Here is a 61,940-nt window from a genome sequence, read left to right as displayed (position 1 = left end):
ATCCAGCGTCAACAGTTAGGCTACATTTGTTCACAACTGTCATGATCTTTCTAGTTTGTTAACAACTAATTCATAATTACTTCTTGCAATTTGACATACATTTTTTTAGGGGGGTTGACCTGTATGATTTGGAAGATTTTGACAAACATTACTTTATTGACCAAGCATGTCATGACTGAGATTCCATGTCATGTTGTACAGTACTCCATCTAGTGGCTTATCATAGAAACAAGTCTTGTATTTTTTTGAGAAGGGTCTATCCGCGGGTCGCAGGCAGGCCTACTGTTACAAGCAGCCTCAACGGCAGTGGGCGTGGCATGTAGTGAGGCAATGCTAATAGGCGTTTCATGCTGGGCGCTCCTTGTAGTAACTGCAGTCTGCAGGTAGACATTATTGCATGGATTGCCATAGATTATAACGTGTTGTGCAGTACAGTGCTATACTGCAGTGCCTTCTGCTGGATGCCTAGTAAGGGTTTACTCATGAAGAATAGTGGGTTTTCCTGATTCAGGTCAAGCCTAGTCCTGTACTAAAAAGCACTTTCGATGAAGAATATCCAATTGGCTTTTTAGTGCAGCAATATGTTTAATTTAGGTTCTGGGAAACCAGCCCGTAGAATGTGGCCAGTAGAAATCAACCATTACGGGACCTATGGAGACATCTGGTCAACTCTGAATTTTCTTTCCGTTGAGTGATGACCATGCTTCAAGGGTTCATTAGTTACCCAGTTAGGTCTCCAATGTCATCTCGTTTTCTTACTATTACTAGTAGTCGTTTTGTTACTATAGCTGTAGCTATACTCGTTTTGTAGTTACTGTGCACTAAATGGCTTTAGTTTGGTTTGAATTGTATTTATAGTTATACATTCAGCTATTTACTGCCATAGCAGCAGGCAGGAGGTGATGATAGGGAAACCATATCTCATATTGAATGAGTGATGTTCTCACATGAGTGTGAAGGGCCTCAGTCAAAAATGACATGTGCTCAAAAGAGTCTGGTGTTAACAGACGTGTCCATGCTGTCACCATTCAGCACCATTGGTTTCACACCCCAGAGCAGCGTGGCAATGACACTCTTCTCTCGTGAGCTCTCCTCACCCACATGAAATAGAGTTCACATATGGCTGGTATAAATAACTCGTATAGAAGTATTGTATTTTGTTATTTGACAATGAGTAGGCTACTGTAGGAATTTGGTGTTCTAGAATCACTTGCTATTATCTTGGCAAGTCTGTACTGGAACACCTGTAGGTGCACAGTTTACAATGGTGAGAGGTCTATGTGCACAAGTGTGAAAATATGAATTAATCATAAGCCTAGTGCTTTTCTTACCACTGTTTAGAACATCGGTGGCGTCATCTTAGATGTGCAGTTAAAGCTACTGAAGGGTATACTGTGAATCGCCATACTTCAAGGTGTTAAACGTGGTTTAGGAAAAGGGTTAAGGTTAGAGGAAAGGTTACCTGACTTTAAACCTTCCCCTAACCTTAACCCTTTAACCCAACTCCTAAACTTAACCCTTACCCCTAGCGTTGGCCAGCTAGCTAACGTTAGCCACTTGGCCACCTAGCTAGAATTCGTAACATACCCATGAGTTTTGCAAATTCGTAACATATTGTATGTTTTGCATATTCGTAACATATAATATGAATTGTAATAGTCGGTGATTGACATCCACAAATGAATACATACCATATGAAACATAACATATACTAAATGGAGTGTCTGGGATTTACCTACAGAAAAATGCGAAATGCTCTGAGACCAGGTTGCAGCCAGCCAGCAACCAGCCAGCCATTCTAAGGCATATCAGTATGTGAATTGGTAAAACGCCCGCTTTTCGATAAAAATGCATTGAATTAGCCTACCAGTCAAACGTTTGGACAAATCTACTCATTCAAGGGTTTTTCTTTATTTTTAACTATTTTCTACATTGTAGAATAATAGTGAAGACATCAAAACTATGAAATAACACATATGGAATCATGTAGTAACCAAAAAAGTGTTAAACAAATCAAAATATATTTTCTATTTGAGGTTCTTCAAAGTAATTAAAAGCCTTAATGACAGCTTTGCACACTTAGCATTCTCTCAACCAGCTTCATGAGGTAGTCACCTGGAATGCATTTCAATTAGCAGGTGTGCCTTGTTAAAAGTTAATTTGTGGAATTTCTTTCCTTCTTAATGCGTTTGAGCTAATCAGTTGTGTTGTGACGGTAGGGGTGGTGTACAGAAGATAGCCTTATTTTGTTAAATACCAAGTCCATATTATGGCAAGAACAGCTCAAATAAGTAAAGAGAAATGACAGTCCATCATTACTTTAAGACATGAAGGTCAGTCAATCTGGAGAAATTAGAACTTTGAACGTTTCTTCAAGTGCAGTCACAAAAACCATCAGGCACTATGATGAAACTGGCTCTCATTAGGACCACCACAGGAAAGGATTACCCAGAGTAACCTCTGCTGCAGAGGATAAGTTCATTAGAGTTACCAGCCTCAGAAATTGCAGCCCAAATAAATGCTTCACAGAGTTCAAGAAACAGACATTTAAACATGAACTGTTCAGAGGAGACTGTGAATCAGGCCTTCATGGTCGAATTCCTGCAAAGAAACCACTACTAAAGGACACCAATAATAAGAAGAGACTTGCTTAGGCCAAGAAACACGAGTTATGGACATTAGACCAGTGGAAATCTGTCCTTCGGTCTGATGAGTCCAAATTTGAGATTATGGGTTCCAACCAAAGTGTCTTTGTGAGACGCAGAGTTAGAGAATAGATGATATCTGCATGTGGGGTTCCCAAGGTGAAGCATGGTGGAAGAGGTGTGATGGTGTGGAGGTGCTTTGCTGGTGACACTGTCTGTGATGTATTTAGAATTCAAGGCACACTTAACCAGCATGGCTACCACAACATTCTGCGGCAATACCCCATCCCATCTGGTTTGCGCTTAGTGGGACTATCATTTTGTTTTTCAACAGGACAATGACCCAACACACCTCCAGGCTGTGTAAGGGCTATTTGACCAAGAAGGAGAGGGATGGAGTGCTGCATCAGATGACCTGGCCTCCACAATCACCCGACCTCAACCCAATTGAGATGGTTTGGGATGAGTTGGACCGCAGAGGGAAGGAAAAGCAGCCAACAAATGGTCAGCATATGTGAGAACTCCTTCAAGCCTGTTGGAAAAGCATTCCATGTGAAGCTGGTTGAGAGAATGCCAAGACTGTCCAAAGCTGTCATCAAGGCAAAAGGTTGCCCACCAATGTTCTAATCAGTAGTAAGAAAAGCACTAGGCCTTTAACAAATGTTTTCTAAATGTTTTGGTTACTACATGATTCCATATGTGTTATTTCATATTTTTGATGTCTTCACTATTATTCTACAATGTAGAAAACAGTAAAAATAAAGAAAAACCATTGAATGAGTAGGCGTGTTCAAACTTTTGACTGGTACTGTATATCTAACTAATGTGCAATAGTTGGCAATAAGGGAATTCACGGCGTGGGGATTACCACCCACCAACCAACCAAAAAGAGCACCTAGTTTCAGTGAAGCCTTATTCGAAGCTTCACACTGCAGAAAAACTGCTTTTTGAACAGTCAAATTCAAACCAATATTGCTCATCTCCGTTTTTTAGCGGTCGAAGCATTTTAAATCCATAGTTGCAGAGTGTGTTTTAGAAGGTTGATTGTCGTGTTAGTTTTTCTAACGCTTGCCATTAGGCTAATACAGCAATTGTGTTTGTGTACAGAACAGAGCGAGCGATTGAATTAAAAGTGATTGAAAATGTATCTTTGACTGCTTTCATTACTACCCTACTTGTTTATATGAGAATGTGAAAAATGTTTTCTGCTCTTTGAAAAATATCTTTTTTTATTCCATTGGTGTTAAAAATGCAACATTTAATTGGGGGGGATGCAGTCGGTCTATTTTACCCCTGAATAATTTAATCTTCACTGTACTTGTAAAAGTGGTTAAACCAGTTGTATTGATGTGTCATTTGAAAAATAACACTTGTATTATATATTCAGCCGAATATGAAGAGGACATTCTATGGAGCCCCATCTTGTGTTCCACAGAATATAGACTACTTATTTGCTGTCCTAAATATAAAATATAAAAACCAACCTGCTCATTTTTAAGATATGCAAAGAGGTATAATTTCCACATATTATCTTTTATATCCTATTCAACTAAATAGAAAATCACCACAAATTCACCGAAAATACCGGTGTCATATTCCTCATGTAACAGTCTGGGATTATTTTAATAAACTCCCAGTTCACTCTCAAAATGTAATTAATACACATATGGTATTTATAACAATATTTTAAACTATGATTTGCAATTGATTAGCAACCACTCAATAAATACAGTGTCCATGTATTATTTGACATGATCTGACATTGAATACATGCCATTAAATTAGGCCTGTGTATAATCTGGGGTTGATTTGTTCTAAACCACGCCGTTAGCTAGCAGCTGTCTGGACTGAGGTACCTTCTGAGCTGAGTCAATTTGTTGAACCTGCCCCTGAAGCTTCTGTGTATGTCCAGGGCCTGGTTCTGCCGCTCATACTCCTCCAATGTGGCAGGTAGAGAGGCAGGCTGGGGTACAGGGCTGGCTGGGGGAGGCAGAGGGAGCCCCAGGGCATCAACAGATTGGTAGGCACTGATGAGTGACTCAGACAGGGCAGCAGGCTGTGCAGTGGAACCGTGCCATGGGAACGCAGGGTGGCTGGGCCTGCCTCTTTCCCCAGGCCCATGTGGTACTGCAGGGTGATCAACTCAGCCCTCAGCCGGGCATTCTCCTCACTCAGGGCCAGCAGCTGGCCCTCCAGCATCAGGTCATTCACCCTCCTCTTCTCCTGCGAGCGCTTGGCCGACTCGTTGTTCTTGTGGCGCTTATCCCAGTAGTTGGCGTCCTTTTTATCGGCAGGGGTCATCTCTCTTTTGCGGCGCGTGCTGGGGTACAGATGGCTCTGGCAGGTCCGGAGCCTCAGTTGTCTGTGGTCCAGAAGGGACGGCCGGACCTCTGGGAAGAGGAGGCCAGGGTCCCACATCTCCTCCTCCCCACCACTGCTCTCCACTGAGGAGGAGGGCTGGCCCATATCCTCCAGGGGCCTTTCGCTACTCCGTGGGGTAGACATGTCACTCAGTAGGCTATGAGAGGACAAAGAGGCTGTAAAGGCTCTATAGTACAATTGCTTTTGAAGACATTATTCACACCTGATTTATTACTTGTGATGTGTTGCATAGTGGGTCTGCAAGCTAAGCCTAATTCAAAGGCTGCAGAAAATATTATAAAAAGAAGATTAGACTTTATACAAAATATTTATACAAAAGTAGCCAAGGCTGGAATTTCAACCAATACATTGAAAATGCTGATGGGAAAAGACTAAAACAATTAACTACACAGTGCTCTAGGTTATGTTTAAATGCAGTTTTGGTAAGCAAGTGACCATTTAGATATTTAACTTTTACAAAAAAAATAAGAAAATCTGAACGGCATTTTGGGCTTTTGTCGTGTGTTTTCTGCATCCTATACATTTTGCCATGACATATAAATTCTGTTTAGTGAGTTTTTAGGAAGTATAAGAGGAGTTGAGGTTTGAAATATAGTTAGGCTACAAGCTCTAGCAGGCCTACCTTTTTGTCGCTGTCACGATGTGAAGTGCTGAAGTGATAATGAGACAAGGCGCATATTTCGCTCTGAGCTGTGAAACTTTTGTGCATGTTGTGTGTTTATTTCTGTGCAAGCGCGCTCGTCTGTGTGGTTGACAGAAACAATGGTCATTATCAATGATTGTGTCTAGTTTCTTCAGGAGTTCTGAAAGGTGAAATCCAGATCACCGTTGTAAAAAGTAAATCCAGAAAGGATCTAAATGACCTGCCCTATGTATTGTCAACGTAGCCGTAGCCTACCTTTTACAAGCCTCCTCTCCACAGAAATGGGCCAGTGTTTGTGTACTTTATCATGTATCTGTGGATGGGCCAATGGGCATGTGGTGAGTGGAGGATTGTCCAGGCAGTAAGTGGGGGACTGTCCTGTGAGAAGAGGGTGCAGTTGCGGTGAACATGTTGCTTGCGCTCTCTTGTGACTCATCCATAGGTCTTCCTTAGTTCCAAACTGCCGAAGCTCAACTACCTGACCGATTCTGTGGTCGCAATGACTCATAAAGTCTCTATTTCCTAGAACTGAAAGGGTTAAACCACAGACATTCACCTGAATAAATGTCTAGTTTCACTTACCACAAGTATGCCTTTTATGCCATTACTGTAGAAGTGAAAAAGCAACTGTCTGTGGGAGTAGGGATACATTTAGAGATTTAGTAGACAGTGGCAGGGCTTGTTGTGGTGCTCAGACTTGTGCATGGTAGTGATTTCAGGATTCATTATATTACAGGTACCAGGTGGCATCACCATTGTCTGAAGTGGTTTCCTCTTCATTTACCTGCACTGAACTGATAACATATGGTGGCTGAAAACAATGTGGTGGACGGCCTTTCAGGTATTTGCTGTCACCTGTCCAGTTCTTTCACATTAGTGCAAATGGAAGTGAGGATATGAGGGGAGAAAGTCACTTTAAACTATTGAGATGCAGCCCAGGTTTCAGTTCATTGTGTGGCAAAACCACTTCCTGCCTTTATGCTGGCATGGAATTCCCCTCCTCGGTCTACATAGGCCAACCATATATCAACAAAGTGACCCTCTAGGCAAGTAGCAGAAACCCGTCCAGGTCACCCTTTCACCCTCCCAACTCCATCACAGCTAACGTACACATGATGCTGTGCCCACATACAGTCTCAAATACAGTACTTCCACAAAGTGTGTACCAGTAAACGTCAAGTATTGTTAGCCTGGTTATGACTTCTTATCTTACTCCCTACTCTTTAGCCATGTATCTGAAATACTTTTGAAAAAGCCTTGTTTCTTGTGCTAGCTGTTTGTAGTTGTCAGAAGTGTGTGCATGTTGACAATAGAGTACGTGTGAATGACAAGACGTGGTTCTATTTTAAAAGGCCAATCTGAAATGGTCTTTGCATGATTCCTAGTCCTAAGCTGCTAACCACTTTTCACAGGAAGTTTCACTGCCTCATTTAGCTCTCTGGGTGTAACCTTCTGCTTCAGATGCAGTGTGACTGGGTGACTGAGAGCAGAGGTTGGTCAGAGCCTGGCTGTCGACCCCTCCATCAGAAAAGCACAGTTTTCTCACACTGATCCACTCATTCATGGGAAAGATGGACCAGGCATAGACAAGTGATGGTACTGTACAGATCCAGTAATATGTAATGAGCTACAGAGATTCTAGTTTGACAAGGTTTGACCCCACAGTTTGTGCAAGTGTACAAGTATCTAATTTTGTGTCATGGTGTTACTCTGGCTCTGATCTCATGTGGAAGATGCCTTAGTGATTGAGTATGGGTTTGATCTACAGTAACCAGGCGGGATGGAGCTTGGTCAAAATGGCCTCCAGTCCTCTCTCAGAAGGCCTGTGTGTCAACTGTCTGTTGTGTGCTAATTGGCCACAGTTTGACCCCACAGTGACATCGCTCTGTAAAATGTACCAAAGATACTGCGGTATATCTGTCCATCCATCTCTCTGTTGCTTTGGTGTGGACATCAATTAGCAACCATCCCAACTGTTATATGGTAAGTAGGCCTCCACCTTTTGAACTATTTCTAATGGTGTGATGGATTCACATTGAAGTGTGTATGTGTGAATGCTTGCTGAGGGATATGAGGTTTAGCAGGTATAATAGCCAGCAGTTAAACTGTAGTGGAAAAAGCCTGGCTGACTGGTCTTATTGTGTGTGGAGGTTTGAGACCCCCATGCCACAACACATCTAAGAAAACCACTCTGCTGCAAGCCCACATTTAAAAATAGATTGGACTGATTGTACTTGATGAAAATACACAGATGTGAATGAAAAGGGCGCCATGCTGCCTGCTTAGCGAGTACCACTTCCTCCCATACCTGGCACGAACTCAGGACCCCCTCCTTGCTGGCACACGTGACAGCCCTCCTTCGAGTGTCTTAGCCCATCGCGTCACCGCAAAAGCCAGCTATTGAGGCGACACAAGCAGGACATTTAAGGCAGAGGAGTAAGTTTCACACATCTCCATGTGCTACATGAACACACGGACACTCGCGTTCAAGGATTAGACTGTGGCCCTTTTGAGGATAATTCAGCGGAGGGTACGAGTAAAACACATAAGCACATTTAACACTATGTTAGATAGACTACATGCAATTGAACTGGATGTAAGATATTTACGTGATGACACATGATGACAATTTAGTATAGTTTAGAAACCGTTTAATAAACTAGTGGATTATCAAGCTGCAGTGGATATTTATAACCACCAGATGGCAATGCAACAGAGAAAAGCACAAGAAGGTGTGCTGACTGAACAATGCATTAGTTTGTATTATTACATACAGATCCATCTGAATACAAGCATCTTATTACACATGGCTTTATAACCTAAAACATGCCTTGAGCTATTTAGCTATATATCTTTGTGGCTTTTATATAAGTTTATATTTCATTGTTGCCTTTTAAACAATAATGGTGATCATTTGCCTTTTGACCTAAAGGAATTGATCTACTGTTTTGATATACAATCCTGGCAGTTGCTGTGGTTCCATCGTGATTCCAGGCCACTTAGTAGTTCCCACTGTTGTGGCCACCTTGGTTTTATTGGTCAGCATCAGTCCTCTGAATGCGTTTGAGAACTTGAGATGCACAAGAGGAATGGAAAGAGAATTTAGACCAGAATGGCTACTTAAATACAGTATATAATACACATTGAATGTAATGGGCTTCTTATTGTAACATATTTATTTCACAAACATCATTGATTATCACATGATTAGGGATTTATCATAGTGATTTAACAGAAAATCAAAAATTGTACTAACAAGTGGACAATGTTATGCCATAAACAATGTAATTGTGTGACTGGTGTCAATAAATGACCGGTGTCAATAAATGACCGGTGTCAATAAATGACCGGTGTCAATAAATGACCGGTGTCAATAAATGGTGGTCTTTTTGTAGCGAGGACCTTCCGTTTAAGGATGAAGACTTAGTGGCCACCACTGGGAGGGAGCTCATTGTGGCCCTTCGTCCTCATCTCAGTCCTCCTGCAGCTCAGAGTGCACTAATAGGCCTTCCTTATGACAGGCTGATTACATGGAGCTGAGAGACACATCCACAGTCCCACTGTTTGTCCTCCCTCTGAGAGAGAGAATGAGAGAGAGGGAGGAAGAAATAGAGCGAACGGGAGAAAGAGGGGGAGATGAGGGAAGAGGCAGAGAGGGGGGTGATGTGGGGAAGAAAAGGAGACCTCTGTATTGTGAGGGGAAATAATATAAAACCCATGGTGAAAGAAAATCAGAACGGTGAGTTTGGCCAGGTATTTCCAGAACAAAGACATAGTGTTTCAGTTTCTCCACACATAGATACTCTCATCAGACCTGTAGTCTGATGTTAACCTTATTAGCATTGTGACAAAGGATGAATCTCAAAATCATTTCCTTGTTTCCTCTTGACCTCTCCCGTTCTCCTGAGACTATTGAGATTCAGTCAAAGACGTCAGTGAGATCTTCAGTGCGGATGAGTATATCTCAATGGTCTAGTGTTGAATGGACTTTCCCCCTTTATATTTGCCTGTTTTTCTCCCGTCTCTCTCCTCACACTTTGTCCCTGCCCTCCTTTCCTCCCTCTCTTTCTGGCAGGTACAGGTGGAACATGTTGATAGTGAAGCTACCTGGAAGATGGAGAGGGGCAGAGACAGAGAGAAAGGTAGCGAGGGAGAAGAGAGGGAACACTCCCACGCAGGTGAATGTTATGAAGTCCGGGCTTAAAAGGATTTCTGCTCAAATTGTTGGATCGACACTTCTTTTACCAACCACTTACCAAAAGAAGACAACTCAAGCTGGGTTAACTCATGTTCGGTAGGTATTTTGTCTACTGCTGATCAAACATCTTAAATATCAAACCTTGGGACCATTTGATTTGACACTCAGTCACCTAGTAACATAGCATTTTGTGTCTTTCTATTGAGAATAGGTCACAGTCAATGATTTGTTTCCCTTTCTCTGTGTGTTCTGTGAGGTACTAAGCATGGCAGCAATGTAATGAGTTAGAAGGCTGCCATGCGAGTCAATGTTATAAATAACTTGTCTGTTGTTTTCTGATGTTTCACTCCTCTAGAACAGCGTCTGTGGTCATTATGGCACCGTGCCCAAAGGGGATAATACCACCAACCCTGAAACCGGTCAGTCCAGTCTTTGTGTCCATCCATATTTGCATGAAACAAAGAAAAGTGTTTAGATGTCAAATAAAGCATCCAATATATGACCTTTGACCTAGTTTGATAATGACGGAGTGTTTTAAGGGGTCCGGTTTCCTCAGAAGAAGCTATTAGAGTAATTTCTGTCTTCTCCAGGCACGGTATGGGCGAATAGGGACCTGCAAGATTCCCCCTGAGAGATGGCATAATAACACACAGTCTGTCACTCACTCACACACACACACACACACACACACACACACACATATGATCTCATCCTAACTCCATCATTGATGGAGAGTGACCTGACCTAGTAATAGATAAAGCACATTTGCAGTTATATAAGGCTTTTCTTTAACTCTGTTTATAACACATATCACGTGGGAGGTGAGAGCAAACAGCCGCCGCTTCCACAAACATTGACAGCAGAGATCCTTTCTGTGTTTCCACTGGGACCGATATACCGTGAGTCACAGAGTACACTGTGTTGTGATCCAACACTGCTGGCACAAACACGCTAACCCACTAATTGACAAACTCTCACATCTCTCTCTCTCTCTGTTTCTCTCTCTGTTTCTCTCTCTCTCTGTTTCTCTCTCTGTTTCTCTCTCTCTCTCTGTTTCTCTCTCTCTCTCTCTGTTTCTCTCTCTCTCTCTCTCTCTGTTTCTCTCTTTCTTTCTCAGTTTCTTTCTTTCTGTGTCTGTCCGCTGGGTTTTGTTGTCAGGACTTCCCCTCACGCTGTACAAACAGTTCCAGTGAGAAGCCAACCACTACTTCCTCCTCATCGTGGTGATGTAGGTCAAATTCTAGGTTTCAACTCTCAGTTTTTAGCCAATATTTGATATTGGTGAATTTAATTATCTGTATGTATGTTGATATAGAATCGTAATATTTTTATATTTTTGGTTGTTTTAGACTAAAGTGTGAGCAGGTCTTATTAATGTTCAATCCATATTTGTGATTCAATGAAGTGTGTGTGTGTGTGTTTCCAGTATATCTCTGCCATCTCATCAATCAAATTTATTATAAAGCCCTTTTTACATCAGCCGTTGTCACAAAGTGCTGTACAGAAACCTAGCCTAAAACCCCAAACAGCAAGCAATGCAGATGTAGAAGCACGGTGGCTAGGAAAAATTCCCTAGAAAGGCAGGAACCTAAGAAGAAACCTAGAGAGGAGCCAGGCTCTGAGTGGTGGCCAGTCCTCTTCTGGCTGTGCCGGGTGGAGATTATAACAGAACATGGCCAAGATGTTCAAACGTTCATAGATGACCAGCAGGGTCAAATAATAATAATCACAGCGGTTATATATATATATATATATATCTAACTATCTATGTATCGATCTGTCTATTTCTCCTCTCTCAATGTCAAGGTTTTCTTCCTCTGAAGAGGAGGTGTAGCAGGGATCGGACCAAAATGCAGCATGGTTATCTTCATACATCTTTAATAAAGATAATGGCGATACAATACAAAACAATGAACGTACCGTGGAAAAACCTAAACAGCCTTATCTGGTGCAAACAAACACAGAGACAGGAACAATCACCCACGAAACACTCAAAGAATATGGCTGCCTAAATATGGTTCCCAATCAGAGACAACGATAAACACCTGCCTCTGATTGAGAACCACTCTAGGCAACCATAGACTTACCTAGACAACTCTATTATACCACAATCCCATAACCTACAAAAACCCCAAGACAAAACACACCACATAAATAACCCATGTCACACCCTGGCCTGACCAAAATAATAAAGAAAACAAAAAAATACTAAGACCAGGGCGTGACACTCCATCAGGCCAGGAGACGCAGTGACTCTCCGATGAATAACTCTGTGATGTCCTCATCTCCCAGAGGTGAGTACAAAGAGGCCAGCTCTGTTTCTCAGGGCAAAAACCTAATTTGAGACACCCATGTGTACTGTAAAACCCTCAAACTTCTGTGTAAATCAATATCAGTTCGTTTGTCCTTCTGTCTCTCTCCACTCCAGTCTCAGTTTCAGCCCATCCCAGTGGAAGGATGAATGTGTGGGAGATGTGTTGTGGCTTCACGAAGACCAGATCATCCCGGTGAGTTTCTATGCCTATGCTGATGCTTCAGCTTACTCAGCACCCCCTGCAGGTTTCTGAACAGTCACAGATTGTGTAAAGTAATGTTCATTCAAAACCTGTGTCTCTCTTGCGATCTGGTCTCCTGTCCCTGACTCTTGTTCCCCTTTCTCCCCCTCTGCCTTTGATCCTCTCTATTCCCGCTTCTCTCTTTGTATCTCTTGTACAGGCGGATCTGCTTCTCCTCTGCAGCTCCGAGCCTCACAGCCTGTGCTACTTGGAGACAGCTGACAGTAATGGAAAGGTCCAGGAACATCTGTGTTCTAACAATGCACTTGGCTTTTATTCTGAGATTGATATGATTGTTATGAGAGCGCGGCTCCCCAGTAGTATGTGTCTTCCTCTTACACATATTATATCCATATTATAATTATTCTATTATGCAGTCACTGCAGTGTTGTTTTTGCAAAGGGACCAACGTGAAGTATCTACGGGCCCTGGCCACCACCCACACAGAGATGACCACTGACCCAACAGAGCAGACCCTGGCCACCACCCACACAGAGATGACCACTGACCCAACAGAGCAGAACCCTGGCCGCCACCCACACAGAGATGACCACTGACCCAACAGAGCAGAACCCTGGCCTCCACCCACACAAAGATGACCACTGACCCAACAGAGCAGAACCCTGGCCTCCACCCACACAGAGATGACCACTGACCCAACAGAGATGACCACTGACCCAACAGAGCAGAACCCTGGCCTCCACCCACACAGAGATGACCACTGACCCAACAGAGCAGACCCTGGCCGCCACCCATACAGAGATGACCACTGACACAACAGAGCAGAACCCTGGCCTCCACCCACACAGAGATGACCACTGATCCAACAGAGCAGACCCTGGCCGCCACCCACACAGAGATGACCACTGACCCAACAGAGCAGAACCCTGGCTGCCACCCACACAGAGATTACCACTGATCCAACAGAGCAGACCCTGGCCGCCACCCACACAGAGATGACCACTGACCCAACAGAGCAGACCCTGGCCGCCACCCACACAGAGATGACCACTGACCCAACAGAGCAGACCCTGGCCTCCACCCACACAGAGATGACCACTGACACAACAGAGCAGACCCTGGCCGCCACCCATACAGAGATGACCACTGACCCAACAGAGCAGACCCTGGCCGCCACCCACACAGAGATGACCACTGACCCAACAGAGCAGACCCTGGCCGCCACCCACACAGAGATGGCCACTGACCCAACAGAGCAAACCCTGGCCTCCACCCGCACAGAGATGACCACTGACCCAACAGAGCAGACCCAGGCCGCCACCCACACAGAGATGACCACTGACCCAACAGAGCAAACCCTGGCCTCCACCCACACAGAGATGACCACTGACCCAACAGAGCAGACCCTGGCCGCCACCCACACAGAGATGACCACTGACCCATCAGAGCAGACCCTGGCCTCCACCCACACAGAGATGACCACTGACCCAACAGAGCAGATCCTGGCCTCCACCCACACAGAGATGACCACTGACCCAACAGAGCAGACCCTGGCCTCCACCCACACAGAGATGACCACTGACCCAACAGAGCAGAACCCTGGCCTCCACCCACACAGAGATGACCACTGACCCAACAGAGATGACCACTGACCCAACAGAGCAGAACCCTGGCCGCCACCCACACAGAGATGACCACTGACCCAACAGAGCAGACCCTGGCCGCCACCCACACAGAGATGACCACTGACCCAACAGAGCAGAACCCTGGCCGCCACCCACACAGAGATGACCACTGACCCAACAGAGCAGAACCCTGGCCGCCACCCACACAGAGATGACCACTGACCCAACAGAGCAGACCCTGGCCGCCACCCACACAGAGATGACCACTGACCCATCAGAGCAGACCCTGGCCGCCACCCACACAGAGATGACCACTGACCCAACAGAGCAGAACCCTGGCCGCCACCCACACAGAGATGACCACTGACCCAACAGAGCAGACCCTGGCCGCCACCCACACAGAGATGACCACTGACCCAACAGAGCAGAACCCTGGCCGGCACCCACACAGAGATGACCACTGACCCAACAGAGCAGAACCCTGGCCGCCACCCACACAGAGATGACCACTGACCCAACAGAGCAGACCCTGGCCGCCACCCACACAGAGATGACCACTGACCCAACAGAGCAGACCCTGGCCGCCACCCACACAGAGATGACCACTGACCCAACAGAGCAGAACCCTGGCCTCCACCCACACAGAGATGACCACTGACCCAACAGAGATGACCACTGACCCAACAGAGATGACCACTGACCCAACAGAGATGACCACTGACCCAACAGAGATGACCACTGACCCAACAGAGATGACCACTGACCCAACAGAGATGACCACTGACCCAACAGAGATGACCACTGACCCAACAGAGCAGAACCCTGGTTCAAATGGTTCAAATGCAAAGTGTATTGAAAATATGGTGAGCTCCTAATAACTATATGTCAGTGTCAGGTTAGAAATGTAAACAGCCCTTTCTTTCACTCTACCCCTGCATCATTCGCTCCCCACCCCTATCTCTCCCCCTCTCTCTCCGTCTCTCAGGCATTGTGTTGTGTGAGGGGCCCAACAGTCATCCGCACACCATCCGAGGAGAGCTCCACTAGAGGGGAGAGCACCACCCTCTGGACGGTGAACACATCCTGCTGAGCGGAACAGTCTTTTGCAATGCAGACACAGCCTATGGCATGTTCATATACACCGGTACTCAGCACACATACATAGGCCCTGCTCCAATACTTTAAAATGGATCCTCTTTTCCTCCCCTAACAGATCAATTATAAGGACTATGAAATAGAACATTTAAAGTTGAAATGAGACATACCTTTCAGAGGGTGATGACTCATCGAGTGGTCTTCTACCTTGTCTGATAGATACCCTATACGTATACGCAATGTTTCTTATTATATAGCTAAATAATTATTCAGACATTTTATCTCAGTGTAATACCCCTTTTTAATGGAGAGGCACGTGGAAAAATGTTATAAAACAAATACACTTCAATGCTAAGAAACGTTTATCAGATTATTCACGAAATCCCTATAAAGAAAGCTTTTTCATTCTTCTTATCAATATTCATCACTTGTCAATAGACATTAGTCCTTGCATAGAATCACATGCATTAAATCATATTTACATGTAACACTAGATAAGTTGGGTTAAAACTTCTTAGGGATGCAATCCCGTTAAAGGGATGATATGACAACAGCCAATGAAAGTGCAGGGCTCAAAATTCAAAACAACAGAAACCTCATCATTAAAATTCCTCAAACATACATGTATCTTATACCGTTTTAAAGGTAATCTTGTGGTTAATCCCACCACAGTGTCCGATTTCAAATAGACTTTACAGCCCCTCAGGCTCAGACAGTAAGATCCTGTGTAATGATGGTCAGCACAGAGTCAAGATGACTCAGATTGAGAAGGTGTTGAGTGATATGACCTGAACGAGGTCGTCATTGTGGTGAGTGATAGAGACCTGAACGAGGTCGTCATTGTGGTGAGTGATAGGACCTGAACAAGGTCATCATTGTGGTGAGTGATAGAGACCTGAACGAGGTCGTCATTGTGGTGAGTGATAGGACCTGAACGAGGTCATCATTGTGGTGAGTGATAGGACCTGAACGAGGTCATCATTGTGGTGAGTGATAGGACCTGAACGAGGTCATTGTGGTGAGTGATAGGACCTGAACGAGGTCATCATTGTGGTGAGTGATAGAGACCTGAACAAGGTCATCATTGTGGTGAGTGATAGGACCTGAACGAGGTCATCATTGTGGTGAGTGATAGGACCTGAACGAGGTCATCATTGTGGTGAGTGATAGGACCTGAACGAGGTCATCATTGTGGTGAGTGATAGGACCTGAACGAGGTCATCATTGTGGTGAGTGATAGGACCTGAACGAGGTCATCATTGTGGTGAGTGATAGGACCTGAACGAGGTCATCATTGTGGTGAGTGATAGGACTTGAACAAGGTCATCATTGTGTTTGAGTGATAGGACATGAACGAGGTCATCATTGTGTTTGAGTGATAGGACCTGAACGAGGTCATCATTGTGGTGAGTGATAGGACCTGAACGAGGTCATCATTGTGGTGAGTGATAGGACCTGAACGAGGTCACCCTTGTGGTGAGTGATAGGACCTGAACGAGGTCATCATTATGGTGAGTGATAGGACCTGAACGAGGTCATCATTGTGGTGAGTGATAGGACCTGAACGAGGTCATCATTGTGGTGAGTGATAGGACCTGAACGAGGTCATCATTGTGGTGAGTGATAGGACCTGAACGAGGTCATCATTGTGTTTGAGTGATAGGACCTGAACGAGGTCATCATTGTGGTGAGTGATAGGACCTGAACGAGGTCATCATTGTGGTGAGTGATAGGACCTGAACGAGGTCATCATTGTGGTGAGTGATAGGACCTGAACGAGGTCATCATTGTGGTGAGTGATAGGACCTGAACGAGGTCATCATTGTGGTGAGTGATAGGACCTGAACGAGGTCATCATTGTGGTGAGTGATAGGACCTGAACGAGGTCGTCATTGTGGTGAGTGATAGGACCTGAACGAGGTCGTCATTGTGGTGAGTGATATAGACCTGAACGAGGTCGTCATTGTGTTGAGTGATAGGACCTGAACGAGGTCATCGTTGTGGTGAGTGATAGGACCTGAACGAGGTCATCATTGTGGTGAGTGATAGGACCTGAACGAGGTCGTCATTGTGGTGAGTGATAGAGGCCTGAACGAGGTCATCGTTGTGGTGAGTGATAGAGGCCTGAACGAGGTCATCGTTGTGGTGAGTGATAGAGGCCTGAACGAGGTCGTCGTTGTGGTGAGTGATAGAGGCCTGAACGAGGTCGTCGTTGTGGTGAGTGATAGGACCTGAACGAGGTCGTCGTTGTGGTGAGTGATAGGACCTGAACGAGGTCGTCGTTGTGGTGAATGATAGGACCTGAACGAGGTCGTCGTTGTGGTGAGTGATAGAGACCTGAACGAGGTCGTCGTTGTGGTGAGTGATAGAGACCTGAACGAGGTCGTCGTTATGGTGAGTGATAGAGACCTGAACGAGGTCATCGTTGTGGTGAGTGATAGAGACCTGAACGAGGTCATCGTTGTGTTGAGTGATAGGACCTGAACGAGGTCGTCGTTGTGGTGAGTGATTGGACCTGAACGAGGTCGTCGTTGTGGTGAGTGATAGGACCTGAACGAGGTCATCATTGTGGTGAGTGATAGGACCTGATCGAGGTCATCATTGTGGTGAGTGATAGGACCTGAACGAGGTCGTCATTGTGGTGAGTGATAGGACCTGAACGAGGTCATCATTGTGATGAGTGATAGGACCTGAACGAGGTCGTCATTGTGGTGAGTGATATAGGCCTGAACGAGGTCGTCATTGTGTTGAGTGATAGGACCTGATCGAGGTCATCATTGTGGTGAGTGATAGGACCTGATCGAGGTCATCATTGTGGTGAGTGATAGGACCTGAACGAGGTCGTCATTGTGGTGAGTGATAGGACCTGAACGAGGTCATCATTGTGATGAGTGATAGGACCTGAACGAGGTCGTCATTGTGGTGAGTGATATAGGCCTGAACGAGGTCGTCATTGTGATGAGTGATAGGACCTGAACGAGGTCATCATTGTGGTGAATGATAGGACCTGAACGAGGTCGTCATTGTGGTGAGTGATATAGGCCTGAACGAGGTCGTCATTGTGTTGAGTGATAGGACCTGAACGAGGTCATCGTTGTGGTGAGTGATAGGACCTGAACGAGGTCATCGTTGTGGTGAGTGATAGAGACCTGGAGAGGATGATGAAGTAAAGCAGTGTGAGAGTTATGGAGATGGATCGTTTTATCTTCTGAGTTATATGCATCTCTTGTCTTGACTCATTTTATTATGATTAATTATTCAACTTTAACATGTGGTTTATTAGTGTATTAAAGGTGTTTTTGTGTAACAGTGTGTGTTTAACTGCATGTATGTCTGTGATCTCAGATAGTGCTGCTCCTGCTGCTGGTGGCTCTACTGCTGGCTGTGGGGTTGGGGGGGTTTGAGGGGCACGTATCATCCCAAATAGAGGTGCGGTCTGCGGGGGGCAACTCGCCCGTCTACATAGTCTTCCTCGCCTACTGGAGCTTGACATTTCAATGGAATCGACTCCTCCAATCCTATATTACTGTGTACACATACTTCATCTGAAATGTCTCTGTCTGTCACACATCTAGTACTATCTAGTACGGATGGCTTATGACCTGGGAGCAGTCTGCCTCTGTCTGTCACACATCTAGTACTATCTAGTACGGCTGGCCTATGACCTGGGAGCAGTCTGCCTCTCTGTCACACATCTAGTACTATCTAGTATGGATTGCCTATGACCTGGGAGCAGTCTGCCTCTGTCTGTATGTGTTAGATTTGGTTTCACCACTACTAGGGTCTGAAGTACCTTGTGTTATTGTGCAGAGGGTTCTCAGTTTGGTCCCTGGTTTGGAAAGACAGTGACTGAACTCACTTTTGTTTGCATCTGACCAATGACCCAGACCTACATATGTGAGTGTCAGACTCAGCTTGAGTTACAGGCTGACTGGAAGTTCTGGGCACTGTATGACAAATCAGGGCACCCTTAAATATTCAAATAGACACGCCTATAAGTGCTTAATGATGGTCCAGCCCTCTAGAGTCAAGGTGTGATCTGAAATGTGGCTGGAATCACACTCCCCATCTGCCATCTGCCCACTGTCTACTACTACTCTTTGTCTGGTATTAGAATAGACAGCCCTCTATCCCCACTCTATCTGCAAATGTCTTCATTTCTCTTTCTTGCATTTTTTCAGGAGATGTGTCAATCAGTGCAGAGGAATCACAGGTAATGATCCAGGTTCAGATGTTCCATATTATTGTAGAGAAAAACATACTATATACGTTATGCGGTTCAGTTCAGTATTATTTGCACATAGTCAAATCCGTCAGGAAGGGCTCCCGAGTGGCGCAGCAGTCTAAGGCACTGCATCTCAGTGCAAGAGGTGTCACTACAGTCCCTGGTTCCATTCCAGGCTGTATCACAACCGGCTGTGATTGGGAGTCCCATAGGGTGGTGCACAATTGGCTCAGCGTCATCCGGGTTAGGGTTTGACCAGGGTAGGCCGCCATTGTAAATAAGATTTTGCTCTTAACTTACTTGCCTAGTTAAATAAAGGTCTCTGGCTCCCCCAGACATGAGTCCTGAGCTGGAACCTATTCTCCTGAGGGGGGTCTGTATCTGTCTGACCAGCGGTGGAGGACAGGTTGAGGGGGCAGCAGTGCACACAGAGCAGACACTTCCTCACTGCACTGGCACTCTGCCAGAATGGAAGAAATGTGAAGGCAAACAAGTAAGAATTGTGTAGTTAGTTTAACTAGGTAAATCCTTTTCCATACAGTCAAACAAAATTGTACTAAACCCTCTCAAGAAGTAGGAAACTGCATGTCATCCTGATACAGAAATACAGTTCTGTTTATGGTGTTTGTTCCAGGGGCCCCGGTGTACCAGGCTGCGTCCCCAGACGAAGAGGCCCTGGTGTGGGCAGGCAGGGAGCTGGGCTGGGTCTTCCTCTCCAGGACCAGGGACTCTCTGACAGTCAGTGAGCTGGGCCTCAAACACCACTACCAGCTCCCTCACCCTGCTCGACTTCACCAGACATGTCTGTACTGGGTGAGACTGACGTTACCATTTGACCATGCTAGAAGGATGAATATATAACCCTGAGCTTACCCCTAACAAATATACACTAATTATGTACTTTCTCAAAAGATCTGACAGAATCGCCTCTTTTGTCCTTTCTAGCATGGCTATCTAGTGACTACCTGAGTGAGACTGGATGCATCTGCCCCACAGCTCCCATATCCTGGCACCTTTCCCTTTCTCTCCCTTTATCTCTCTATCCCCCAGTCTCTGGTCTTGATGTATTCTCCTGACATGTGTAGATCTGCTCTATCCTCTGATGTATGTTGTTGTGTGTGCAGTGCGGGAGCCAGAGGGAGGGCTGAAGTTATACTGTAAAGGTGCTGACATAGTGATCTTGGAGAGACTACAAAAAGACTGTCCATATCTGGAGACCACTGAGAAAGCTTTAGATGTAAGACACAAACGTGCACGCGCACACACACATACACACACACACACACACACACACACACACACTACATAGAGTAAGCAGAACAAACAGATCTCATGCAACATCTCGTCAGGTATATTCCTGCCCTCTTCTAGCTGTTGCCCTGTCCTGTCTGAGAACCATGAACATACTGAACATACTGAACATACTGAACATACTGAACATGCTGAACATGCTGAACATACTGAACATACTGAACACACTGAACACATACTGAACATACTGCCTTGACAACCCGTAACCATGAGGACATGCTGGATCAGCTGTCTGACGACATGGAGTGAGATGTAAAGGAATCCTCATAATCAGGGCACTGCGTTACAGTATGTTCATGCGATGGGATTTGATGAGAATCACTATGCTCCAACGGATGATGCCAGTCAAGGAAACTCATGAAATCTTTACATAAATGTAATGTGATCCACTATCAGAGTGATAAACTCTCTGTATATCCTGGTTCCTGTGGTGCAGCTGCTGGGGGTGACGGCTACAGAGGACTGGCTGCAGGACGGGGTCCCTGAGACCATCTCCTTGCTCAGACAGGCTGGACTCCAAGTCTGGGTGCTGACCAGGGTCAAGAAAGGTAGGCATCACACCATACTGAGTGGAGAAAACTCTCAATGTTCTGTTCTTCTCAGTCATCAATCCCTCTGTCTGTCTCTCTGTCACTGTCTCTCTCTTTCTCTCTGAAGAGACAGCGGTGAACATATGATACTCCTGCAGACTTCTGGAACCTGATACCAGACTATTAGAAGGGGAGGAACTGAGGTCATATGCACACACACACATGCACACACACACACACACACACACACACACACACACTATACTTTTCCAATATACTGTATCTATTAGTGTGTTTCCTGCCACGGGCAGTCTTCTCCTGATCCAGAGAGGACTTTCTCCAAGGGCAAAGAGACATAACTATGGCGTGTGGACAGAAAGATGGCTGGAGAGAAATCAGCATTGGTCCTCACCGGCCCTGAACTGGTAAACATATGGATAAGGACTAATAGAGCTTGTCTTAAGACTACAAGACTGAATATCTTATAGCTTAGTGATGATCTGTATCGTTTCTTTGCTCCGAGTCTAGTAAACACTCTCTTTATCTGGCCTCCCGGGTGGCGCAGTGGTTGTACTGCAGCGCCAGCTGTGCCATCAGAGTCCCTGGGTTCGCGCCCAGGCTCTGTCGTAACCGGCTGCGACTGGGAGGTCCGTGGGGCGACGCACAATTGGCCTAGCGTCGTCCGGGTTACGGAGGGCTTGGTCGGTAGGGATGTCCTTGTCTCATCGCGCACCAGTGACTCCTGTGGCGGGCCGGGCGCAGTGCGCGCTAACCAAGGTTGCACGGTGTAGCCTCCGACATATTGGTGCGGCTGGCTTCCGGGTTGGAGGCGCGCTGTGTTAAGAAGCAGTGCGGCTGGTGTATCGGAGGACGCATGACTTTCAACCTTCATCTCTCCCGAGCCTGTACGGGAATTGTAGCGATGAGACAAGATAGTAGCTACTACAACAATTGGATACCACGAAATTGGGGAGAAAAAGGGGTACAATTATTTTTTTTTTTACTCTTTTTCAGCAGAGTTGTGTTTCTTCTCAAGAAAGCATCACACAAAAGTTGATAGTTGATTGTTTGACTACAGGGTGAGTGCCAGGTTCATGTCCCTGGCAGGGCTGTGCCAGTCAGTGCTGTGTTGTCGTGTCACTCCGGGCCAGAAGGCTGATGTGGTCATGCTCATTGGGAAACACACCACCTCCATCACTATGGCGATAAGCGATGATGCCAACAATGTGAACCTGATCAACGGTGAGTGTGATGGACAGAGAGGTTGGCAGTGAAATTATGTCTGTTCAAAGGCAGGTTGTATTTAACATGTTTTCTCTCCCTCTCTCCCCCTCTCCCCCTTCTCCTTCCTCTACCGGCTCATATAGGGGTAGGTTTGGCTGGTTTAGAGGGGGGTCAGGCAGGGCAGAATGCTGACCTAGTTCAGCTTCCTATAGAGACTCCTATTGGTCCACAGAAGCTGGTCGTACCGCAGCATCGCTGTCTTCCTGCGCTACTTCCTGTACAAATCAAATCAAACTTTATTTGTCACCTGCGTCGAATACAACCGTGAAATGCGTACTCATAAGCCCTTAACCAACAGTGCAGTTCAAGAAAGAGTTTAGAAAATATTGACCAAATAAAACATTTTTTTTTGTTTTTATTAAAAATGTAAATAACAATAACGAGGCTATATACAGAGGCTACCGGTATCGAGTCAATGCGCTGGGGTACAGGTTGTAGAGGTAATGTAGGTAGAGGCTTTGCTCTGGTACACATCTGGTTCAGCTTCTTCAATGGCTTCAGTGTCTAGGTTAGATGGTCCAACTGGTCACATTGGTTTTGCCTCATAAATGGAACTGCAACCTTTTTTAACAGACCCCGCCTTTTTCTGGAGCTGTTTTCTTCCAGTCTCTGTATGAGAATTGGTTCATCATCCTGTACAACGTCTTCTACACTGACATGCCAGTAGAATGCCTGGGCTTTTTTCAGCAGGTAAGAGAAAAGAGAAAGGCCTGCCCCTAGGGTAGGGCCCTAGGAGCCCAGAGTTTATTTTACTCCATGTGGCCATGGAAACACTCCTGACCCTTACCATACTGTTGTTGATCTCCTCCCTGCTGCAGGAGATGAGGGCAGTCTGAGCTCCATAAGGTTGGCCAGTGACAGGAGCTGTCCAACCCCTGGCTGCTGACTGCCACCCTGTTCTATGCCCTCTACACCTCCCTGATCCTCTTCTTCATGCCCCTGGGGGTTTTCTAGAACTCTGCTCTGGACTACCAGACCATGGCCGTTACCGTCACCTTAGCATCAGTGTTCTCTGCCCTCTACACCTCCCTGATCCTCTTCTTCGTGCCCCTGGGGGTTTTCTAGAACTCTGCTCTGGACTACCAGACCATGGCCGTTACCGTCACCTTAGGATCAGTGTTCTCTGCCCTCTACACCTCCCTGGTCCTCTTCTTCATGCCCCTGGGGGTTTTCTAGAACTCTGCTCTGGACTACCAGACCATGGCCGTTACCGTCACCTTAGGATCAGTGTTCTCTGCCACCCTGTTCTCTGCCCTCTACACCTCCCTGATCCTCTTCTTCGTGCCCCTGGGGGTTTTCTAGAACTCTGCTCTGGACTACCAGACCATGGCCGTTACCGGCACCTTAGCATCAGTGTTCTCTGCCACCATTGTGGTTAGAATGCATGGAATGGACATCAACAGAGGTCTGTGGAGTTTAGCAATCACTGTTGATTGTTGTCTAAGGCTGCAGATTGAATGTGATGATTTTGATATGAATGTATGACATGATATTTAATTTATGTTATATTTTGGTTTGTGTTCCTCAGATTATTCTCCTGACCAGACACAGGAGTGTGGCTGCGTAGAGCTCTCTCTCTCTCTCCCTCTCTTGCTTCTCCATCATTTTGGAAGAAATTAATTTTTTCAAAACTGTTCAACTATTGTCTTTCTCTCTCATTGAGTCAACTACTCACCACATTTTATGCACTGCAGTGCTAGCTAGCTGTAGCTTATGCATTCAGTACTAGATTGATTCTCTGATCCTTTGATTGGGTGGACAACATGTCAGTTCATGCTGCAAGAGCTCTGATTTGTTGGAGGATGTACTCCGGAAGTTGTCATAATTACTGTCTAAGTCTTTGGAAGGGGGTGAGAACCATGAGCCTCCTAGGTTTTGAATTGAAGTCAATGTACCAAGAGGACGGAAGCTAGCTCTCCTTCGGCTACACCATGGTGCTATCATACAGAGTGCTGCTGAGGCTACTGTAGACCTTCATTACAAAACAGTGTGTTTTAGTCAATTATTTGGTGACGTGAATATATATATATACTACATGATCATCAAAGCATTCCAAAATCATGGTCAATAATACGGAGTTGGTCCCCCCTTTGCTGCTATAAGGCTTCCACTAGATGTTGGAACATTGCTGCAGGGACTTGCTTCCATTCAGCCACAAGCATTAGTGAGGTCGGACCCTGATGTTGGGGGATTAGGCCTGGCTTGCAGTCGGCGCTCCAATTCATCCAAAAGATGTTTGATGGGGTTGAGATCAGCTCTGTTCAGGCCGGTCAATTTCTTCCACACTAATCTGGACAAACCATTTCTGTATGGACCTTTGTGCACGGGGGCATTGTCATGCTGAGACAGGAACTGGCCTTCCCCAAACTGTTACCACAAAGTTGGAAGCACAGAATGTCAGAATGTCATTGTATACACCTGGCAACCTTGGCTAGCGCGCCTTGGCTAGCGCGATGAGACAAGGAGATCCCTACCGACCAATCCCTCCCTAACCCGACGACGCTAGGCCAATTGTGCGTCGCCCCACGGACCTCCCGGTCGCGGCCGGTTACGACAGAGCCTGGGCACGAACCCAGGGACTCTGATGGCACAGCTGGCGCTGCAGTACAGCGCCCTTAACCACTGCGCCACCCGGGAGGCCCAGGACAGACTATTTTTACGCACTTCTGCACTCGCCGGTCCCGTCTGAGATTGTGTGGCCTTCTCGGCTGAGCCGTTGTTGTTCCTAGATGTTTCCACTTCACAATAGCAGCACTTACAGTTGACAGGCAGCTCTAGCAGGGCAGAAATTTGATAACTGATTTCTTGGAAAGGTGGCATCTTACGACAGTGCCAAAGTCACTGAGCTCTTCAGTAAGGTCATTCTACTGTCAATGTTTGTCTATGGAGATTGCATGGCTGTGTTCAAGATTTTATACACCTGTCAGCATGAATAGCCAAATCCACTAATTTGAAGGGGTATCCACATACTTTTGTGTATTTTATATAGTTTTTTTCGAAAAGGATGATAACTTTTTTAATGTTTCACTATTATTTTTTATTTTTTTATTAACTTAGGAGGATGGTCCTCCCCTTCCTCCTCTGAGGGGCCTCCACTGATAGGATGTCTGCACCATGCTTTGAGATATATGTTTGTGTTTGCCCATAGAAGATTCCATCCTTTCAAAAGCAACAAACCAAACTGAGACAGCAAAGATGTTTTATCCTTGTTTTATTTGTTAATTTATTTCAAAACACGCAATTTACCCATATTATCCTTTTAAGTTTTTATTTTCTGTAACAGTTAGCTATTACTCAGATTTTTTTCCATTTAAAAAGTCTCCACTAGAGCTAAACAAAAAGTTATCCACAGGCTCTCCGGCTTCTGCAGTGGGAGGAGGGAAAAGAGGCTCTCAGACCAGAGGCTGTGTGTGTGTGTGTGTGTGTGTGTGTGTGTGTGTGTGTGTGTGTGTGTGTGTGTGTGTGTGTGTGTGTGTGTGTGTGTGTGTGTGTGTGTGTGTGTGTGTGTGAGGGTGTGTGTGTGTGTGTGTGTGTGTGTGTGTGTGTTTACATGGCCAGTGTTGGAGTCAATAGAGCAGCTTTGAGAGCTGGCCATTGTCTTGGTTCAGTGGTCAGGTTTTCATACCTCTGATTTCATCTTTGGTTTTTAGCATACGCTCTCAAATGGCAGACTTCAATTCCATGTGTGTGTGTCTGTATGAGTTAGTTTGTGTTTACTGAAAGTCACCCTTGCCTTTTGGAACTTATGTAAACTATGGTCCATTTGGATGTCTGCATTGATTGACTGGGGCCTTCCTTGTCCCTAAACAGAGACTATCCAACATTGTTACGTGTGACCATATAGCAAAATGATTTAGGCTACCCGTGTATGGGCATGGACTCCATGTCATGTCAATGGCAGTTTGGGACCGTTCTAAAATCTAGTAAAAATACAGTCTGGTACCCACTAGAGAGTCAGTGCTGTAGTGCCTCTCCTCTCCAGGCACTCTACAGTACCCTGAGTGTCTGGAGCTGCTAGACCCACTCTGGGGGAAACCGGGAGGGGTCAGGGGTCATGAAATGGAAAGGGTAGGTGGGGGATAGAAGGTTGTACACTCTGACCCAGCAGCAATGACTAAGATTGGGGGGTCAGGTGTTTGCATAGATTTCTGTGCAAAAGCCACCAGCCAGATCCTCTTATCTCTCACGGCTGGTTTTGTCAACATTAGATCAGAAGGAGAGGGGTTAGATGGGAAATGTAGTGATTGCTGTTTTGCACTGCATTGTGTAGTTTTTCACCCACCCAATGCAGTGCCAGTGAAGGAAGGCACGTGAGACCGACAGGTGAGAGGGAATGTTGTTGGGTGTCCTTCTTGATCAGAAATTGGTTACTATACAAGGGATGTCAGAGTAAGAGTTTCTCAAGGTAAGGGCTAAATGTCTGGGATGATTTTACATTTTAGTAATTTAGCAGACAGAGCAACATACAGGAGCAATTATGGTTAAGTGCCTTGTTCAAGGGCGCATTGACAGATTTTTCACCTAGTCAGCTCAGGATTTGAATCAGTAACCTTTTTGGTTACTGGCCCAACAGTCTAAACCACTAGGCTACTTGCCACCCTACTACATGTGTGGCTTGTGATGAGATTTATGATAGGGAGTGTATTGGACTGTGGGGTAGTGGGTTGTGGGCATATTTTGGCAGTTGGGGCACTACAGCAGTAAACAACCCGGAGAGCCTCTTTTCCCGATTTCCCAATCCCCCCTACCGGCCTGTCCTCTCTCGACCTTTTCCTTGTTTTGAAACTGATTGTCTTCTACCATCACAAAGACACTTGGTTCTGATTGATTAACAGGTACCAGAAGAGGGAGAGCACAGTGTGACTGGGGGTGGTAACGGGGTCTGACTGCAGGCCGACTGGCAACTTTACATCCCAAGGGGAAATGATGCACATATGCTGTTTGACAGAAGATGAGAACATCTCTGGTTGGAGGGGTCAGTTGCCAACGTACTGGTTGGTTGGTAAATGTTTACATTTTGCATGAAAAAGATTAGAACCCAAAGAAAGAACAATTTTTCACATAAATTCAAATGCACACGCACAAACACACACAGATGAAAGAAAAGGATGAGACATACAGTACATATAGGCAGCTACACCCAGGCCTGTGGCTTAGTCCCTCTGATTAACTCCAAGGAAACAACCCGGCCTTGGAAAAGCAGGACAGCCACCAACAGGACCTTGTTAGTAGCCAGGCTGAGGAATGAGATTGAATGAGATTGATTGGAGAGGAGGAGTGGAATCTCCCCAGCACACTGCCCCCTACTGTCAGGATTTATATACATTGGGGAGGGGGAAAGGGTTGAAACAACACATGCACACAACCAGTGAATCCAACAGTGACAAAAAGTCTAAAAACAAAGACTCCTCCAACGCCAAACCCCAACCCCGCCCTTTTACCAAATACCCCCCTCCACCCCCCCAGTCTTTCCTTCCTCCTCTCCCACAAAATCACAGGTCATTCCTGTAGGTTTCTATACAGTTATACAATATCCATGCAGAAAGAAAAAGGTTGCACCCCCCTTTCAGTGAGAGGTGCTGTTTTTTTTATATTTTAATAACATCAGGAGTACTTGAACACACTCAGGAACCTTCAAAAGTAACTGTGAAATTGTTTTGGAGAAAAGAGAACAACATGTCAGAAGAAAGCTTAGGATGAGTAAAAAAGGTCTTCCTTTGGTTGATATTCAAATGATACTATTTGGAATTCGATCCAAATCCGTGTTTTTTTTTTTGTCTTTGAAAAAACACCTCTCCAAGAGTTGAGCTAACTATGTGTTGAGTAGCTCTTGTAGCACTCTTTCTCTCTCTTTCCTTCCTCTTATAGCCTTCTCTCCTGTCCCTTGTTCTTTTCCCGTTTGAACTTCCACAGAAACATTCATAATGTCTTTCCTTTATGAAAACATGAAGTACATGCCGTAGCAAAACAAGCAGGAAACAGACAAGAAAATGAGCAAACAAATAAAAAAATGTAACAGTATAAAGCTTCAAGTTACAAGTTCCAAAACTAACTATCATAGTATCGTAGTATCATAATCATTGTTATCATTCGCATGACTATTTTAAGTTAAATTACATAAACTTTACATGAAAGGTTTGAGGTATTTCAGAATTAATTGTCAACACATGCCTACCAAGTCTTAGCTCTGGCCAGGGGGAGAAGTTGATGTGTGAGACGAGTAGACAGGGTGGGGTTGGAGGGAGAGGGAAGTTGTGTCAGTCTATAATTGTCAATGACTGTTCCAGTGCCCAGTGCTTCATTAGTTCTGGCACCAGGTGTGGAGAGAGAGAGAGTGGCATGCAATGGGGCGATATTACAACTACAACCTGGTCACTTCTGACTTCTGTCAAAGCCCTTAACCACCCCCCTTTCTGTTACATAAAAATATCTCTGTTGGGAGGGGTAAAGGGACAGAGAGCAGAAGAACACCAGGCTACAGAAACTAGGGCTCTGCGCTACTCCGACAGCAACTACTGCGCCGTAACAAAGCCATCGAAGGAATTCGAAGTAACATATTTTTTTGTCTCAAATAAATAGTGTATAGAAAATGTTTTCTAGACTTCCTTCATGATAAAGTGCTTGGATTCTAGTGTATCAAGATGGAAAGTCAACATGAAAGAAGATGCTGACACAGCCCCCACGCCCTTTGTTTGGCCCCCCTTTCTGTCCATCTAATAATGAATGTAATGTCTATGTGTGAGTGTGTGCGCGCGCGTGTGTGTGTCCAGAGCAGTCCCACCCGTGGTTGAAGGAAAAAGGCACTCAACTCAATCTACATGGTAGCCACCTCCTCCTTTGTGGCACAATGCAGCCTGACTGCACTGTGTGTGTATGGAGCATGTCAGTGTGTCTAACTGTGTCATTGTGTCTGTCTGTAACAGCGTTGGGGCAGAGGGGGGCTCTTTTTGGTGTGTCCCCCAGGCAGCATTGGACTGGCAGGCTGGAGTAATCTTTGGTATTCGTGGCGGTTTCACAAACCACTCAGCTTAGTGAGGTAGCCACATTGGTTCTCACTACAAACAAAGGTCATTTTTTTTTCAGCCACGGACACAGAGCTGAATCCTATCCTTGCTGAACTGTGTACCACAAATCAATTTTTCTCATCGTTCGAGACTTCAAACTCACTGCTTATAGCAAAGTGAGTTTACAGCCGTTTTATCAAACCATTTACCATGACAATGTCTTATCTAATCTGCACAGTTAATCTAACTATATTGTTGGAAATGCTACAGTTGCATTTTAAGACCATTCAGATAGCATCCATGTCCCAACTATCCTTTAACCTTCACACCCTCCCCCATACACACACATAACCAGAAAGGACGTATGGAGGTCATGCTGCGTCCCCTTTCCACAGCCAGTTTTGAGGCTCAGATTAAAGGGGTGCTGATGTACGGACCGCAGCCCGACATGAAACGCCATGAAAGAATACATCGTCCATCTCCCTGGTTTCTCCTCCTCGTCAATATTCACATATAATGCAAAAAAAGATGTCCTTCATTGGTTTCGGTCCTTGCATCCATCTTTTTTTTCTTTTAAAAAGTCCTTACATTTGTCTTTTTTTGATTTATCAACAAGGTGCCTTACTTATGCACGACAGAGCACAAAAGTAACAAGAAATATAAACTTTGTGTCTATGGTACTAATTACCCGCATCAATATTATAGAGTGTAAGAAAGAAAGAGAGGGAAACGAGGGGGTAGGGGAAGAGGAGGTAGATAACCAAAGATAGAATGAAAGCGAGAGAGATTTTCCTCTGTTTCAAAATGTGTCCTGTATGTGTCGGTGGATTTTCTTTGTAACATATTGTGGTATCTTTGTAGTTTTGAGGTTTGGTATTGTATGCTTTAATAAAATCGGGTACATTTTTTTGTTTTCTAAAAAAGCAGATTCTAATTCACTTAAAAGTTTATTTTGGGTTGCTATGGCACATACTGCCCATCAGTAGGAGTAGGGCACACTGTAGCTGTATGTGAATGCAATGCCATATTCTCTGATTATCATTAAGGCAGTTAGCATTGGCACTAGTTCTTGTAGCATTTGTGACTGTAGTATGTCGCGGCAAGCCACAGACAATAACCATTGGGTGGGAATATCAAGTGGAAGATTGGCTCTTTTCCAAATCTGCTGATCCCTATTTTTGGTAAAAGACGGATGCATCTAAACTGTGTGTCATTCAGTTTCAAAACAGGAAGCCTCCCCACCATTTTTGCGTAAACGATGATGTAATACTAAATCTCCGTAGCACCTCGAATGTTTCTGCATCCATCATTACCCCTCTGTCCACTAAATGAAACTGAGACATATCTCTATATCAACTGTATGTGTTTCTGAGTGTATCTTTTCAATAACCTGACGTGTATGTTGTGACACAAGGTAGTCTATTTGCTTGGTGAGTGTTATCAAGGTAACGAATTTGGAGTGTTTACTAAAAACCTGCCTCTTCTTTTTCCCAGTGTATAGGCGGCTGGTTGAACCATCCCCTCCTCCTACTTCACCAGTCCTTGTTGGATGAGGAACAACAATAGGATAATGGCTCTCTATTGATCTGCCTTCAGAGAGGTGCGAGGGCCTGAAAATGTTGTGCCATGGCCTCTCTCTCCCCAGCCCTGGAACACACAGAAGCTTCTCCTAAGAGGACTGCGGTCTGCAGCTTCTCCTATAACCAGCAGGGGGCACTAGGGCACCTTCAGTGCAGAGTAGACTGGACGCTGCCTCCGGGTGAGGCCATTGTGTCGCCACCTCCATTGAGTTCCCCATGTGCTCTTCTTACATTCTTTTCTGCAGCAGCTGTAATACAGTTGGCTGGACGCCTGCCTGGCCGTGTTGTTGCTTGGTTTCTGTATTGATCAGTGAAAAGCAGCTCCCTCCTGAACAAAGAGCATGTCCAGACGTATCTCCTCCCCGATGGTCACAAACACAGACGCTTCTGCTTCTCCAAAGCAACGACAGTCTCCCTGCAGGCCTCCAACATCTGTGCAAAAATATAGACCTGGGCAGCCGGGCAGACCTGAGTATCTTTACTGCCAAGCGTCTTCTGTTTCACCTTCAGGAAGGGTCAAGGCCCTGCTCCCTCTCCCTGTCTGCATCGATTCATTTTTCAATTCATTAGTTTGCCGGCGTATGATCCGAGTGGCTCGCTGAAATGGCTGGCCATCAGGGAATACCTTTGGCAAAGAAGGAGTGGAGAGAGGGAGGAGAAGACTGGTCGAGCTTTTGTTTTTTCATGGGGTTGTGTTGTTTTCTCTAGGATGGTCTTGCGCAGAGGACTGGGTTAGATAACAGGGCTGTGTGCTGTCAGGTTTATTGATGTTCTTTTGTCTTTGTTGAGAAATGTGAGTAGAGAATGGGGCTGAGCAGACTCATAGCAGACACAAAAGGGAGAGCTTGGAGGGATTCAGCAGCAACTACCTGGATAGGGAGGCTGACTGAGGCTTGATGTTGAGATCGTTTAAACATAGCAACGTATCATGGTGCCTGTAGTGTAGATGGACTGACACCATCAACAGAAACCCAATTCAATCAAAAAAAAGATGATTGTCCTTGTGTGGACTTGACTACATGTTACCTTTACGTTTCACTTGCTTCATAACAGTCCAGTGGTGAGACTTTCAGATCGTTGTGGTTAAAGTTACGACTGACCAAGAGGTGGTTGCATGGAAGGAATGAGGCATCAACATGGTTATTGGGAACGGAGTGGGCTACAGGAGGTACTACCTTCCCATCCCCATGCCACCCCGTGGCTCCCCCCGGGCCTCTCAGGCTTTGGAGAAGGTGTTGGCCGAGGTGCCCGGCTGGCCGGGGCTGGTGCCGTGTTCGTCGTGCCAGCGATCCACGCAGCGGCGCCGGGCATTCATAAAGAAGTTGCTGACGGTGTTGAGCTCCAGGCCCAGCTGCTGGGAGATGGTGATCTGCATCTCCTTGGACGGGCGCTTGTTCTCCTTGAAGATGGCGATGAGTGTGCGGCGCTGCAGGTCTGTGAAGACCAGCCGCTGCTTTTTGGGCGCCATGTTGCAGTCTTTGTGCTGCTCCTGCTCCTTGCGCTTGCAGGCTGTAAGGGGTGGTAGAGTTGGGGTTGGGAAGACAAAAGGGAAGAGATAAACATAGCATAAATGCAGTGTTATAGTTATAGTACTGTAATACTATATGAATATGAGTATTTCAGATAGAGTAAAATGGTGGGAGATGCAGAGGGAGAATTAGGGGAAGGTGTGGGAAATTAGCCATTAGCCAGACATAAAAACAGGTTTCAACAGCAGCAAAATAGATTGAGCTCCCTTATATTGCCATGTATTAAACTTGGTGCCCAGTGGGAATATTCCTTCCATCCTGCAGAGTGCAGACGGAGCTAGCCTGCGGTGAGCTGCTCTGGCTGCCTGGTGGAGACACTGCTGTTTGATTCAATATTAATGCAGTTTGGGTCGCAATGGGAGACTGAGTGACTGTTACACAAAAGTGAGCATTTGTGTGTGTGTGTTTGTGTGCCTGTGTGTACGTGTGTGTATGTGCGCGTGCACACGCACGCATCCGCGTGAGTGAGAGACAGAGAGTGAGAGAAGGGAGAAAGAGAGCTTAGTGTGTGTGCATGTGTGTATGAGAGAGGGAGTGGTAGAGAGGGAGATATTGACCCACATTGCTGTAGGAATTGGGGGGTTCTCTACAGGGACGGAGGTCAGAATCCCCTCCAGCAGGTCTGCCGTCTGCTACATCAAACATAGAGCCACTGGAGCCCTGTCCATTGAGCTCTGAGGTGGTATTTATAACTGCCTCCAACACAAAATGGAGTGTTGAGTGTGTACTGACTTCTATGAGGAGCAATTTGAAGAGAAAACATCTAGTAATACTTAGAGGCACTAAATAAAAATGTACAGAATATGTCATGTACAATAAACTAAGTATGAACTATGTATAAAGGTGAAATGAACAGTGAAAACATGATGAGACGGGTATAGATGCGGAGGAGGTGCGTTTCGTCCCTGAGGATTCAAGGCATATTTCCCCTGCTGTTGCCATAATTACCCTATTTTCTACCTTTTTTTCACTCCAATGTTCCTTTATTCCTTTATTCTTCACTTTCTCTGATGTGTGTGCGCCTGTGTGTGTGTGTGTGTGTGATTGTGCTGAAGTGGCTGGAGCAAGGCTTTGGCGCTGTGTGTCTAATTACAGTGGTCCAGAGCCCATTGATCAGCCATTGCATGTCAAATCTGTTTACTACAGCCGTCTAACCTCCACACCAGCACATCCATCATATTCATGTTTCACATCAACACTACAGGCCTTTCCTACTGTACCCACATACACTATACACTGGTTCTGCACTATTGACACACTTGTACAGTGTTTAGCCTACCCTATTGACATTAATTTATAGCTCATCAGTTAGTGCTGCTGGTTTAGTTGTGGTGGTGATGATGATAGTTTCATATAGTCTGGATGTATCATCATTGTAGTTAGCTTGAGCAACAGATGACATTAGATTCAACAGGCTATTGATGTGTGTAGTGTATAATTATTAACACAGCTATCCACTCTTATCCCTCTCTCCATCCAGCCCCTTCATCTCATTATGTTCGAGTTGTACACAGAGCTCTGTGGGAGACTTTTGGCCCCGTTGTTTTATCGTCTCTTAGTCAGTCAGAAGGTGTCACTAGCGCTGTGCCCTGGCCGTATGGGCCCCATACTGGGCTGCCTTGCTACAGGCGCTGGATTTAGTAATCAATAGCGATCGATCGATGAGGAAGGGGGCCCTGATTACTGAACCAAGCGCGCCGTAGAGAAGAAGAAAATCGATCACTGCAGCTTTTAGAGCTACAGTAGGCACAGAGACGGACATAAACTCATGCACAAAGAACTATCCACATTGGACTCATAATAGAAATGTATTTGGCTTGTATTTTTGGCTTTCAAGTTGGTCTACTCTTTCCGGCCTAACACCCTGGCAATTAGTCTACCCGTTCGTTACTTAGCTGTGGCTGCAGTGGAATCATCGTAGTAAAATTAATAAATAGATAGGCTAAATATATACAATTATATTTTTTGTTTATTCAATATTTTTCCGTCCTAAACTTGAGAATTGCATTGGATAATCGCCTATAGCCTACGTTTGGCATGTGTATAAGGTTAGGGGGAAGTTGCTATTAAAGCAACTCATTCCAAACAGTATTGTATTAAGATACAATACTGTGCCTCATGCTTTGGCAGAAACAAAATGAGCTCTGAAATGTGTTCTTATAAGATTGAAGCTATATGTACCTACTCCTCTTATTAGTATTGACATATTGTGCAGAATACGAGCCTAAATTCTCACATTTCTGTAAAATGCCATTTAACACATTTTAGAGATGGTAATCAGAGTAGCCATCAGAGTATAGGCCTACCCTACTCAATTAATCATCATAATTACCAATCGATAGATTTGGGTCGGTATAGGGTTTACCATAATATAGCCTATGGGTGTCGCCTTTTGTCATGGTCACTCAAAACAATCTCACAATAGACGGGAGCATCCTGACTTGAACTCATTTGTATTGAACCACAATGTAAAGTCTAAATGTGTGTCAATATAAAGTTGAAAGTCTATTTTTTGTTTTGTTTTTACACAACTAACTTCTCTTTCTCTGGAAGTTATTACTGCTAGCATTACAGAGGTTACGGGAAAGGCCCTGGGTGTTCAATATCGGTTGGTAGATTTGTGAATAATTAATGTGTGAAAATCAGTTCGTGCAATTAAATATGCATCAGAAGGAGAATGGGAAGAGGCGGGGCAGGGACACAAAACATGCAGGGAAAGGAGCCGGATGCTAAATAATCTACAGATACTAATCGTGTCGTGACGCGCCATGGAGCAAGCGTCTTTCGAGTTGGTTAATTGTAGGTTTTGTTTGCTAAAATTTTGTAGAAACAATGGTTCTCATAAACCGCTATGTAATTGCACTTGCCTACGAAGCCTGTTATTCGAAGGACTTTGCTTTACAGTTCCTGGGTTATCCAAAAGCCATCCAGAGGCCATGTTGCCAATCTTGTGCTGCCTTTCTATTTGTATGAGAAAAACAGAAACCTACTAGGTGTAAAATAAAGTTCGTGTCAAAAGATAGAAGTAGCCTAATCTTTAGACATTGAAATCACATTGGATCTATGGAATGAACGACATTTTGTAACGAGTTTTGGTTATTGGCCATGCAGAATGAATATAATGCCCCGTAGGGCTATGATCATCTAGTCCTACAATATAGCTAATAATGTCTAATAGCCATGGCTAAATATGTAATGTCAACAGTCCTAAATGTAAAACACATGTCCGTTCAGGACTTCTGGTTAAAGTGTATAGGGTGTATGGTCTACTCTAGCACTAGACTACCGATGTAATTAATCTACCAATAAACATTTTTACTGGCTGCGGTTCAACATCATACACACTATAAAGCCACCTTCAAGTCATGCTTCCATTGCCCTTACAGAAAAGAACCCGAGGCACTTATCTCTGCCTTATAAGCACTGCCAGTTGGCATGTATCAATGTGTTATCTAAAACTCAATTATTTCCCCCTGCAGGATTCTAGATGCCACAGAATCAGATGCACCTTTTCTCCAGACCTCGAATAGTGCTGTAAGATGTCCCAGTATTATAAAGGAATGTTTTTTTGTTTTTCACTTATGTTGTGTTGCACAAAGATTGATAGTATGTGTATCGACTGGGCTGCACTTTAAAGGCTAGTTTGTACAGTATTTATTCCATTCAGACCGCAGGGCAGTGCCAAGGTTTCCCAATGCAAAGTACTTCCAACTCAATACTCCTTAATGTAATGAGGCAGAGTTGATGCTAATATACTGATAACTTGATACAATGTGTTTGTTTACCTTGCACACTGCTCTGCTGCAAGGCATTCCCCCACAACTTTAATAACACTTTGAAAGTCACCAGGCTCAAATCACTTGATGGAAGAAGAATGGTTCTAACTGCAGTTCAGGATAAATTCAGTGGTAGCGTACGTTTTCATTTTCATTTTTTATTTTTTTAAATATGTTATTGATAGTTCATATTTTACCAGTCATTAGGCTACCATTATATATGAGATCATCAGTCAGAGATTCCTTTGTGTGCAACATTCACCAATCAAATGTTGTTGTTTTGTTTGCTTTAATATTTGCTCTTAAATAGAAGCCAAGAGAGCACTTCCTTAATCACCTTAAGATACATATTATGAAGTATGCAGGCCCAGAACCTGATATAATACAATATGTACCTACCTCATTACTTGTGACAACAACTGTGCCATTCACAGTTGCATAATTCCTTTGAAAACATTGCTCAAGTGTTCAGATTATCGATGGAAACATTCAGATTATTACCAGTAATGTTTAACTGAAGTCAAATATGACTAAATTAGTGTCTTGGCAAATGTTGTAGACGTCATGCTTAAATTGATTGATAAAGCATATCATAATTGGCAACAAAAGTCAGTGAAAGTTGCACAATGAAATATGGTGGCATTTCTCAGTAAACATAGCAGTCAGACTGCAGGGGAAACGTAGGAATCTATAGATTGCAATAGTGTTATAAACTCTACTTTTGTTTTATGATTAAACATTTAGAATTGAGTGACACCTCATTACTTTATTTGATGCACTCTGTCATGTTGATGTTTCCCTGATTTAAGAAAGGCAATAACCGACTGATTCTTCTTGTTAGAGATATACAGTTCATGTGAAACAGCAATACAAGTACTAGTGCAACATGTTTGCAAGAGTGGGATCATGTTAATACATTGACTAACTTCGCTGAGATTTGCTTGATCTATACTTAAGACTACAAAATAATAATAATAATATTTTTACATCAAGAGGTCTGTCATGTCTGTGAGTTTCTTATCTAAATCCTAAATAACAACAGGTGTATCTCAAATTTGGACGACATTGTCAGTTTATAAATCATTTGATGTTATGGGATTCGTTGTAAATGAATTGTGAACTTATTTGATGTATATAATCATAACACATTTGATCTCATTGTTATTATTTTTAGGTTACTAATCCCCAATTTTAGTAAAATACACTTCATGCTTCCAGATGACTTAAAAAAAAAATAAACAAACAGGTAGGCCTATATAAATAAATAAACACATTTCTGAAATAAATAAATATGTGAGCGTGTGAAATCTGTCTCAGCAGCCAGGCTAGAGGTGTGTGCTCTGTCGGATTTGAAGTGGGAGAGCAGGGGGGGGTGGGGTATGGTGGGGGAATCGATAACTAACCGCACCGTTCAGCCAACCGGTCTGCCTGGGATCGATGGCTTGAATGGGGCTGATCTGAAATTGGGTGCGGTGCGACTCTCTCCCGCAGAGGCCGGGCTACTGCGGGCGAGAAACAGTCACTATGTCAACCATGGACTCAACCTGTTGTTCATAATTACTTACTATGAATAACTGGCATGTAACAAGTCATTGGGTCAATGTAAGAGGTGGACATGCAATATGCTTTTCAAATCATTAATATGGGCTGTTATTTAGTTTATTCCAATAGGGATTATCACCTCATCGTTTTCGATTATTTAATTGCAGTTATATTATGTTGATATTGTGAAGGTGGGCAGTCTGTTCTTGTGTGATCGTACTTATGCAATTTTTTTTGCATAGCCTATCCTATTCTTAAGTTGTTTTATAGCAACAAATCTGTATAGATGGGTTGGTTAACAAAAATACACCATCAAGCGATATATATAGGCCTACAGGCCACAACATCAAATAGACAATGGAAAACTCCAATACCCTGGCCCAGAGACTATGTTGAGGAATGTTGTTTTACGTTTTAAAATAAAATGAAGACAAACAGTCAGTGTTATTTCATTGGCAGTATGGATGATTTACTACAGGAAACCACGCATATCGTTTTTGAGTGAGTTGTGTGGCCAACATTAACACTGCGTACCCGCCTATCAGTAAGGGAATCTTGTTCAAATCAAATTGTGTTTGTCACATGCACGTGGTTAGCAGATGTTAATGCGAGTGTAGCGAAATGCTTGTTCAAACGTCACAGTGGTGTTTGTTCTCCCGTACTCATATAGTCCTACTGTTCCTGGCATGTTCAAAACTTTAATTTGCTCTGTAACGCCAAAAAAACATATTGCTTAGGCCTAGGGTACCAATCCTACCTCCGTTTTATTAAGTTAAACCTTAAGTTGATTTACTTTACGTCACTCTTTGAGTATTTTTCTTATTTTTAGTGATTTATGGGAAGGTCTGAACATTTTTATCACTGAAGCAGCCTGCTAATCATCTCAAAGGTCAATTTTGATGGATTTAATTCTGCAGTCAGCTGAAAAAACAGTGCAGATGAGAACTTGTATGGAAAATGTTATTCAACCAACGAGGCAGCTCAAATGGCTGCAAATATGACTAATAGTAGCCTATGTAATAAAAGCAGAATTGTAGTATCAATAAATACTACGAATAATAATAATAATAATAATAATAATACTTATTAGAATTAACAAGTCAGAGTAAATTGAATTAAAATGAATCCAATATTTTATCAATTATATAACTATAGTCTATCGAACAAAAGTGGAGCATGGTAAAAAAAAAAGTTGGGCTTGAGGTCACATAATATGTGGGTGTGAGTTGCGTTAATGAAATTGGAGACAAGACCTGCATCATTAACATCTAAAACACTGCGAACTATGGCGTGAAAGTATCAAAAATGGCAACAACCGTGTGGCTAGTTTAGGTAACATAATTATCTGCATTGGACCCAAAACAAATGAGCTAAAGGAGCTTGCCTGCGTTATATGATTGAGATATACACCGTGGTGTAATTATTGTGCCTTGTGAAAATCCTGAACGAATAGTAATAAACCGCAATTAATGCCATACATGGGAATTATTTACATACTAGCACACGTACACACATACACATATTAAGTGTGTTAATTTTGATATTGGATTATTGAATGTGATATATGCATTTTATGTAATTATGTATATATATAGCTTATATAAGCAACAACATTGTTCATTTGTAGCCAATAGTAGAAAAGGGGTCTAAAGATTCCGGATCCGTATTGGCCTGAATAATCAAAACGATAGCCTCACTGAATTGATATTCAAACATCAATTCAAATTGTTATATTGGACTCCACTCCCTTTGTTTATTTCGCATGTAATATAGCATTGATTATTTCATCAATTGATTTCACGGTCGTTTTGTTCCTTTGTTGATTTGTGTGAGTTTGCCCAACTGGAGTTTCGGGTTGCATCTGTGGGTACTGTGTGTGTGTGACTGCGGTTTTCTGCGATCGGCTGGTGATCGACCCAGGTTACAGTCAGTGTATTTGAGCGCATGCAGGCTCGGCTCTTTCAGGTTAGGCCGTTTGGACATTCAAATATTACTATTTTTCAGGCTCTTTAATGATTTATGTATTCAATAATATGTCCGTAATATGATCACATATCTTTTCATGTGAAATTATGGTTAATAACAATTAGTCCTAAATTTCAGTTTTCCGTCTTCAATGAGTCAAGCTGCATGCTCTTTGGAATTACTTGTCTCCTATTCAACTCTGAGTTAAATTAAAAGTTTAAATGTTGGAAAAAAATGTGTATGGCGTAAAAAAAAAGGAGGCGTAACATTCCCGTGTTTTCTATTTGTTTTACTATTCATACCACTGTAAAATGTAGACACAACCATGTGTTATTGTGCAAATCATCTTGATACAAGCATGCACAACATTACGCCCCTCGACTGCTTATTTATCTCTTTGCTGTGATCCTCTTTCGACAATAATCGATTAAGCCAATTCTGTCTGCAGATGATTGTTGGCATGCAGTGCCCGAACACGTTTTATGGTAATAAGGGCCTAATGTGACCCTTTTCTGAAGTCCGTTTTAATCATAATTTTACAAAAGCATACTCATAAAACATATTATTTCTATCATCCGTGATACTGCCTTAGAATTTGTATAGGCCTATTGTCTACAACCGAACCTGTAATATGCAAACATGGTTGTGTTCATTAAATCACTATGAATTCAGTATTGGTCTATGCATGAGGCTGTTGTCATTGCATGTTGCCATTCAATTATCAGTGCAGCCTAATTTGTTGGCTATTGGCTAATGCTGCCCTACTATTAACCTATTCGTTCAGGCTTAAATGGGGATGTGTGCATTTTCTCTCCTTCAAAGAATTGCATGGGCATTGTCTTTCCCTTGTTCTTTGAACGTTGCACTATTCGCTTTAGATCAGGCATTAAACAAGCCATTATCGGACCTTTAATAACCAATGTCCTGTCTGGCGTCAGATAAGCGTCTACTGCTAACAGGAGAGAGAGAGCATTTCAGCGCCACTGCGCAGAGATTTACCACCAGGCCCCGGCTACGCAGGGCGCACGGGAAGTGCTGTATTGGACAGTATACGCACCCATAGAAGTGGATGCAGTTGACTTGCATGAGCTCAGATTCCATCATCACATGCACGCGCATTGGCTTGGTTGATTCTTGTCACAACATTTTCACACTACAAATACCCATTTAGGCTACAAACAGCATAACGTGAAGGTTGGCTAGATGTATAATGTTGTTTCGTTAGCTACTCATTCCACTTCACCAAAATATTTTGGGAAATCGATTAAACCCAAAACGATATGCCTTTGTTTCAGCCATATGCCAATTCACGTGTTGATAATTGGAGTCACAGTTTACGGTGCCAAAGTGATTTTGGATAGACTATTCAATGTGCCTAATAAAACATATGATAGGCCTACAAACATAATACTTTTCATATTATCTGACAGGGAAATGTTGCTGTGATTTCAGGCTACAACAATGATCCTGTAATTCAGCAAATGGCTTCTCTTACTGTTTTATATTTGAAATCGGTGACGCAACGTCATTTAACCCTTAGATGCTAGCCTCGTGCGCACAGTTCAGTCTCCTAGCAATTTGATTTAAAGGTCATTCTCTCCTATCGATCCGGTTTGGCGAGGGGGCGACGGAAAAGCGGAGGAATTGATCATCTAAAATAGAATAGACGGTATTCTAAACTGTAGGCCTATTGAGGCAAACGGGTTAGATAGACCTATATGTGCTGCATTTATAATTGCATGCCCCCGTGTGAATTCTCTCTCTGCCCGACTGTGTGTGTACTGTGTGTAGCCTGTGTGAGCATGTACATACAGGATGAAAATTTGAACGATATTGGTCCCTTAATATGCAGCAAGAGTGCACCAAGGCTACTGTACAGCGTGAGTGGGGCGCAGGCAGGTGCGACTGCCCACATTTTCTTGTGTAAGGGACGGAACAGTCTTTTGTCTCAGAGCTTTACTTTATCATTTATTGATCACTTTGTAATTGTCAGAGTAGGTCTGTCTGGGCATAGGCCTAATCTCATTTTAGGCTATTCCCTTATCCATAGAATACTGCTTCACCATTTTAGTGAAACGTCAACATAGCCTATGATTAGTGGAATACTAGTTAGGATTTGGTCGTGTGAATGCAAGTGCCAATGAAAGCATGCGTTTAATAGTCATTCCGTTGTACGTTATGAAGGGTGAGCTGTTAATGGGGAAAATGGTGTTGCACATGAGCGGAGGGGGGAAGTGTTAGCGGGAGTAGGCCTATGCCTGCATGGCGTAGCTCCAGCGATGGAAGGGAGAGACCCGGGAATGGAAATCGATACAGATTCAGAGCTCGCCAGATCGGCCTTAACAATGTATGGCGCAGACGCACTCAGTATCCCGATCACATACACACATGCAGGCACATAGGCTACACTGGAAACATGGGGAGCCGTGTCTGTGAGTGCACGTTCTCCATCACTATACTCAATTCGCCTCCTCAAACGCAGAAAAACAAATCAGAATTCGTCATCTGGCTGCATTGACAAACATTTGGAATGGATTTGAAGAATGTGAATAGCTTTTCATTTGTGCCCCGGAGAAAATGGCCCCCATTGTCCACAACAGCCACATGATTTCAGTGTGTGCATGCGTGCGCGCGTGTGTGAATCCCAGTAGACCTATTTACAGCACACATTGCTGTGCTTAACAAAATGCGTCTGTGAAACCGCAGCTGCATGATTCTCTCCCCTTCTGTTCCCCATGCCTATCAATTATTAAAGTTCGCATCGATCATTTCGCAGGCCTGTATCAACCCGTCTCTTCATGAAAAAGCCTGCTTTCGATTATTCTAAATCAATCACGCCTAAAGGCTCTATTCAATCAAAACCGCTAACCGGATTTCCGGGTTAGAACATAAACAACATTCTTGCATCACAGCTTTTGATTAATATGTTGCTGAGTGTCTTTTGGTGAAACCTTTATCTTTTTTAAGTACTGGAAAAGGTGCATTCTTTAGAAGAATCTCCCAGAAAAGTGTTTTCCATATTGAGAATATGGACCTTATTCTAGGGACTCTGAACTATGTGTCTTAACATAGCCCACACAGGATGGTGAGACTGATCTGATTGTGACATTGTGTGATATTATTGATATTGACATGTTGATGGTGGGTGAAGGACATACAGTATGCTAGACGCAGGCTATATGAACATGTCAAAATAAATAATTTGACTCATCTGGGAGATGAACATAGCCTACCTCAACCATACATTGTTGTACAGTCTTGTATTACTACAAGCTCTCTATACACCCCACACATGGTTATCTGCTTAAAAAAGGAAGACACCTGTACCATGTCAGATATATAGTTGAAATGTATTCAATTTTGAGTTTGCATCCCAATATTACACTTTAAATACTTAACTAATGATGGAAATAAAACAAAACTGTTTGACATAGAAACACCAGATTTTCAGCGTAAACAGTTTATTAATTATGAAATTATGACAAATATTAATACAATTCCACCCATTGGTTCACTAGGTCACTTGACTGAAGGAAAGGGCTACAGCAAAGCCAAAATTCATTACCTCAAACAGGCCAACAGTACGGTTCATAAAGGCCTAAGATTTCAGCACCATGGACAGCGGTGATCCCAAATGAAAATGTTTTTTGTCGGTGGGGGTGAGCATTTCTGTAGAAAATACACTTGGAGGTGGATATAAATGCTAGTGGTGTGTGGGACATGCTGGGTTGGTCGATGCTTAGGTACAGTGATGGCATTGGGATTATGTCCCAAATGTTTAGAGGCAGGCAGCCATTTTCCGAGTATATGAAGGATGCATGCATGTGGATGACTGCTAGGTAATAGATTCATAAAATACTCCTTTTACTTATATTAGCTTTTTATGAGTAGCATAGCCATCTTAAATATTCCTCCATCCAGAAATAGGAAAAGGTATGGGGACAGCAGAGTGAATGTAGGCCTAGCCTCTAATGAAGTTGATTGAGCTATTCTCTCCCTATCCATAGTCTGCCTGTATTTTGGTAGAGAACAGAACAGATAATAATCTCACCCCCAAAATCGAATTTTTACAAACGACACAATTTTGATATTCCCTCTTTACATTTTGGATAAATGAGATTGATGCTCTTGCGAAATTTTTCATTGCGTCGTATTTTACGCATGGGTGGTTTGGCAGGATCGAATCATTTTTGTTGTCTCTATTGTCTTCCTCTTGGCTCCCGAGTGTGTCTGGAACAATGCGTTGGTGAATACATGTTTACACAGATCCAGGCTGATTGTATAACCCAACCCCCAAAGGGTGTGTTGAGAGTGAGTTTGCCATCCAGTCTACAGATGTAACATGATTACAACAGAGAGAGAGAAAAAGGTGTGCAATGGGGGACTTTTCTCCCCCCCCCCCCCCCCCCCCCCCACCGCTCTGGGAGAGTCCAATGGGAGAGAGTGCTGAGGCGGAATAATTGATAGATGCACTGGCTATCGTTATCGATCACTGCATTATTGACCCGACTAAATACATTGAGATGGAGTGTGGAATTCAACGCAGATGCAAATACGAATTGTTTTGATCGTAAATGCAATCTTTAAATGTCTCTCAGACCTCCATTTTCCGTATCTTTCTCGACACAATCCAAGTTGTTGTTTTTACCTATAATGCACCCTTGTTTGCGTTGGTTCAACATTTCAACATATACACTTTGTGAGCTTGTTTTTGTAAATTAGCTGTCCTAAAAAGCCAATCAGCTTGATACATGATCAACGTAATACGTTATGAGGCACAGGTTGGACTTAATTGTAGGCCATACTATACGTTTGCACTTTAGTGAGATTCACCTTGCCCTCCACTCGGGGACAACGCAGCACACATTTGTAACCATGTGTTTTATGGTGTGCGAATAAAGGGCACGCAGCCCCCCTCATTTGACTACATCGTGCTCTGTTTTTAATTTTCTGGGGAAGATTGTCATGTGAGTGTGCAGACACTGGCATTTTCACATTAGCTAAGCAGGGAAGCGGCATTGATTTGTGGGACTATGATGAATTTGGAATAGTAATTTGAATGTATTGATTGATGTGGCCGACCGAGAATCCGCACCCTCCCTTTTAGAATCCTAACTCCCACTCCCAACCCACATGCGCACAGTGGATAATGGCGAATTGAAATGCAATAAGTAAAATGTAGCTCCCACCATTTACATACCACAGTCATTTGTCATTTGGCCTGCGAGCAACTGACAGCACAAGGTAGCTCACATGACAACAGACAGCACGAGGATAACCACTCGCTCGCAAAGAGCGCAGCTATTTAACAATCATAGCCATAATCATAACCATAACAACAATAACCATAACAATCACGATAATATCACTACTACGAATGATATCGATTGATACTTGATAATAATTAATGATACTTGCACTATACCTATTAGGCCTATAGCCTGTAAACTAATGAAGTAAGAAGAATAGCCATCGGGGTACAAATGGAGCACAGGCGTATCAATTCTAAAATGAATGCATACGAACGTGCATGCATGCTACACATACACAGGCATACTGTAGGACTACATGCATGCAGAAATACACATGTATGGGAAGTTATGTGCCATAGCTCTAGTTTTGTGCCTTCAGTCCATTCATTGAGAGGTTTGTATCATAGTGTGTGTGTGTGTGGGGGGGGGGGGGGGGGGGGGGGGGGGCTTTAAAACCCCACTGCTCAATTAGGTTTAACAGCAATGGCACTTAAAGAGACAATTGTAGAGTGTTTAAATCTTTATTTACCAGAACCCCACTAAATGCGGAACAATTTACATGCCATTAAGTGCTTTTCAATAGGGCATTGACTGGAACTAAAATATGCCACTATATCTGCTTAATTGAACTGTCCACTGAAATAAGACAGAGAAGTTCTGATTGGCGTTTTGAAGCGCGTGCATGTCCAAACGGAGTCATTTGGAGAAACATCAATGAAAGTGGCCCTCACTTCCAACTCGTTAATTATCTCCTAAGCTTTATATCTTGTACAAGAACACAATTTTCGGTAGCTTTTTTTTTTTGTCTTCTTGGAGCTTTCACCGCAGGGGCTTGGGATAGCCCGGTGGTCATTGTTCCAAACTCTTACCTCTCACTGGAAAAATGTATAAATGAACTGATGAATGAATAAATGTTTATAACTTATGAATTTAGAGGTAAATGTGGAAATAATGGATAAATAGTTAAATCGTAGCTATATAAACATCCCATCTCTTGAAATATATTTCTCAGTCTCAAAGTGGAGTGATTATAGCAATGATTGCCAATTAAATTGTACATTTCTGGTGCATTTCCAAACTTGAGACCAAGTATTGATTATGTTTGGGGTTCAACTAATACCAATAACATTATTGAAGTAAATGCCTTTAGCTTTTTTGCTTTGCCATCCTTAAGTTGGTTAGTGTAGGCTTTAATACTTTTTTAGTTTTGTGCATTAAAGTTGCATAGACCTATGTAAAAACAACAACATTCTAGGCTGCTATACTAGGCTTATGTATTTTTAGAGCCAGTACAGGCTACAACACAATGTACAACTTCGACTGTAGTGTTATTGCTGATGTTGTAGATTTAAGGAAAGTCATCGTTCACAGTTCATTCTGACATTAGGCCTATTTTTATTTCACCTCCATTCAATTCTTATTTTCAGTTCTTATTTTACTTTGACTTATTCATAATCACAATATCACTATGAAGTCTCTATTCCGCCTATAAAGGACTTGGAAACTTTATAAATAAAGCGTAAGCCGCAGAATGTTGAAAATCAAAGACAGGCGCATCTGTTTGTTGAGCTGTCTTTCAGATCCAAATCGATCATTTATCAGTGTTCTACTTTGAAAAGGGACGCGGGGACCCGAAGTATCGATTCGCAAGAGGTCACGCTCCCGACTCGCTGCTAGGCCCTAGCATCTCAGACGCGCCTTGTTTGTGCCTCGCGGAGTAGACAGGGGAAGGGAAAGCCCACGAGAATTCCAGGTCCATTTGATACATAATACGCTGACAAAACGATATTCAACATGAGGCTAATGGAACGACTCAACACCAGAAGAAGAGTGAATATGTGCATTTTGAACTTCTGGTCAATAATCCCACCAGTGTAGGCCTAGATGCGTTATTGTGGCCCAAATGATACAGTTACAGAGAAGCACAATCAATTTGATGCAGGGCTTTCCCTGTTTGATTTCCTATTGTCTGTGGTCTAAACACCTTGTTGTGTGTGTGTGTGTGTGTTCCCCATTACGCGCGTGCGTAAAATTGATTCAAGTATAACGTTGGAAGCACACTAGTGAGTTCAAAAACTTGAAACAAGTTCATTTCTATTTGTTGTCTTCAAGTTTAACAGCTAATTAGAATATCACCTGCAGAGTAGACTACCACAGCATACCTGCTGTTTACTCTGTCATACTTTATTATATGAGCATGAAGCAGTCAATCCAATCTGGATTTAAATATATTTTCAAACAACCAATTCAACATGCTGGTTTAACAAAGTTTAAAGAATAATAGCCATTGTTAACTCCTCAAATAATCTATGCTAACTTGTTACAGTGATATCTGTTTGAGTAGCGATTGAAAGTCTCGCCACATTGACTTCTAAGATCCCTTCACATTTGGACGTCTCTTTACTCACCTGCTAGTCTGAGTGCCGACATTCTCTGGAACTCCGGTTCTTGCAGCCACTTCCACATCCTCCGGAAGGTTTCCCGGCCAGACTTGAGTTTACTCCAGGGCTTAGGGTTCCTCAGCAGGTCAGACAGGGTTCCCTGGGACCGACACAAGATCCGCTGGGCGAAGATGGCCTGGGGAATGCTGTAGCGCTTGAGTTCCGCCGTTATTCGTTGTGCCACCTCCTTGGTGTTTATTTCTTCCACCTGCCCGGACCCACCTCCCTGCCCGCCCCCCGCCGTCTGCCTCTCCCGGTCAGAGAGCATGGATCCGTTAGCCTGAGAGTGCGGATGGCTGTGATGGTGCATACCGTTCAGGGATGACATGATCCCGGCCCCGTGGCCCCCAAATCCCCGGGCCAGGTGTTCCTCGCTCCGGGACAGCATCGCTGCGTGAGACTCGAAGCCTCCCGAAGAGAGCATCTTGTCGTTGGAGAGGTGGGCTCCCTGACCATAGGCGCCAAGAGTCTGCTGCGAGTTGTGCAAAGACCCGAGGCCGTTGGAGAGAGGGGACAGTGGCTGGCCCATGCCGGACATGTCTTTAGGGTAGTGGCCGTAGAGGTTGCTCATTGAGGCAAGGCTCCTGTCGTCCCGCATGAGCGTGAAGCTGCCGCTGACGTTACCGGCGGTGAGACGCTGATGGGCCGGATGGTGGTGAGCGTGCGGGTGAGGATGATGGTGAAATTTATCCGAGACGGTGGCTATGGGAGGCAGGTGCTGCAGTGGTGTCAGCGTAGTGTAAGTGCTGCTCATGGTCATCCCGGAGTCGCAGGACATAGTCATGGCGGGGTGCAAGGGACCGGACAATGCATGGTCTGTGCGATACTCCCCAGCTCCCTCTAATATTGAGGCCATACTGGACACCATGGCTGACCGTCCGTGCGACACCAAGTTCCGATGCGACGCCAAGGACTGCCGTGCGTGGTGCGGGGAGTTCATTAAGTCACCCGTTTGATGAGAATGAGATACGCCGTGCAGATTTCCAATGTTTTCCATTGTAAGTTCCATTGTTGAAATAATCTTTATTTACACCTTTCTCCCCTCTCTCACTCGTGCGCACTCTCTTGTTCCCTCGCTCTCCCTCTCCCTCTGTCTCACACACTCCTTTCCAATAAAATGTTAACGATTTCAAAGCCAAGCCATTGATTGTAGTAGCCTCTTCAGTCAATCCAGCATGATTTCAAGCGATCAGTTGCCCGCGACAGAGCTGTGCCACCAACCACTGCTCACACTTCTGGTATGGTGCCTGCTTGTTTGTAACCTATTCCATTCGCTGTAGCACACCACTACTATCGAAAGCAAAGGCTGTGCTTCCAGCGTGTATGTTGACGTGCCCGCGCAAATGTTAAGACGTGACTGTGCATGTGTGCGCGCACTGTGTTACAGTGTTAGCATTCAGTCCAGAGGTGGACTGACCATCTGGCATTTCGGACAAATGCCAGATGGGCTGTTCCATTTTTAGCCCAGTGGCGCTATCTGACTTGGATTTTATGGGCAAAATAATCTTTAGCTGGCTAATAATGGGGACCTCAAGGAAAAAATTGTCCGGTGTGGGTGTCTCTGGTGAAAAAAATGGCTAGTGTGGCCACAACAGAAAAAATGGACAGTTGCCGTTAGAACTCCCAGGGCCGATTTCTGGTCCCAGTCCGCCCCTGATTCAGTCTGGGGCTGTCTGACATCATTAGCCCTTTGTCAGACAGAGGTTTGCTCATGTTGTAAACTAAACCTGGAATTCCTCAACAAGATTACATTGGACATTTAAAGAGATAAGAGACAGACATGTATCTTAAGCAAAACTGCAAGCCCTCGCCAAGCAACATTTACCTTGAGCTATTTGGGAGTCCTGGATAAGAGACTTTGGTTTAGCCTGATAAAGCTGCCTAACTTGGCACCAGAACATGTGATTTCTCAATGGTTAAATATTAATTGAAATGCTTAACATCATGCTACTGCCATGAATAAAAGCTCTGTTCTTCTAAACAATCATGCACTTCGTAAAAATTGCAAGGTAGCCTATCCACCTTGGAGTTTTCAGGACACACACACACATTGTTTATTTCACACACATGATATATGTTGTTTGTTTTTTAGAATGCAATTTAGGGAGAAGTCATTGGGAAAATGCTATGCATTTTGTTGTGCCTCCACAAAGTATTCACCCCCTTGACTTTTTCCACATTTTGTTGAGCTACAGCTGGAATTTAAAATAGATTAAATAGTATAATATACATTTTTTAAATATTTTTCGAAATTTTTACAAATCAATGAAAAATGAAAAGCTGAAATGTCTTGAGTCAATAAGAATTCAACTCCTTTGTTATGACAAACCTAAATAAGCTCAGGAATAAATATGTGCATAACAAGTCACATAATAAGTTGCATGGACTCACTCTGTGTGCAATAATAGTGTTTAACATGATTTTTGAACGACTGCCTCATCTCTCTACCCCACACATACAATAATATGTAAGGTCCCTCAGTGGAGCAGCGAATTTCAAACACAGATTCAACCACAAAAACCAGGGAGGTTTTCCAATGCCTCGCAAAGAAAGACACCTATTGGTAGATGGGTCCAAATTAAAAAGCAGACATTGAATATCCCTTTGAGCATGGTGTAGTTATTAATTACACTTTGGATGGTGTATCAATACACCCAGTCACTACAAAGATACAGGCGTCCATCCTAACTTGGTTGCCAGAGAGGAAGGAAAGCGCTCAGGGATTTCACCAGGAGGCTAATGGTAACTTTAAACCAGTTAGAGTTTAAAGGCTGTTATAGGAGAAAACTAGGGTTGGATCAACAACATTGTAGTTACACCACAATACAAACCTAATTGACAGAGTGAAAAGAAGTAACCATGTACAGAATAAAAATATTCCAAAACATGCATCCTGTTTGCAACAAGGCACTAAGTAAAACTGAAAAAAAAATAGGCAAAGCAATTAACTTTTGTCCTGAATAGAAAGTGTCATGTTTGGGATAAATCCAATACAACACATTACTGAGTACCACTCTCCATATTGTCAAGCATAGTGGTGGCTGCGTCATGCTATGGGTATGCTTGTAATCATTGTCTAGCAATGATCAACAACCAATTTAACAGAGATTGAAGAATTTTGAAAAGAATAATTGGCAAATATTGCACAATCCAGGTGTGCAAAAACCCTTAGAGACTTACCCAGAAAGACTCACAGCTGTAATCGATGCCTAACGTGATTCTAATATGTATTGACTAAGGGGTGTGAATATTTACAGTGCATTCGGGAAAGTATTCAGACCCCTTCACTTTTTTCCATATTTTGTGACGTTACAGCCTTATTCTAAAATTGTTGAAAATGTTTATTTCCCTCATCAATCTACACACAATACCCCATAATGACAAAGCAAAAACACTTTTTTAGAAATGTTTGCAAATAAAAAAAAACATACATCCCCCTTGAAAGGTATAGGCAATAGGCCGTATGCACTGTGTATGCAGTGATTATGGCAACAGTTGGACGCTATACACTGAAAAAAACAAAGGTTCGTAAATGGTTCTTCCTCAGCTCTTAAGGTTCCTTCAAGAACTCTTGCCTGATAAAAAAAACCTTTGAGGTAAGTGTGGGGTTCTTGACATGGCATCTACGGTTCTTCAGAATTCTAAAAGGTTATTGAAATGTATGAAAGCCAGCAGATGTGTCTCTTTTAAAGCACAGTGTTAACGAGTGTTGATTTTTCCATGTAACATTTCTAGTGTTGATTCAGGAGTTAAAGTAACACTGTAAAAAGTTAAATTAACACTCAGTGGTGAAAAGGAACGCCAGTGTTGGTGTTAATAAGCAGAGTTGTTTGTTTCAATATCTGTTTTTGCATGTACGTTGATTGATAAATAAATGTTACGCTAATCAAATACAGTATAAATAACATACATTTTTCGAAACTATTCCAATCTGTTACTTGGACTTATTGCACCCGTTACTGAAATGTTTGTTCCAGTTTAGATGTTTAAGGTAGTCTGATATCTTAGTCTTCCCAACCCTTGTAGCCATTCTGAATGCAGGTGAATGCAAATTCCAAATGTTGAATATCCCCAATCTGTCCGGATTCCAATAGGAATTACACATCATATTGCAAGTCAGCATAATGTGTCTTGCAGGTCTGATGTGACCTGTGAACAATGAGTTTCAGGCCAATGTATTATGATAGAACTAGGCCCTCAAAAGAAGGCCTTATGAAATCTGTATTGTATTGTCTTAAATAATTTTATTTGAATGTCAACATTTTCACTTATGATCTCACTTGGTGAAGGCCACAGGACTAAACATGTATATTGAAGAAGGCACGACAGCGCCTCTTCCCCCTTAGGAGGCTGAAAAGATTTGTCATGGGCCCTCAGATCCTCAAAACGTTTTACAGCTGCACCATCGAGAGCACCTTGACTGACTGCATCACCCCTTGGTATGGTAAATATACCGCCCTCGACTTCCAAGCGCTACAGAGGGTGATGCGGATGGCCCAGTACATCATTGGGGCTCAGCTCCCTGCCATCCAGGACCTCTATATTAGGCGGTGTCAGAGGAAGGCTGGAAAAATTGCCAAAGACTTCAGCCACCCAAGCCAATGGAGTCAAAACACACAGTCACACACACACTTTTACACTTATCATATGATGTTGCTACTATGTTCTTTATTTATCCCTTATTATTATTATCTATCCTGATGCCTTGTCACTTTACAAGGCCTTCATGTACATATCTACCTCAAATACCTCGTACCACTGCACATTAATCTGGTACTGGTACTCCCTGTCTATATTTTAATTCTTGTGTTTTTTATTCCTCTTGTATTACTATGTTTCTTTGTTAGGAAGGGCTCGTAAGCAAGCATTTCACAGTGAAGTCTACACCCATTGCATTCAGTGCATATGATAAATACATTTGGATTGGATTTGTTTTTTAATTAATGCAACAACCATTTCAAACACAGTCATGGGTTGTACTGGTAGCTGTAAAACTCAATCCAAAGGCACCCTGGGGAATATGCAAATAAGTCTTGAAACCCTACATATTCAATTTCTGTCCTGGAGGGCCAAAATATTTCTGGTTTTGTATTTTTGTATGGTTCTTCAGAGACCCTAAAACGGTTCACCTATGGCATCAGTCTCAAGAACCTTATTTGAATTCAACTTGCACCTTTGGTTTTAAGAGAGAAGGCTACTGGTGCCTCACCTATTATTCTTGGGCTTAGGTCTGATTTCCTTCTTTAGGTCGAAAATGGGGAAAAAAGGGGGCTAATCCTTAAGAGGTTTTAAAGCTTGCTGCCTGCTGAAGTCAGTCCTAATTCATCAGTGTCAATGGATCTATAAATCAGGGTGCGATTCATCAATAGTGCAGTAGTAAAATATACAGACGCCAAAGGTGCTTCTTTGGATCACGAGAAACATCAGATATGGGATTGTAGAAAAGGCTTTTTGGGCAGGCGGTCCAAATTTTGAGGATATTTTACTCGTAGCTCCACTTTAAAATGGGATTTAGCCTGTCAGGTGGTTACCTCAATGCGTAAATAATTATTGTGGCCTATTTGTCTTGATTTTCTTTGCCTGATTTGTAAATTACATGCCTAGCTCTGTCAATTTTCAAAGACTATCGGTTTCAAATGACATTATTAATAGTTCTCTTTTGCATGTGTAACTGTATATTTGTGTATATAATCAAATACAGCTGTGTGCTTATGCAGAAGTTAATATGCAACAGTATTTTCAGAGACAAATGATTACTGCTAGATTGTTGTTATTTTCAAGAATTCCAATAAACAGTAATCTCATGTAAACAACTAAATACAACCAGTCAGAAATAAACCTATGGTCATAGGAAAGGAAATCCCAGAAATAAAATGCCTATTTAAGTTGTAAAACTTTGTGCACAATGGCTTTGAAGAGCAGGGATGTGATGGAAGTGGAACTATGTTGGACACGAGATGATCCCTCGCTGATCACGTGATGACTTCAGAACCAGTTCCACCTTTAAGCAAGAGCAATGGTGTAGGATGTGCAGGTATCCATAATTCACCTAGTAACAGAGTTCCAATATGACTAAAACAGTAGCTCAAAACACATTAAAAAACATCCCACATGAATACTTCTGTGAGTAATACAGGACACGTCTGGATAAAGCAGCAGCCGTAGAATAATTAAGGAACTTTAAAGGGGCAACGCACAATTTTACTATAGTGCTTTACTGGTACTATCAACTGCACTATGATATCCAAAAGTAACACAGGGTTACACTCTCCCCTGCTTAACATCGTTGCCCTGACAATCCAGTAACATGATTGTTCGTTTGAGCTAAGAGTTCTATTAGCTTTTTAATGACTTTACACTGATGCTGCATTAATTCACTTTGTTTTGTGACAAAATTGACTAAGAACCTCCCTAGGCCAGAGAGCTCTTTGAGATCCTCACGGTCTGATACCATAGGTGTGATTTCCGCCAGCATCATAGGATAACTCAATCTGTTGTGAGGTCTGCGCTCCTGAGTCGAACTTCTTGGAGCAGTTGTGACCTCCTCCACTGTCTCAACAATGGACTCCACCCCATTGGGCAAAGATAACTCTTCAGCTTAAGGATCAAGCCTTAATGATCGAGCCTTAATGATCGAGCCTTTAATGGTGAGGATTGTGGTTCACCATTCGCAATATCACCTGCCAGAACTTCAAAATTCACTGATACACCCTTTCCCATGTCATGACTCTCATGACCACTTGGGAAAGGCTCCAGGATGTCTTCATCCACATCCTTTTCCATCTCTCTAAAACATCACCTCCACGCTTCCGCATTCTCTGCCTGGTGTTAGGTGGAGTCAGGACGTTCACTTCTTCCTGCTGGTTATCATCAGGTGGGGACAGGAAGGCGCAGGGTCTTAGCACGTCATAGTGGAGGGTTCTTTCTGGGCCGTCGGCTCTCTTGGACCTCACCTCAAACACTGATGTCATCTGATATCTTCCGTACCACAATGTGCACATCAGACTCCCAGCGATCAGTAGCTTGTGTTTCTCTCGAATGCACTTCTAGACAAGCACTCTGTCAACTTAAGTGATTGTAGATGCTATCACTTTTGAGTCACATCTGCATTTGTTGGACATCTGACTCTTCTCTGCAGATTTCACAGCCAACTCGTAAGTGTACTTCAGTCATCTCTTAGCTGTTTAGTGTAGTTCTGATGCATGGTTGCATTGTGGCCAGCAGGACTCAGGCCAAAACAAAGGTCAATGCGTAACCAAGCTTGTGGCCCAAACATGAGAAAGAATGGAGTCTCACCTGTTGTGTCAATGCGAGTGCAATTGTATGCATGCACTACGGGTTCCACATAATGTCTCCACTCTTCTTTTCTCTTGTCACTCAGTGTGCCTAACATGTCGAATAAAGTCCTATTTAAGCGCTCAACAGGATTACAAGGGTGGTAAGGGGTTGTTTGTGATTTCCAATAGAGCATATGTCCGCTATCAGCTCAAACTCAAAACTGGCTCCTTGGTCACTATGAATACACTGAGGAAATCCATAATGTAAAATCAAACTCTCCCAAAGTGCTCTGGCTACAGTCTTGGTGGTTTGACCTTTAGTTGGGATAGCTAAAGAGTACTTTGTAAAATGATCTGACATTACTAAGATGTTTCTGGTGTCTGAATTGTCAGGTTCTTGTGAGAGAAAATCTATACAGACTAGTTCTAGTAACATATAGTGTCAAGAAAAAGTATGTGAACCCTTTGGAATGACCTGGATTTCTACATAAATTGGTCATGAAATTTTATCTGATCTTCATCTAAGTCACAACAATAGACAAACACAGTCTGTTTAAACTAATAACACAACAACAATTACACGTTTTCATGTCTTTATTGAACACACTAAACATTCACAGCGCAGGGTGGGAAAAGGATGTGAACCTTTGGATTTAATAACTGGTTGTCCCTCCTTTGGCAGCAATAACCTCAACCAAACGTTTTTGTAGTTGCGAATCAGACCTGCACAACGGTCAGGAAGAATTTTGGACCATTCCTCTTTACAAAACTGCTTCAGTTCAGCAATATTCTTGTGATGTTTGGTGTGAACCGCTCTCTTGAGGTCATGCCACAGCATCTCAATTGGGTTGAGGTCAGGACTGGGCCACTCAGAAGGTGCATTTACTTCTGTGTTTTGGGTCATTGTCCTGTTGCTTCACCCAACTTCTGTTGAGCTTCAATTGGCAGACAGACAGCCTTTATTCTCCTGCAAAATGTCTTGATAAAACTTGGGAATTCATTTTTCCGTCGATGAACAAGCTTTCCAGGCCCTGAGGCAGCAAAGCAGCCCCAAATCATGATGCTCCCTCCACCATACTTTACAGTTGGGATGAGGTTTTGATGTTTTTCTCCACACATAGTGTTGTGTGTTCCTTGTAAAAAACTCAACTGTAGTTTCATCTGTACACAGAATATTTTACCAGTAGCGCTGGAAAATCCAGGTGCACTTTGGCAAAATTCAGACGTGCAGCAACGGGTTTTTTTGGATATCAGTGGCTTCTTTCATGGTGTCCTCCTATGAACACCATTATTGTATAGTGCTTTACGTATCGTAGACTCGTCAACAGTGATGTTAACATGTTCCATAAATTTCTGTAAGTCTTTAGCTGACACTCTAGATTCTTCTTAACCTCATTTAGCATTTTGTGCTCTTGCAGTCATCTTTCTCTTACAGCCACTCCTAGGGAGAGTAGCAACAGTGCTGAACCTTCTCCATTTATAGACAATTTGTCTTACCGTGGACTGACATCAAGGCTTTTAGAGATACTTTTGTAACCCTTTCAAGCTTTATGCAAGTCAACAATTCTTAGGTCTTTTGCGATCTCTTTTGTTCGAGGCATGGTTCACATCAGGCAATGCTTCTTGTGAATAGCAAACTCAAACTTTGTGAGTGTTTTTATAGGGCTAGGCAGCTCTAACCAACATCTCCAATCTCGTCTCATTGATTGGACTCCAGGTTAGCTCACTCCTGACTCCAATTAGCTTTTGGAGAAGTCATTAGCCTAGGGTTTCACATACTTTTTCCAACCTACACATGGGAATGTTTAAATGATGTATTCAATATAGTCAAGAAAATACAATAATGTGTGAGTTATTTGTTTAAGCACACTGTGTTTGTCTATTGTTGTGACTTAGATGAAGATCAGATCAAATTGTATGACCAATTTATGTAGAAATACAGGTAATTCCAAAGGGTTCACATATTTTTTCTTGCCACTGTAGCTGTGTTTTGATATTCACTAGGTTTTGCACTCAACCCTTGCGTAACACGCCCCTCAGACATTCTTTATACTTCTTGTCGACTTCGAATGCCATTCTAGGCCAGTAGAAGCGAGCCTTTGCAAGATCGAGAGTTCGGTCAGTACTGAGGTGTCCAGCTTCATTATGGATACCTTCTAGTGCACATTGCCTTAAGGGTATTACAATTTGGAAGAAAGGTTCTCCACGCTGCTCTTAAACTTTTAGAAACATCATGCCTTTTCTGACAACAAACTTATCCCATTCTCTGAGCATTATCCTAACTTCGGCAGGCTCTTGCATCCTTTGTTTCTCACTATGCTTCTCACCTACTTCAAAACAACATATTACCACTAAGAGGTGTGGGTCTTCCAGCTGAAGCTTATACCAGTCTTCTGCTGTTAAGTCAGGCAAGGAGGGTTAACCTGGCCACTGCTCTAGTTCTTCAAAATCCATCAGGACGGCTTTTTCTCCAGATCCAAGACCCTCCACGGCAGTGTCATTTGCATTTACATCTCCTTCATCCATGTGTGTTTGAAAGTAAGAGTAAGTCTTCTTGTTTGATTATTGATTATCACCATGTGCACCTGTGAAACTATGTTCAGGACAGCCTTATCCACTATGGTACAGTATCTGCATCAGTCAACTCCACCACTCTTAACTTCAGTATCATTATTCTCCTCTCTTCTGCTGAGGACTCATCATCTTCAACTGGACATCCATTATGCGGTCATCTGGACAACCTGTCAGCATCAGCATTTTGAGACCCTGAACGATACTGGATGTACAGTACCAGTCAAAAGTTTGGGCACACCTACTCATTCAAGGGTCTTTCTTTTGTTTTATTACTATTCTACATTGTAGAATAATAGTGAAGACATCAAAACTATGAAATAACACATATGGAATCATGCAGTAACCAAAAAAAGTGTTTAACAAATCAAAATACATTTTATATTTGAGATTCTTCAATGTAGCCACCCTTTGCCTTGATGACAGCTTTGCACACTCTTGGCATTATCTCAACCAGCTTCACCTGGAATGCTTTTCAAATAGTCTTGAAGGAGTTCCCATATATGCTGAGCACTTGTTGGCTGCTTTTCCTTACCTCTACGGTCCAACTCATCCCAAACCATCTCAATTAGGTTGAGGTCGGGTGATTGTGGAGGCCAGGTCATCTGATGCAGCACTCCATCGCTCTCCTACTTCTTCAAATAGCCCTGTGTTGGGTCATTGTCCTATTGAAAACAAATAATAGTCTCACTAAGCGCAAACCAGATGGGATGGCATAACGCTGAAGAATGCTGTGGTAGCCATGCTGGTTAAGTGTGCATTGAATTCTAAATAAATCACTGAGAGTGTCACCAGCAAAGCACCCCACACCATAACACCTCCTCCTCCATGCTTCACAGTGGGAACCACACATGCGGAGATCATCCATTCACCTACTGTCATGTATTGTCATATTATGTCTTGTTCCTGTTCTTTCTCTTCACTCCGTCTCCCTCTGCTGGTCGTATTAGGTTACCTTCTCTTCCCCTCCTTCCCCCAGCTGCTCCTCATCTTCTCTAACTACATCGTTCACCCTTTTCCCACCTGTTCCCTTTTTTCCCTCTGATTAGGTCTCTATTTCTCTCTCTGTTCCTGCTTCTGTCTTTGTCAGATTCTCGTTTGAGTTTCTCATGCCAGAACCAAACTATCGTCTTGTTTGCTTCAACCTTGTCCTGTCCTGTCGGAATCTGCCTGTTCATTTGAGGCTACGTGTGATCAGGTACCTCTGTCCTCTACAACCCAGCTATTCTCCTCTGCTGCTAGAAGGGGACTCTAACCCAGCTATTCTCCTCTGCTGCTAGAAGGGGAACTCTCTGTGATATTCAGAAGGACTTTATGTTTCATTTGTCGCCCTCTCTGCGGGTTGTTTATTTTGCCTTCATATACATTTGAAGAGGATTTATGTCTTACCTGTGTTTTGACATTAAAGGACTCTGTTTTTGTTAAACCGCTTTTGGGTCCTCACTCACGTGCATAACACCTACTCTGCGTTTCACAAAGACACGGTGGTTGGAACCAAAAATCTCAAATTTGGACACATCAGACCAAAGGACATATTTCCACCGGTCTAACGTCCATTGCTCGTGTTTCTTGGCCAATGCAAGTCTCTTCTTGTTATTGGTGTCCTTTAGTAGTGGTTTCTTTGCAGAAATTCGACCATGAAGGCCTGATTCACGCAGTCTCCTCTAAACAGTTGATGTTGAGATGTGTCTGTTACTTGAACTCTGTGAAGCATTTATTTGGGCTGCAATTTCTGAGGCTGGTAACTCTAATGAACGTATCCTCTGCAGCAGAGGTTACTCTGGGTCATTCTTTCCTGTGGGGGTCCTCATGAGAGCCAGTTTCATCATACCATTTGATGGGTTTTGCGACTGCACTTGAAGAAACTTTTCAAAGTTATTGAAATGTTCTGGATTGACTTACCTTCATGTCTTAAAGTAATGATGGACTGTCGTTTCTCGTTGCTTATTTGAGCTGTTCTTGCCATAATATGGACTTGGTCTTTTACCCAATAAGGCTATCTTCTGTATACCACCCCTACCTTGTCACAACAACACTGATTGGCTCAAATGCATTAAGAAGGAAATTAAATCCACAAATGACCTTTTAACAAGGCACACCTGTTAATTGAAATTCATTCCAGGTGACTACCTCATGAAGCTGGTTGAGAGAATGCCAAGAGTGTGCAAAGCTGTTATCAAGGCAAAAAGTGATGTGGGAGGACCACCAGAGGGCAGGCTGGGCTCAAGGCCATATTTGTGCAATATACGACTGATTGTTGTCCTATGGACAGAGTCTCCCACCTCAGCTGTAGATCTCTGCAGTTCATCCAGAGTGATCATGGGCCTCTTGGCTGCATCTCTGATCAGTCTTCTCCTTGTATGAGCTGAAAGTTTAGAGGGACGGCCAGGTCTTGGTAGATTTGCAGTGGTCTGACACTCCTTCCATTTCAATATTATCGTTTGCACAGTGCTCCTTGGGATGTTTAAAGCTTGGGAAATCTTTTTGTATCCAAATCCGGCTTTAAACTTCTTCACAACAGTATCTCGGACCTGCCTGGTGTGTTCCTTGTTCTTCATGATGCTCTCTGCGCTTTTAACAGACCTCTGAGACTATCACAGTGCAAGTGCATTTATACGGAGACTTGATTACACACAGGTGGATTGTATTTATCATCATTAGTCATTTAGGTCAACATTGGATCATTCAGAGATCCTCACTGAACTTCTAGAGAGAGTTTGCTGCACTGAAAGTAAAGGGGCTGAATAATTTTGCACGCCCAATGTTTTTGTTAAACCGCTTTTGGGTCCTCACTCACGTGCATAACAGAAGAATCTGACCAAGAATGGACCCAGCGACTTCGGATCCTCTCCACTCAGCCGTCGAGATCCAGGGAGCGATGCTAGGCAGACACGAGCAGGAATTGTCTGCTGCTCAACATGCCGTTGAGACCCTGGCCGCCCAAGTCTCCAACCTCACAGAACAGATTCACCATCTCCGCCTCGATCCACCGGCCACTTCCAGGGCTTTCGAATCTCCGGAGCCCAGAATCAATAACCCGCCGTGTTACTCTGGGGAGCCCACTGAATGCCGCTCGTTCCTCACCCAGTGTGATATTGTGTTTTCTCTCCAGCCCAACACTTACTCCAGGAGCACAGCTCGTATCGCCTACGTCATATCTCTCCTTACTGGACGGGCTCGTGAGTGGGGCACGGCAATCTGGGAGGCGAGGGCTGAGTGTACTAACCTGTATCAGGACTTTAAGGAGGAGATGATACGGGTTTTTGATCGTTCTGTTTTTGGGGAGGAGGCTTCCAGGGTCCTGTCTTCCCTATGTCAAGGTAATCGATCCATAACAGATTACTCTGTTGAGTTTCGCACTCTTGCTGCCTCCAGTGACTGGAACGAGCCGGCTTTGCTCGCTCGTTTTCTGGAGGGTCTCCGCGCGGAGGTAAAGGATGAGATTCTCTCCCGGGAGGTTCCTTCCAGCGTGGATTCCTTGATTGAACTCGCTATTCGCATAGAGCGACGGGTTGATCTTCGTCACCGAGCTCGTGGAAAGGAGCTCGCGTTCTCCGTTGCCCCCCTCTCCGCATCACTACCATCTTCCTCCGCCGGCTCGGGTGCTGAGCCTATGCAGCTGGGGGGTATCCACATCTCAACTAAGGAGAGGGAACGGAGAATCACCAATCGCCTCTGTCTTTATTGCGGTTCCGCTGGTCATTTTGTCACTTCATGTCCAGTAAAAGCCAGAGCTCATCAGTAAGCGGAGGGCTACTGGTGAGCGCTTCTACTCTGGTCTCTCCTTCAAGATCCTGCACTACCTTGTCGGTCCATCTACGCTGGACCGGTTCGTCAGCTTCCTGCAGTGCTTTGATAGACTCTGGGGCGGAGGGCTGTTTTATGGACGAGACCTGGGCTCGGGAACATGACATTCCTCTCAGACAGTTAAGGAAGCCCACGGCCTTGTTCGCTTTGGATGGTAGTCCTCTCCCCAGGATTCAGCGTGAGACGCTACCTTTAACCCTTACTGTCTCTGGTAATCATAGCGAAACCCTTTCTTTTTTAATTTTTCGTTCACCTTTTACACCTGTTGTTTTGGGCCATCCCTGGCTAGTTTGTCATAATCCTTCTATTAATTGGTCTAGTAATTCTATCCTCTCCTGGAACGTCTCTTGTCATGTGAAATGTTTAATGTCTGCTATCCCTCCTGTTTCCTCTGTCTCTTCTTCACAGGAGGAGCCTGGTGATTTGACAGGGGTGCCGGAGGAATATCACGATCTGCGCACGGTGTTCAGTCGGTCCAGGGCCACCTCTCTTCCTCCACACCGGTCGTATGATTGTAGTATTGATCTCCTTCCGGGAACCACTCCCCCCCGGGGTAGACTATACTCTCTGTCGGCTCCCGAACGTAAGGCGCTCAAAGACTATTTGTCTGTAGCTCTTGACGCCGGTACCATAGTCCCCTCCTCCTCTCCCGCCGGAGCGGGTTTTTTTTTTGTTAAGAAGAAGGACGGGTCCCTGCGCCCCTGCATAGATTATCGAGGGCTGAATGACATAACAGTGAAGA

General features: G+C 43.7%; 3 protein-coding genes across 4 annotated transcripts; 1 reads left to right on the top strand and 2 right to left on the bottom strand.

Moving 5' to 3' along the window:
- Window positions 1-3,854: 3,854 nt before the first annotated feature.
- si:dkey-172o19.2 (uncharacterized) lies at window positions 3,855-5,947 on the bottom strand. Its single transcript, XM_021601330.3, has 2 exons — window positions 5,650-5,947; window positions 3,855-5,163 (listed from the first exon to the last, which is right to left on the bottom strand). Exon 2 carries the CDS (start codon window positions 5,148-5,150, stop codon window positions 4,515-4,517), a length of 636 nt encoding a protein of 211 aa, XP_021457005.3. The 5' UTR covers window positions 5,151-5,163; window positions 5,650-5,947; the 3' UTR covers window positions 3,855-4,514.
- Window positions 5,948-11,778: 5,831 nt separating this feature from the next.
- atp8b3 (ATPase phospholipid transporting 8B3) lies at window positions 11,779-23,822 on the top strand. The gene is given in 29 exon segments (XM_090236695.1): window positions 11,779-11,784; window positions 12,105-12,135; window positions 12,138-12,162; window positions 12,303-12,375; window positions 12,584-12,658; window positions 12,810-12,906; window positions 14,986-15,153; window positions 15,811-15,875; window positions 17,154-17,321; window positions 17,403-17,534; window positions 18,450-18,538; window positions 19,286-19,317; window positions 19,723-19,791; window positions 19,794-19,808; window positions 19,964-20,103; window positions 20,105-20,127; window positions 20,129-20,142; window positions 20,454-20,566; window positions 20,836-20,892; window positions 21,077-21,188; window positions 21,298-21,380; window positions 21,482-21,626; window positions 21,847-21,850; window positions 22,261-22,410; window positions 22,524-22,589; window positions 22,591-22,684; window positions 22,909-22,962; window positions 23,061-23,144; window positions 23,286-23,822. Coding segments are annotated over 29 exon segments (2,418 nt in total). The 3' UTR covers window positions 23,520-23,822.
- A 1,822-nt stretch (window positions 23,823-25,644) lies between these two features.
- onecut3a (one cut homeobox 3a) lies at window positions 25,645-48,838 on the bottom strand. 2 transcript variants are annotated; one of them, XM_090235543.1, is made up of 3 exons: window positions 47,511-48,832; window positions 37,752-37,845; window positions 25,645-32,547 (listed from the first exon to the last, which is right to left on the bottom strand). In XM_090235543.1, the coding sequence occupies exons 1-3, from the start codon at window positions 48,550-48,552 to the stop codon at window positions 32,067-32,069; spliced, it is 1,617 nt and encodes a 538-aa protein (XP_090091669.1). In that variant the 5' UTR covers window positions 48,553-48,832; the 3' UTR covers window positions 25,645-32,066. The 2 variants fall into 2 exon arrangements, with proteins under 2 accessions (XP_090091669.1, XP_021459495.1); XM_021603820.3 differs by lacking the exon at window positions 37,752-37,845 and having other exon boundaries at window positions 47,511-48,838.
- Between the last annotated feature and the right edge of the window lie 13,102 nt (window positions 48,839-61,940).

Source organism: Oncorhynchus mykiss, chromosome 5 (assembly GCF_057628025.1).
Source record: "Oncorhynchus mykiss isolate SJ-2025 chromosome 5, ASM5762802v1, whole genome shotgun sequence".
Classification (NCBI taxonomy): domain Eukaryota; kingdom Metazoa; phylum Chordata; class Actinopteri; order Salmoniformes; family Salmonidae; genus Oncorhynchus; species Oncorhynchus mykiss.
The sequence above is the reverse complement of the archived record's forward strand: the minus strand, read 5'-3'. Positions and strand labels throughout refer to the sequence as shown.

Excerpts from the sequence above, each read along its gene's own strand:
- si:dkey-172o19.2 (XM_021601330.3), bottom strand. The coding sequence starts at position 5,150 with ATGTCTACCCCACGGAGTAGCGAAAGGCCCCTGGAGGATATGGGCCAG.
- onecut3a (XM_090235543.1), bottom strand. The coding sequence starts at position 48,552 with ATGGAACTTACAATGGAAAACATTGGAAATCTGCACGGCGTATCTCAT. Across the intron at positions 37,846-47,510 it reads GTCGGCACTCAGACTAGCAG|TAGCCCGGCCTCTGCGGGAG; the intron begins GTGAGTAAAGAG and ends TCTCGCCCGCAG. Across the intron at positions 32,548-37,751 it reads GCAGACCGGTTGGCTGAACG|CCTGCAAGCGCAAGGAGCAG; the intron begins GTGCGGTTAGTT and ends CACCCCTTACAG.